Source organism: Brassica rapa, chromosome A02 (genome assembly GCF_000309985.2).
Source record: "Brassica rapa cultivar Chiifu-401-42 chromosome A02, CAAS_Brap_v3.01, whole genome shotgun sequence".
In the NCBI taxonomy this organism is placed as follows: Eukaryota; Viridiplantae; Streptophyta; class Magnoliopsida; order Brassicales; family Brassicaceae; genus Brassica; species Brassica rapa.
This window is the reverse complement of record NC_024796.2, coordinates 18056717-18128805: the sequence shown is the minus strand read 5'-3', so window position 1 is coordinate 18128805 and position 72089 is coordinate 18056717. Positions and strand designations below refer to the sequence as shown.

The 72089-nt window shown below is 36.6% G+C and overlaps 2 protein-coding genes across 2 annotated transcripts; one reads left to right on the top strand and one right to left on the bottom strand.

Annotated features, from left to right (window-relative positions):
* The first annotated feature begins 61704 nt into the window (after nucleotides 1–61704).
* Nucleotides 61705–62685, top strand: LOC103853595 (uncharacterized protein At3g43530-like). Its single transcript, XM_009130501.2, has 2 exons — nucleotides 61705–61875; nucleotides 61969–62685. The coding sequence occupies exons 1-2, from the start codon at nucleotides 61705–61707 to the stop codon at nucleotides 62683–62685; spliced, it is 888 nt and encodes a 295-aa protein (XP_009128749.2).
* A 1824-nt stretch (nucleotides 62686–64509) lies between these two features.
* On the bottom strand, nucleotides 64510–68158 carry LOC103853556 (probable aquaporin NIP5-1). The gene is made up of 4 exons (XM_009130468.3): nucleotides 67407–68158; nucleotides 65755–66174; nucleotides 65092–65153; nucleotides 64510–65000 (listed from the first exon to the last, which is right to left on the bottom strand). Exons 1-4 carry the CDS (start codon nucleotides 67632–67634, stop codon nucleotides 64805–64807), a joined length of 906 nt encoding a protein of 301 aa, XP_009128716.1. The 5' UTR covers nucleotides 67635–68158; the 3' UTR covers nucleotides 64510–64804.
* Between the last annotated feature and the right edge of the window lie 3931 nt (nucleotides 68159–72089).

Here is a 72089-nt window from a genome sequence, read left to right as displayed (position 1 = left end):
TCTTAAAATTTTCCCTTGTTACAATATCCTTTTTAACTATTGGGATTATTGCCAAGCATGGTACAATTTTTTTTGGATCCAGTCTCCTAAACACAAACACACGTGGTTGATCTTCTTTGACACCACCCGTAACTTATCCAAATCTCCCTATTGGTTCATACTAGAAATATTTAAACCCAATATCCAAAAATCATTCCAAATCTTCAAGACAAATTTCATTCCGTCTGAAGAAGAAAAGAAATTCCCCCCACTAGCCCTCTTCCACTCAAAATTTCACTTTCCTTGGGTATTTTCATGGACCCTTGAATTTATTTTTGATCTGATTCTTGTTATCCAAAGAAAATTCAGAGTCAAGTGGTGGGATAAATACAAAATTCCCTCAAACCTTTACCCGTCAAATATTCTTACCTTGATAAAAGATCAAAACTCAAAAATCCAAACACTTAATCAAACTCCAAACCAAACACCAGAGACAACCTTTTTCTTGGCTCAAAAATCAAAAATATTAGCAATGTTGGCTGGTGCAAAATCTGAAGAAGAAATTAAGGCTATCTCCTTACAGTTTCTACCGTCAATGTCAGATCAAATCTCTCGTACTTCAAGTAGTTATTCAGGGTCACAAGTGCCAGATATCGATGAAGAAATTTTTGGCAAATCTCCTCAAAATCCAAAACATATCTTTGTTGCAACACTGTCAAATATGGTTACAATGTTACGAATATTTTCTACGATCTCTTGTTTCAATACCCGATAAAAATCCAAACCATCAAATAAGTGTTATCTCCTGTAGCCATGAAGACCAAGGTCCACTTCCAGCAGACATCAAACAATTATGAAGCTTAATGGAGCAAGCTTGTGCTAGTCGAGTTATCCATATATGCCACTTTTATGTTTTATTTTATTTTATGCATAATTGCACCCTTGTAAACTCCTATACAAAGGAGTCTTTGCTTCTGTTGTAAACCAAGTTCTCATTCTCTCATTCTCCTATATGCATATCCTCTCTTTCATTCTCTCTCGTAATTGTAATCGAGAACATTTAAATAAAGTTTCAATCATATTTTCATGTTTCTTTTTCTCGTTTCAGTATTATAGTTTGTGTTTAAATGGCTGGTCTAACCGCCCATATTTATATTTTATTATTTTAAGTTATGTTTCAATCTGTTAAATATATGTCTTAATTTACTTTTTATTATATATGTTTAATTATGCTTTCTCTCTTTCCGCTGTCTGATAATATATATATATATATATATTGGGATATGTCAATAAAAAAACTGTTGTAATCTACTCCACATACTTTTTATTTTCTTCTTATATATATTTTATATTTAAATATATGTATTGGGGCATGTCAATCAAAAAACTGTTGCAATTAAATGACGAGATATCTTCTCTTGTAATTTCATGTATTTAATATCTAATCTATTAATGTAGGGTCCTAATTTATCTATCATAAAAAAGTCTATATTAGACCACTAACTAGAAATTATGACAATATATCCTAAATTTATTGATAGATGATATTTTTCTAACAGAAAACAATATAAGTCTAAACAACAAGATTTCCTGTGTTGAATAAAAAAAAAATCCTGCAAAAGCCAAATACGTTTATTTTATACATTTCTTTTTTTTATATTTAATCTTGGTCACATTTTACAGTAAAAAACACAAAACTAAAATATAATACATTGAATAAAATATATTTTCAAAATAAAATATTAGCTAATTTAGTTTAGTCACATAAAATATTTCAAGATTAGAAACCTTTTAAATAATTTTTTTGTAATAATTCATATAAAACTATTGTTTAAAAGTAAATTATTAATATGATGTTACATTTTAAATAAATAAAATAAATTCTGAATATATGATAAGTACAATTTCATAAAAATTATTTTCAAAAATTATTTATGTACATAAATAAAAAATATTTTATATTTTAAAGATTATATATATATATATATATATATATATATATATCCGCACGGACGTGTGGGTTCAATTCTTTTTTAACTATTTATATGAGGTATGTCAACTCAAATTCTTGTGCAATCCACTCACAGATATTCTCCTTTAGCTTTATTAAAAAAATATTCCAAAAATAATATTACCTTGTAATAATTGTAATTTCATGTGACCTAATTCTATCATTAATGTGTATCACTGTCTTAGCAAATGATTTGATTACAACAATATATTCGAAACATTCTAAACTATATAGTAAATATTCCTAAGAATATTTTGAATTTATTTTGTTAATCAATAAAATAATAGTTAAATACTAAAACCACATTTTAAAACGTATATTGTGTTTAAAAAGTATATTGTAAATCGATATTTTCTATAAAAAAAGTAACATAGAAATATTTGATCCACATTTTTTGTTGTATAATATGCAATGAGATATATCTTTTGTATTATATTTTTAAACATAATTGTTTAAAAAAAATTATTTTTTATATACTACTTTTATCGGGAAACACAATAAACTTAGCTCTTCGAAATTAATTTTTATAAATACAAATATACTCATTTTAAAATCATGTCTCAACATCTATAAATATGTTATAAATACACAACCCAATAATTAACAAATCTATGTCTCTTTTAAATAAAAATTTATAAGGTGACAAATCTTGCGGTTTGAATGAAAGTTCAATAATATATGTAAAAACATGAAACTACAAATATTTGACACATTTATTTTATATGTTCTAAATTCGCTAGGCGGTTACTAGGCGCTTTATAAAGGACTAGCGACTAGACGGATTATTCGGGGCTCAGGCGACGCCTAGGCGTTAGCAAATTATTGATTTATTTAATTTATATTATACATTTATATGACATAGTTTAGTTTTTATTTTCAATTAAAAAATTATTATGAAGAATTAGGAAAATTAGATATACAAAACATAAGTAGACAAATTTGTAGATTTGTAATAATGTTATTGCTTAATTTCACATATTTAGACAATTAAATCGATTTAAACTGATTTAAACCGATTTTAATTGATTTAGAATAGTTTAAACCAAATTAGATTGTATAAATCGGTATAAATCAGACTTTAAGAAAATCGTTTCGGATAGGACCGAGTTACCGCCTAAACCGATTTTTAGAACCTTAATATTTGACACTTGCAAAAGAAAAAACACTCGCACTTGGAAATCGCGGATCAAAATTTAGTAATCTATTAAAATACAAATCTAAATTAACTCTTAAACTAACTATCTAATTACATCTAACTAGGTGTTTTCCGGCACAATGTGCAGAAATAAAAGTTTTAAATTTAAATGTATTTAAAATATATTTTTATTTTATTTTTTAGTTTTATTACTTACAATATTTACTTTTATTTTTTAATTTAATTATATGTTAAAATTAAGATAAAATATAAAAATTTTATTTAAATTTAAATTTATATATATATATATATATATATATATATATATATATATATATTTAAAATTATAATCCTGGAAAGATTTTTTTATGTTGGTTAAAATATATTAAATCAAATTTTTTGTGTCCATTTACACTACAAGAAAATCTGTTAATAGCCACTATAAATTTTGTGGCTATTGATTGAATTTTGTGGTTATTTCACTCATAGCTACGAATAGCCACGGATATAATTCGTCGACTATAAGCTTGTGGATATCAGACCATCTTTGCTTGTTTTTTTTCTACGACTTTGCCACAAACAATATTCCTAACTAATATCCACAAATAGCATAAGATTATCTTTGTGGCTAATTTAGCCACAGAAAACCACATTTTCGATCGTAGAAAACATTTTATTTTAGAAAATATAAAATTACTAATCATAAAAAAAATTCTAAATAAAAATATAAATATGTCTGATATATTAAATTTTGTATATAATAAAATGATTTACGAGTACATTTTTTTGTCGACAAATTAAAACTCATTTACAAACTAAGTTAAATTGATTACAACAAAAAAAACTAAACAAAATTAATTTTTTTAAAATTAAACCCAAAAAGAACTAAACCTAAAAAAAAAAAAAGTGGTCATCATCTTCTCCGCCGCTTATTTGCTTCGAGTTGACGGTGCCACCATCTGCTGTCCATCTCCACCCTCGCCACCATATGCCGTCCTCCCACCGTCTTCACGCTCTCTCCCCCCTCGCCAACTTCTAAATCGATAACAACTTCAAAATCAGTATCTTAAATGAAAAACAAAACTAAATCTGAGAGTGAGAGATACCCCGCATCTCCTCATATGGATGTATAATACGTAGCGTCGCTAGTACAGTATGTCTCTGTACCCCCGCCCTTTCAAGTAGCGTCCATGATACAAACGTCTCTACACCACACGCCCGCACAAGTAGCATCGCAAGTACAGACGTCTCTGAACCCCTGCCCGCACAACCAAAGTAGCGTCGCTAGCCCAGACATCTCTGAGCCCCCGCCCGCACACATAGTCCCTACTAATAACTATGTATACATATATATACATATATATCGCATCTCTTAACATCACACAATCCAATCAAAGGTTGAATCCTCTAGACTCTTAGTTCCAGTTTACAATGAATGAACTAATTAACAATCAAGACTCAATTCAAACAGACGGATCATGATTCAAAATCTAAACTATGATAGGGAGAATTCTACACTGGTACGGGATTTACGGAATAGACCCTCACCTTAGCAATGTGGAAAAGTGAAAGCTATGAACTCCAGCTTCTCAAAGAAACTTCAAATTTGAAATCAGGGCGAAAAATCAAGTCAGAACGCCCTTCGAACGGTCCAAAACGGGTAACCGGCGATCTGGTCAAAAAGTCAACCCGCTGGTCAAAGGTCAACCCGGTCTACTCTGACCCAAGCCGGTCAACCCTTGAACAAATTGAAATCGAATTGAACCATCGGTTTTCCTTAACCGGATTCGATTTCAATTGGACCAGATTAAAATTGATTTCAACTCGGTTTAATCCAAACCAAAACAATTCCCAATAACCGATCGGTTTAATCAATAATAAAATCAATTGACTAACCGAACCGGCTTGACTGGTCAACGGCTTGACTCGCTGAGTCAACTCGGCCGAGTTACCGAGTTACCGGCGAGTCGACCGGCGAGTCGCCGTAGACCGGTCGGGGTCGCCGGCGGCGGCCAACGACGGTGGTGGCTTACCGGAAAATCAACAGCGGCGGCGGAGACGCGGCGGTGATGCGGCGGCGGCTTCCTGACGGCGAACAGATGGTGGCCGGCTGCGGTGGCTCCGGCGAACGTCCGGCGGAGATGGCGGCGCGTGGGATTCACGCGTGATTCTTCCTCCCACGCGTGTGGGCGCGTCGCGGCGGATCTCCGGCTGAAATTCCTGCTCCGGACTCGTCTCGACGTCACGAACACACTGGTGGTCTTGAAATCGCGAGAAACCCAATGGTTAGAGAGATATCGACGATTTACTAAACGGCCAACATTTAAATAATCGGAAAAGGCGGTTTGCGGATTACCTAGGGAGTGAGACAGCGGCGGCGTGACAGATCTGATCTCAGTCGACGGTGGCTGAGACAGTTCACCAGTATCCCTCTCTGACGGCTCTAAATCTGCAGGGGTTCGACGCCTTAGACTTTTTCTGAATAAAATAATAGGCTAGCTCTGTTTAAATAGGAACTCACCTAGGGTTTTCTGTAAATTGATTGGGCCTTACTAGGCCTGCGGAATTGGATCGTTACAATTCTCCCCCACAAATGGAGAATTCGTCCCCGAATTCGGCTCCTGAACCGACTGTCCAATACTGTCTTGGAAAAACTCAGGATAATCAATCCTCACCTGAGTCTCGGCCTCCCAGGTTTCTTCCTGAATCCCGTCTCTCTCCCAACGAACTTTAACTAAACTGGTCATCATCCCTTGAACGGCTTTCACTTGCCGATCTAAAATCTCAACTGGCTGACAAGATGCATACAAATTCTTCTCAAGATCATTGGGTGGCTGCTGCAAAATAAGCTCTGGCTCTCTCACAACTTTCCTCAAGACTGACACATGGAACACATCGTGAAAATCTGACAACTCTGCTGATAACCGCAATCTGTAAGCCACTGCTCCAATCCACTCCACAATAGGGTACGGTCCCATATATCTCGGCTTAAACTTCTTAAGCTTCCGAGTCTTATATCCTCCTTGGAATGTCCTCATTTTCAGGTATACTAAGTCTCCTACCTGAAAATCCAAGTCTTTATGGCGCTTATCTGCATAGCTCTTCTGCCGGTCATGGGCTTCCTTAAGCCGAGTCTTGAGCATCTCTACGTGCTCCACTATCTCCTGAACTATTGCTGGTTCTAAGTCTCGCCGCTCTCCCACTTATGTCCAACAAAGTGGTGTACGACAAGGCCTACCATAAAGCGCCTCATACGGTGCCATCTCAATACTCGAATGATAGCTGTTGTTGTAAGCAAACTCTGCTAGAGGTAAATACTTTCCCCAGCTTCCTTCCCAATCCAGAACGCAAGCCCTAAGCATATCCTCTAATGTCTGAATAGTCCTCTCTGATTGTCCATCTGTCTGCGGATGATAGGCTGTACTCATATGAACTTTTGTCCCAAGCGCCTTCTGAAATGCTCTCCAAAATGTAGAAGTGAACTTGGTATCCCGATCTGATACAATACTGACAGGAACTCCATGCAACCTCACAATATCTCGAAGGTAAATCTGCGCCAACTGATCAGCTCCGTCTGTTTTCTTGATTGCTATAAAATGAGCAGATTTGGTAAGTTTATCCACGATCACCCAAATAGAATTCCTCCCACCGAAGGTTATCGGAAGTCCAGTCACAAAATCCATAGTCACCATGTCCCATTTCCACTCTGGCAACGGGAGGTTCTGCAATAACCCGCTAGGCACTTGATGCTCAGCCTTAACCATCTGACACGTCTGACACTGCGATACAAATGTAGCCACATATTTCTTCATACCAGGCCAGTGGTAGTAGCGCTTAAAATCTCTGTACATCTCGGTATTTCCCGGGTGGATCGAAAAATGCGAATTATGTGCTTGCTGTAAAATCTCCTTCCTTAACAGCTTGTCCTCTGGCACACAGACTCGGTTCCGATACATGTACATCCCGCTCAAATCTATATGATATCCAATACTCTCGATCTCAATCTGCTTAACCAAAGCATTATCACTATCCTGAGCTCTGCGTATCCTCCATAATAAATCAGCCTGCTCCAATGCTTCAAGACCAACAGTCTCTCCCTCTGCGGTAACTGCACACAATCTGAGACTAGCAAGTGTCCCAGTCAGCTCCTGAACCTCCTTCGTTCCTGAAACATCGTTCCTGTGTCTACTCAAGGCATCTGCCACCTGATTGGCCTTACCTTGGTTGATACGTAATCTCCAGGTTGTAGTCTGCTAACAACTCCATCCATCTGCGCTGTCTCAGATTTAGGTCCGCCTGAGTAAATATGTACTTCAGACTCTGGTGGTCTGTGAGGATCTGAACTTTCTCTCCATACAAATATGACCTCCAAATCTTTAGCGCAAAAACAACTGCTGCTAACTCCAAATCATGAGTAAGGTAGTTGACCTCGTGAGGTCTCAACTGACGTGATGCGTAGACAATAACATGACCATCCTGCATCAACACACAACCCAAACCAGTACCTGACGCATCTGTATAAACCTCATACGGTACCCCTGGTCTAGGTAGTACCAACACTGGCGTCTCTGTCAACTTCCATTTCAGCTCGGTAAAACTCTCCATACAAGCATCCGTCCAATCAAACTTGGTGTCTTTGCCTGTTAACCGTGTCATCGGTTTCGCGATACTAGCAAAATCTTTCACAAACTTTCTGTAGTATCCTGCTAAACCCAGAAAGCTACGAATCTCGGTGGCGGTCTTAGGTGTAGGCCACTCCGATATTGCAGTAATCTTCTCCGGATCTACTGCAACTCCTGCCTCTGAAATCACGTGACCCAAAAATCCAATCTTCCTCTGCCAGAAGCTACACTTACTCAGCTTGGCAAACAGCTGATGCTCCCTGAGCTTATCCAACACAATCCGCAGATGCTCTGCATGCTCCTCTCTACTCCGAGAATAGATCAAAATATCGTCGATGAAAACAATCACACACTAATCCAAGTGCTCGCGAAACACATCATTAATAAGCTTCATGAATGCTGCAGGTGCATTAGTCAACCCAAATGACATCACCACAAACTCATAATGTCCATAACGGGTACGGAAAGCAGTCTTCCGCACATCCTCATCAGCTATCGCAATCTGGTGGTAACCCGATGCCAAGTCAATTTTTGAAAACCATGAAGATCCCTGCAACTGATCCAATAACTCATCGATACGTGGAAGCGGGTACTTATTCTTGATGGTCACCTTGTTCAAACCTCTGTAGTCGATACATAGTCTGAAATTTCCATCTTTCTTCTTCACAAACAATACTGGCGCTCCCCAGGGTGAAGTACTAGGTCTGATGAAACCCTTACTCAATAACTCCTCCAACTGCATCTTCAGTTCAACCATCTCTGCTGCTGCTAAACGGTATGGAGCCCGCGAAACCTGTGTTGTTCCTGGTTCTAACTCAATATTGAGAACATCTCCTCTGGCTGGTGGTGGCCCCTTTAAGGCTTCAAATACATCCTGAAATTCTGCAGCCACTGGAATATCCTGTAACTCAGAAGGTCCATCTTCATTAACCATCGAAATAGTCGCCAAAAATCCTTCTGCTCCTCTCTCCAATAAGTACTCAACATGCAACATGGAAATAACAGAAATCCCACGGTAAGCCTATAGACACTGGAATGTGATCTTCCCATCTCCTCTAGGAATATTAACTTTCGATCGCATGCAATCTATCACCACTCGATGCCGTGACAGCCAATCCATCCCAAGTATGACATCGTAGTAATCCATCTCCATCTCTGCTAGGTCTCCTATGAAGTCGACTCCTCCCAGTAGGACTGGTACATCTCGGCGAACGCCAGTGGTTCCCAATTTCTCAGTACCGGCCGTCCGAATCTGCTTAACCTTCGGCTCAAAGACACCTCGAAAAGGCCAAGACTTAGACAAACGCGAACTCCCGAAGCTGTGAGAAGCTCCTGTGTCGAATAGAGTGTGAGCTACCTCACCTTCAATAGAAACCGATCCTACACACAAATGTTTTTTTTTTCTAACTACACATGATATTCATCAAAACACAGTTACTCATAAACAGACGAGTATGATAAAAATACATACCGGCTATCGGCTCAGCTCCATTGGCCTCTCCTAGAGCATAAACACGCGGAGTGATGGCTTGTCGCTTGGCCCCAGGCCCTTTAGTCGGGCAAAACCTGGAGATATGGCCAAACTGGCCACAAGTGAAGCAAGCTCCTGGTGCGTATGCTGCAGCTGGTGCTCCTGCGCTCCCTGTGCTACTGGTGCTGCATGCGCTGCTGGTGCTGCTGATGCTGCTGGTGCTGCTGGTGCTACTCCCCGCGCACCAAATGGCCTACTCCGACAATCCCTACTTTTATGTCCCATCTTCCCACAGTTGAAGCACGTGATGCACTCTCCAAAATGATGGCGACGACACTTGTCGCAACTAGGTGCTCCCAACTGTTCCCATGTTCTCTTTTGTGGCTCTGAAGTCCTTCCAGTCTTAGGTGGAGCCTTAGAGTACTTTTGCTCCTCTGCAATACATGCCTCCTGCACAACAGCCTTCTCTACCAGATCCTCCAAACTGGTGTAAGTAACCATACTGCATCTGCCGCGGAGATCGACTCGCATACCATCTAAGAACCTCCTGATTAAGTCCTCTCCATCAAAATGATTACCAGCAAACAAGCGGAGCTGGCAAAACTCTCGCTCGTACTCCCTGACACTCTTAGTACCCTGCCTCAGATGCTCAAAAGCATTCCTATTCTGGTGCAACGCTTCTCTGGGAAAGTACTTCTTGTCGAATGCAATGAGGAAATCCTCATAAATCATGTCGCCATCACGCATCGATCGCACTCCATCCCACCATACCAATGCATCTCCACGCAGATACAACTCTGCGATATTAAGACAAAGGCGCAACGGACAATTGATTGTCTGCAGACATGAAGCCAACCTATGCTTCCACTTATAAGCCGCTCCAGGGTCTACTGTTCCTTCAAAAGTCTCCAAACCTATAGTTTTCATCTGTCTCATTACCCGCATAAGCGTCTCATCAACCTCAGGAACCTGCCCTGGAAGAACGGGTGGCACAACATCAGGAACTTACCCTGGAAGAACACGTGGCGCTGGTGGTGGAACCTGGAAAATCCCTGGAACATGCTGGATAGGGGGTTGCTGCTGTCCCTGAACCTGAACTGGTGGAACCGGCTGAATAGGGGGTTGCTGCTGTCCCTGATCCTGACTGGTGGAACCGGCTGAATAGGGGGTTGCTGATGCCCCTGAGCCTGATCTGGCGGAACCTGATGACCCTGCTGAGCTGCAGCCATCTGCCTAACCACTTCCTGTGCAGCTACTCTAGCAGCCTCCTGGACAGCTTCCTGAACTGCCTCCTGTGCGGCCTGTCTAGCAGCATCCTGCACCATCTGCCTAAGGGTATCCTGATCAATCGGTAGAACTGGTGGCGGTACATGCTCATCTCCACCCTCTCGAGGAGCACTAGCGGCCTGAGCGCGAACAACTCTCTTACGCGGCGGCATCTGAAAGAAATAACAATTTAATTAACTTCTGCCGAAACCAAACACTAACGATGAAAGACATAATGCCAAGCAAAAAGGTGCTATTTACTTTTATTTTTAAAATCCCCATATTTCCATAAATATTTTAAAAATCGTCTAAAACCGATTAAAAACCGAGTCCCCACAAATCACCATCCCAGGTCAGAGCCGAGACGGAACCCCGCTCTGATACCAAATTGTAACATCCGTATTTTCCGAAATAACTTAAATAAATAACTTAAATAAATAAAAAGTCTGAAATCTCCATTTATTACTTCTCAAAAGTCAACTCCAAAGTCATAAATCCAATAAATAACCATAAATGCAATAAAATAGCTAAATCCCGAAATATCGATAAAATCATAAAATCGAAAGTCTGAAAATAAAAGAAATAGAACTCCCAAAGCACCAATCCGATAGCAATCACTCCTGCTCGTCAGTCTCACCTGAAAGGGGAAAGGAATAGGAGGGGTGAGTAACAGGGAAGTTACTCCGTGAGGTATGGGGATGCTAAACACGCAAACCACTGACTTGAGTAAATAGAACTCCCACTATGGAAGTTTAGCTCTAACATGAACACACACGACGCCTAGCACGTCACACAAACCAAACAATGCGATGATAGCATAAAGCTAGTCCATACACCCCACATCTCCTCATATGGATATATAATACGTAGCGTCGCTAGTACAATATGTCTCTGTACCCCCACCCTTTCAAGTAGCGTCCATGATACAAACGTCTCTGCACCACACGCCCGCACAAGTAGCATCGCAAGTACAGACGTCTCTGAACTCCTGCCCACACAACCAAAGTAGTGTCGCTAGCCTAGACATCGCTGAGCCCGCGCCCGCGCACATAGTCCCTACTAATAACTATGTATACACACATATATATATATATCGCATCTCTTAACATCACACAATCCAATCAAAGGTTGAATCCTCTAGACCCCTAGTTCCAGTTTACAATGAATGAACTAACTAACAATCAAGACTCAATTCAAACAGACGGATCATGATTCAAAATCTAAACTACGATAGGGAGAATTCTACACTGGTACGGGATTTACGGAATAGACCCTCACCTTAGCAATGTGGAAAAGTGATAGCTATGAACTCCAGCTGCTCAAACAAACTCCAAATCTGAAATCAGGGCGAAAAATCAAGTCAGAACGCCCTTCGAACGGTCCAAAACGGGTAACCGGCGATCTGGTCAAAAAGTCAACCCGCTGGTCAAAGGTCAACCCGGTCTACTCTGACCCAAGCCGGTCAACCCTTGAACAAATTGAAATCGAATTGAACCATCGGTTTTCCTTAACTGGATTCAATTTCAATTGGACCAGATTAAAATTGATTTCAACTCGGTTTAATCCAAACCAAACTAATTCCCAATAACCGATCGGTTTAATCAATAATAAAATCAATTGACTAACCGAACCGGCTTGACTGGTCAACGGCTTGACTCGCTGAGTCAACTCGGCCGAGTCACCGAGTTACCGGCGAGTCGCCGTAGACCGGTCGCCGGCGGCGGCCAACGATGTTGGTGGTTTACCGGAAAATCAACGCCGGCGGCGGAGACGCGGCGGCGATGCGGCGGCGGCTTCCCGGCGGCGAATGGACGGTGGCCGGCTGCGGTGTCTCCGGCGAACGTCCGGCGGAGATGGCGGCGCGTGGGATTCACGCGTGATTCTTCTTCCCGCACGTGTGGCGGCGGATCTCCGGCTGAAATTCCTGCTCCAGACTCGTCTCGACGTCACGAACACACTGGTGGCCTTGAAATCGCGAGAAACCCAACGGTTAGAGAGATATCGACGATTTACTAAACGGCCAACATTTAACTAATCGGAAAGGGCGGTTTGCGGATTACCTAGGGAGTGAGACGGCGGCGGCATGACGGATCTGATCTCAGTCGACGGTGGCTGAGACAGTTCACCAATATCTCTCTCTCTGACGGCTCTAAATCTGCAGGGGTTCGACGCCTTAAATTTTTTCTGAATAAAATAATAGGCTACCTCTGTTTAAATAGGAACTCACCTAGGGTTTTCTGTAAATTGATTGGGCTTTGCTGGGCCTGCGGAATTGGGTCGTTATAGAACTTTGGTGACGAACAAGCTTTGGTGAACAAGCTCGAGCAAGTAGTATGGTTAAAGAGAGAGATATGAGAGAAAGAAGATCTGGAGCAACGTGGTTGAGAATTTGAGATCTTGAAAGAAAGAGAGATGATATCTTGGTGAAGAAAAGAGAGACACGAGGAAGAAACATAAAGTGATCTTGACCATTGGCTCAAATTTAATCAATGGTCCGAGATTCTAGATAGCAATCCTTTAGCTACTTTGTCAACCAATGAAAAATTAGAAGAGCTTCTTTTTTCTTTATTTTGCTTATTGTTTTAAATTTGGTCAAGATGTGCACGGGGAAGGAGGGAAAATTTGGCGGAAGGGTAGAAAATTTTGGCCAGAGATATATATATATATATATATATATATATATATATATATATATATATATATATGTTTTTCCTTTGCATTTCTTATATGATTATATTATATATATTGAATTTGATAAAAAAAAAGAATTAGATTTATGACCCCGTGCTTTAATAAATTTTATGTAAAATTACATTCAGATAAATTATATATGACTTTACCATGCTTGGTTTTACTTAAATTATATTTATGTCTACGGAAGTTGGAAAAGATTGGAATAGATATTAATTATATATATGCTTACATGAAAAATAATTGGAGTTTGTTTAAATAATAGATTTTAAGTTTGAAAATATTGAATTCATGGTTTTATATGTAGGGTTTGAGTTTGCGGTTTAGAGTATTAGGTTAAGGTTTGGTGTATGTAGTATAGATTTAGAATGAGATTAGGTTTGATGTTTTAGATTTGGGGTTTGGGGTATAAGTTTAGGTTTATAGTAGAGGGTTTGGATGTGAGGATAGGATCTAGGTAGTTTGATATTATTGGTCAAGGATGAATTTTTTTTCTATTTTTGTGTTAGTTGATATTTTGTCTTAGGTAAATTAATTTATATGTTACAACCTTCTGAACCATCTTTCCTGCGTACATAAGAGAATATAAATCAAAGTAAAAGTCAATTGCTCAAAAAAAAATGTCAAATTGAGAACAATAAAAGTTAAAAGTCATTGTGTAAAGTTTAAGTGTATACCTCGTGATCCTCAAATGTCTTAAGTAGTTAGCTCTTCTTTCTCCATTGGTTGGTCCATAGATTACAACATGTTCATATTTATATCAAAATCTAATCGAAACATAACATATAAATATATATATATATATATATCCAAAATCTAATACTATTCATATTGCTTGGCGTTTGTATTTTTGTATTTAAGAGTTCAATTCTTGCTCTAGGATAAATTGCTTTAGGGTATGTTTAGGGTTTAGAATATAAGATTTATATTTCTCCAATAGCCACAAATTACATTGTGGCTATATACTTCAACAAATCATTTTGTGGTTAATAGTAGTTTTTATGTCTACAAATTATTTTGTGACTAATTGTTGCTAATTATCCTCAAAAAACCACAAGTCTAGTTTGTAGCTAAATTAGCCACAAAAACCTACATAATAGCTACAAATTTTGCTTTTAAAATATTGTGGCTATTTTTGTAGCTATGTGTAGCTGTAAAAGTCTAGCTACAAAATTTTTGTGGCTAATTTGTGGCTATTTACAATTTTTCTTGTAGTGTTAGTTTTTGTTTTCTCTTACAAAGTCGTTTTGTTTTTGATCCGAGGCTTACAGGTGTTTGCTAGGAACATCAGCTGATGTTGTGAATTGGTCTCATGGGGAGTAAATGTTCGATCTTTGAAAGAAAAATATGAACCTCTTTGGATCAAAGGAGAAAAAACTACTATGATCTAGAGCTATATCCTTAATACATAAAGCATCTAAAGAAGTTTGTATAGGCGGTTGAGAAGTCGCCTCATTCTCAAAGTGAAACAGTTTGACAAACAGAGAGGTGAGGAGCAGTGTAGATTTTAGAGAACCTGCAAAGGCCAAGCACATATCAGAGAGAGAAATCAGGAACGAGCACAATACAAAGGGAGCTGCCTAAGCTGAGTACAAAGAGTAAGGAAATAGCGAGAGCGAGCGTTGATAAGAGAGTAACTTGAAGATCATCAGTTATGTATTGTTTTCTGCTGTAAGTAATTTCATCACGTATTAGGTTGTCTCTTGAATAAGCAGGGTTGAGTTGGGGTGTTCAATTTCATGGTATGTTAACATGAATTTCATTCTCTCAGTTGTTGAGTCATTAAAATTACCTTGATAGTCGGTAATGGATGGTAGCTAGAAATCAATGATAGATTGTTGTGTGTTGAACCTATGGATGTAGATTTGGAGTGTGTGCCAAGATTTGCTCCCAGAGGTCTTGTTTAGTGTGAGAACTCATACGAAAGAAATGGTTCATTATTCATTCTTTGGTTATTTGTGTTTGTTCAAAGTTGAAAGTAGCATAAGGTGACATAGCTATATCTTATAGATGGTGAGTTTAAGTTGTCAATTTTCTTGACTTCTTGTAAGATTTTGTTTAAAGGACTATTTATTGAGAAGCGTTCGGATTTTTGAGTTAATGATTTGTGATGAATTAACTGTTTGTTTAAGTTAGATTGTTTATTTTTTAAAGATTATCTATTATAATTTATATTTAGTATGGATTTGTAAGAGAACATTGTTCTTTATATTGACATTGCATTTTGCTACAATATAGCTAGACCAAAACAAAATAAAATTCATAAAATAAAACTTTTTACAAAATCTCAAGAATTGGAAACCTTTAAAATATACTGTAGATTTCTAACTATCCAATATATATATATATATATATATATACTTTATATACAAAATTCTTTTTTAGGAACACATGACTAATGTCACGTTTTTGTCACGTATTGTTTATATATTAATTTTTTGCAATTTAGCAATGGTTTTTAAACTGTTGAATGTTTCTTGACACGTATTGTTTATATATTAATTTTTTGCAATTTAGCAATGGTTTTTAAACAGTTGAATGTTTCTTGAAAAATTTGCGAGATATTTTTTTATGACGCAAAATGTTGCAATTTAGTAATGAAAACATGCAACATATATTTTGATTGTAATTTTGCAATAAAATTGTAATGAAATTGGAACGAATATTCATCATTGCAAATATATTGTAATAATCATGGCAAATTTTTAACATAAATGAAGGTTGCAATTTTGTTGTTGCAATATTGCTAATTTCTTGTAGTGTAAAGCCGCTATCTATACTAATCTAAATAGTTCTTACCCTAGTTCTTAAGGGATGTTTAATAATTATATAGTTCTAATAAGACAAGGAAAAACTAATAACTTAGAATACAAGTAAAGCCGAAAACATAACAACTCATAGTAATGGCTGTGGAGATGATGATGATGCGCTGCATCAGGTTCCCCGGATTGAGAAGGATTCACCCACGAATCATGATCATTGTTATCGCCATAGTAAGGAGACCAGTGCTTCATGTTAAATATGTTTGAAGTCCTGAAATGTGCCAGAAATTGTACTTTATATTTAAGCATTTGGATTGATACGTTCCAGAACCCCCACAAGGACCTACTTTCTTTGATTTGAGCTTGTTAAAGTCGCGAAGTTAGATCCTTTCTTTCGTCAAGTAAACCCAAACCAATTCTCCTGGTTCAAAAATTACTACCATTTGCTTATTATCCGCCGAAGCTTGTATTTAATTGTTGCGTCTCCCAGGTTTGTTTGAGCTCGTCGATGTAATTGAGAAAGTTTGGTTACAAAGTCCACTGCCTCGCCATGATGTCGAGTTTGATCTGGTGTAGTAGCCAAATCTATTGGACAGTGTGGAATAACAACATAAACTATGTGAAAATGAGAATAACCGAGTGTGCGATTCAAAGTGTGGTTATATGCAGACTCAGCCTGAGATAGTTTTGCGAACATCGACTTTATAATTATCCCCAACAAGACACCGAAGAAGATTACCTAATGATCGGTTGGTTACTTCCGTCTGTCCATCAAAATGGGGATGATGTGCTGAGCTAAAATCCAATGAAGTTCCCAATAATTTCCATAAATATCGCCCAAAATGACTAAGGAATCAAGTCTCGCAATCAGAAACAATTGACAAGGGCAAACCATGTAGACAATACACTTCTGAAAGAATAAAATTGCGACACTGACTGCATCCGTATTTTTCTTACAAACAATGAAGTGACCATCTTTGAAAATCGTTCAACAACTGCACATATCGAGTCATGCTCATGCTAAGTTTGTGGCAATCACAAAATGACACCCATACTAACGGTAGAGTGTTGGGGTCAAAATTGGTCACAACGGAATCAATGTCTGAAAGTCCGTAAAAATCAGCATGAACGTTTTTACGAAAACTAATCTTCGTAAAGATATCTTTAAGAAGAGCCTTGTGGTAAAATCTTGTTCAAATCTCAATCGAACCACTAAATACCGATTGTCCAAAGGCAACAAACATATATCCAAATCGGCCACGGAAAAGATCGGGTATGGAAATCGGACCGCGGACAAGCCAAGCTCGATCGATACGCGGCGACCAAGCATGCACACAGCTCGGTCGCTACGTAGCTACCGAGAGTCCGTCCCGCTCGGTCGCTATGCAGCGACCGAGCTCTTCCGAAACGTCGATTCGACACCAGTCCATGCACTCTCGTCTATCCTTCGATGCTATCTCCGAAGACTGTAGCAAACTCAGTTCATGTTTTCCGCCATTCTAAATCATCGATTAAACTTTGCGGATAAAACCGCATAAAGTTCATTCTTTATCGAAAGAAGTCGCAGTAAACGCTTCGAGTCGGAAGACGGCCCAAAGGGACATAAAACACGATTCGAGGCCCATCCTACGACTCCTTAACCAAAAGCTCGTAAACCATAGTACGGTTTACACTTGGCGCGCAAGGAAGGATAAATGTCAAGTTTCCGCGGATAAATACGAAATTTTGAGGATAATTACGAAGATCGGAAAAAATGGAATATCTCCATTTTATGCTATGACGGCTTAAGGACAGAAGAGTAAAAGCTTAAACCGACATTGGAGCTAGTGTATAAGGAGTCCTAGGCGAGAGGCATGGGCGAGGACTTTTTAGACTCGGAATTCTTTGCACTTAGAAACTTTAGGTTTAATTCTCGACAAGTTCGGTTTCTATGTCTGGCACTCAATTACTAGACGAACTCGCCCAGGCAGTTCGATCTCTTGTTCAGCTCTATCAATTGAACTACGTTCGGCTTGATCCTCGAAAGGGGTACGTAGGCAGCGTTTAACAAGGTTCAGTCCGAAATCAATCAAAAACCTTTTCTGTATCTTTTTCGTCTTTTGTTATCGAGCTGCGACTCAACTAGGTTTGAGCTATTAGGCCGCTATAACTAAGTAACTCTCTGACAGCCTTTGCGGCCAAAGCTTTTATGATCTCTTGTAATGATCACAACGCTCTTACGCGGACTCGAAATAAGATCTACTGTTTTCTCTAAACTCGTTTGTTATCTTTTCATGATTTCCGCATATATTTGGTCACTTGTCGTTGGCTCTCGCAGATATCCGGGACCTCTGGGAAATTAGGGTTTTCCTAGTTTTTCAATTTAAACGGAAATCGACAGTGCGAATTTTGGTTCCCACAAAGAGGAAGATAAAGAACCACATTCGATGTGTGTCCTTTGGCTTCTTGACATACGTGACATCTCTCTACAAAGCGCTCAAACATCTTTGCGTAATGTCGGCCAAAATTAAGAAGTAGAAACCAAATGCAGTGTGCGATCTCTACCCACATTGTCTAATGTATGTAGCTCTCTTATGATTTGTAACTGTAGAATACATTCTAGGACACACAAACAAAGACCTTTAAAGAAGAATCCTTCAAGAAGTGCATAGTAGCGAGACGACCCTATTCTGCCTCTTTATAAACTCGACCAAACAAAGGATCTGTTGGGTACAACTCTGCAAAAGATGCGAACCCAAGAACCTTAGTGTGCATGGTGGTGAGCAACCCATGCCATCGACTGAGAGCATCCGCTAGATGATTAGATTTCCATGGTGGTTCTTGAAAGACATCGTTAATTTCTGTGAGCACATATGCTAAAGACGGAAATGCTGACATTTTGATAATACGTTAAGGATTTGTCGAAATGAGAGGAAAACAGATGCCCTCAAAACGTAATAAAACGTTGAGTAGGAGCATATTAACGTTGAAGATTACGTTGATGGAATTCGTGTGGAAGATGCTATTGGTTCTGGTGAGGTAGGTGTGTCCTAAATGTACAAGAACTATGTTATGAGTCTCCCAATGGAATCTATAAGTATTATTGGCTCCATCATGAATAATTTTTTGATCAAATTCCCATGGATGTCGAAGAGCAAGATGGAAAATATAAACTGATGCAATATCACAATATATGAGATCCTTGTAGTGTGGTCCCATGGAGAAAGTGACTAAATTTGTCTAAATTTGGCAAATTTGGCAAATAATATTTTTTAAAGCTATTCACTAAATTCATCTTCATATTCTTCTTTAGCATTATCATCCACATTATATTTCTTAAAAAGATGTATCATTGTCACCAGTTTGGTTGGGGGGGAGGGGGGGGGGGTGTGTGGGGGGAACTGAAACATATATGGAAGAGTGACGCTAAAGTTTTTATTTATGATCAATGTTTGAAACTGCACTAGGCGTTAGTCGGACGGACGATATGTATCTAGCAAGTTGACAAAAAATCAAAGAAACTTAACGACAAGCTGAAAAATAGAGATAGATGTGCCAATGGGTGAAAGGACCCGAAAAGGTGATTCGCTTGAGACTCGAAAACTAATGTTCGGAAAAACACATGATCAAATAAAAGACGTTGATTCACCAGTAAGAAACTGAAACATTGACCGACAATAACTTTTGGTGAGAACCTCTAAAACCGTAGGCAACATCAGAAGTAAGAAGTCCTACAAACCAAGATTTCTAAGGATGATGAAAAAAAAGCTTACCAAGTGTAACATGATACTAACCGTCCTAGGTAAAAATGCCCATATAACACCACGAAGAGAAGACATGAGTTATATAACCAAACTGTTACATGCACAGATAAATTAACAAGAGATATTGTAACAAATTTCAGAAGCCTACATGACGCTGTGAGTACGTGTACTCATGTCCATATGGTGTAACCGTGACATACATACACCAAAAATAATAATTACGTTTACCCCCTCCACTGAACTGTCAATTTCACCTCACCTCTTATCACCAATCAAAGTTATATGTACAATTAATAAAAAAGGATATTAATTTTTTTTTAAAGAAACAAAATAACTAAACAAAAGGAACGATGTCGACAATAACAACATTAACACCGATGTTAATGACGTTAACACTGATGTTAACGACGTCAACACTGATGTTAACGACGTCAACACCGACGTTAGGGTTTATTGTTTAATGTTTATAGGGTTTGAGATTTTAGAGTTTTAGGTTTAGAGTTTATACTTTGGAGTTTAGGATTTTTATAACGGCATTAACGTCGTTAACGTCAATGTCGTTCCCCTTTACCTGCTATTTTGTTTTTAAAAAATTAATATCTTTTCTTTATTATTCATGCATGGTACTTTGATAGGTGATAAGAGGTAAGGTGAATTTAACAAATGTAAAATGCATTACAATTTGACAGGAGTGAACACAAGTTTTGTTCCACCAGAAAGATTAACTAAAATTAGGACAATAATCTCTAGTGGCTCTCTAGGCTAGCAATCAAATCTACTATAACCACAATCAATCTATATGACCCCAAATAGAAAAAAAATACCTTAATGCCATTAATGAAGGAACTGTCCGGCTTTGGATGAAATGATTCCTAGCCACAAGATCACCCATGATTTTCTCTCCTTGGACTTTCATGGGGTCCCCCTATCCTTCATCTTCCTATTCAATTTGTTCAACAACCAAACTCCCCTTCTCTTCAATTCTTTAACACCCAAACTCTCACTTCATCTTTTTCTCTCATTTTATTTGCTCTGCGGATGGGACAAAGGTTGAAAGAATCCTAAGAGAGCTCAGAGACCACTCTTTCATCTTAGAAAGTGGTGAATTTGGGTATATATATATATATATATATATATATATATATATATATATATATATATATATATATATATATATATATATATCCTTCTCTTTATCACTCTCTCTCTCTCTCTCTCTCTCTCTCTCTCTCAAGTTAGTATCAGTTGAATCAGGTTATAACCCATGAAAATTGAAAAACTACTCATGAGAGTGATTTTGAGGTTAAATAGCATGTAAATATAAGTAGAATCATGAATTTGTAAAGGAAAGTTGTTTATCTATGATGGTAAACCTAGTACAACTAGGATAACGTCAACAACCTGTATAACTAGTACAACTAGTGTTACTGTCATTTTTCAATACAACTAGTCTTACAAGTATAACTATTAATAACGTATATAATAGGTTCACTGGTACAATTTGTATTACTATTAGTCATGTGACAAGTAAAAGTAGTATAACTAGTACTACTAGTATAACTGTTTAACGAGTGTAACATGCAAAATAAGTGTAACTGGTACAACTGGTATGACTGATATTACTTATGTGTGTAGAACTAGTATAACCGGTACAACTACTAAGTGATATTTGTTCTTTTTTCAGGTAACTATGGATAATAGGAGAAATGTGGTGATATATTTTGATCATGGGGGTACTTATTCAGATGTGGGAGATGAAGTTTGATTGAATCGGAAAGACCGAAATATTTCTACTTTAGTGTTGAAGATGGGATTGAAAAAAACGATGAAGTGGGTGATGAAAGGCATGATATGGAGGAGTTGGCGGCTGTTACACCTGCAGAAACACCAGCTTAAAATTTGGAGTGGGATGATGTTATTGACATGACTTTGCATCAAGAATTTGCAACAAAGCATAAAGTGAGGGATTTAGTGGAGAAAGATGTGTGCAAGAATTGTTTTGAGGTTGATACAGTGAAGTCGAAGCCTCGTATAGAAAATTATCATGGGGTTTGTTGCAAATGGTATTTATGAGCTGCAAAGCTGCATAACTCAGATTTTTTTCTCAATAAGGGCGTATCGAAGATGCGTTCTTGTGTTCGGATTGATGCAAGTGCAACCAGGAAGGAGAAAGAGGAACACCAAGCTTCGTCGCATCTATGTTGCACGCTGATTATCCCAGAAAATTCAAGACTCTGGCATCACAAGATCTCGTAGCTATGGTTCAGACTAAACGGGGTGTTAGGGTTTCGTATTCTATGGCTTTGAGAGGAAAAAACAAACCTATCAATGATGTGTGTGGTAACCCACATGAAAGTTATCCAAAACTGCCATCCTACTTGTACATGTTAGAAAGGTTGAATCCTGGTACTGTTACACGATTATTAGTGGATGAGAACTAGTTTAAATACATGTTCTTTGCAGTCAGAGCTTTCATTGAAGGGTTTTGCTGCATTTTGATGCCATGTGTCTTAGTTATCGAGAGGAATCTCATCAGTTTGAGAGTAAAAATACATTGTTTCTTGTCGTGAGAATCAGATATGTATCAAGAAAGGATCTTACTTGGTTGGCTCTGTTACTACTGCCATAGTCATAGGTGAAATTCAATGTGAGAGAGGTTGAAGCAATTACATTGGTTTTTGTTTTGTCTGACTCATCTTCACAATCTTACTGTTCTCCTTTGCATTTACTCTCGCCCACATGTGTATGGGGTTCATTACAGGCGCCCACTGCCCTGATATCTTTTCTTTTGTGTTTTGTTGCTGGTCTGTTTGGCTCAGTAGTGTAAGAACACTTTTGGTTGAAATACAAGCTTAAAAAAAGTTCTAAAAAGGAAGAAACATACTAAACTAGGAGAAAATTAAGCCTATTCCAAAGTGTTCAATTTTAAACTTGAGATGACTTTGGCCTTTTCATAGTCCAAATATATTCCATGACCAGCTAACTCTCAACCCTTAAAATCTCTAACGGATTGCCAATGCTGTGATTAGTAAATCCGAAAGTGAATGAACAAATGCTCTTCCTCCGTGGAAATGGACTAACATGCAGACAACTGACTAGCTCTTCGCAGAATATAAATGTATTAAGAATATTTACAATAGCAACGTGATTATGTTAACACTTTGCATAACTCACCCATAAGGGTACATAACTCCCTTCTAGTAGCTATAAGCAGGTCGTTGGTGATCCGGAGTGAACAGCGAGGACTCTGAACACTTCCAACAAATGGTCTTATCCGTCGTAACATAACAAAAAGCAATGTAAACAAATGTCTCAGTAAGTTGTGCAAGAAAAATGAACAGATTGATACTGAAGCAGGACCGACCAGGAATCACCGCATATTGCATAGGAAGCGCAAATGAAGCGAGCTTACAATTCGCACGTCTGCCATATATAATAGGTATTCTGATGGAAAATGACTACTCCTATGATTATAATACTCAAAAGTAGAAAAGATCACTAGAGAGAGGTATTGGTTCTATTTTACTCCTATGATTATAATATTATCGACGTCTATTTACTGTTGGTTCTATTTTATTTCATAACTTATTGAGATCTCTTCATTGTCTCAGGTACCTGAATTTCTTTCAGTCATATTTAATGTCTCTTCTGGAGATCATTCAAAACTATATTGCATCGTTTTGACCATTATCAATATATACTCTTTTTCATTTACGAGGATTTTTATCTTTGAAACCAATATGTCTACCACACTGAAGGCGTGACTAGCAGTTTGATATTGTTCTTGTAGAACATATATTTTTATTGGAGCATTTACTGCTGATATATGTGACTTGATCACTATATTTATTTGGGTCAGCAAATTTGTCTGGCAACTGCTTTACTAAGCACTATAATTGAATTTATCTTTTGGACTCTATTTGACATTTTCTTTCGTCTGATGATCAATGATAATTCATATCAACTTATCTTATTTTCATGCTGTTTATTTTCTCTCCCTTATGTTGGAAATACTAATTCACTTTTTCCATTCATTTAGAACCTTACTTTTATCCTTCGGAGATGGCTTTAGATACTTAAGTATCAACGGAGATTTATATCCAATATATACCTTATAAACACATCTTAACTAAGCTCTATGGTGGAGCAACTGGAATGTATATTGCACATCCAAAATTCTTAGATAGAAAATGGTTGGTTTCTGACCCAATACTAATGATGGGGAGAATTAGTGATTACTTGTTGGCTTAATGCGAATTAGTGTTGCTCAAAATGTTTAACACGTATCCCAATGAATTTTCTGTAATCATCAACGAATTAACACGTAAATTCACCATGATTATAAAGATGAATAGTGGGTGATCAGTCCACCAACATCTCTTTTATTCATGCCAATAACTTCCTTTGGCTGGTAAAACCTTATAACCATTCTATCTTGTGAGCAAGCAACATTTGTTTTGTCAACTGTGAGCAAGCAACATATGTCCAATCATTCGGATGAATCTTATGGATCTTCAATGACTATTTATATAAACTCCAATATTTTTTGCATCATTATTGAACCAAAATAGTCTAAATAGTTCATGCCAAATATTTTGTAAAATTCTTGTTTACTATATATTTATCTCCATTACGTTAATGTTTGTGTAATACAATCTATAGGAGGATGTGGGCATTTTCTCAACTATACTTTTACTGCCTTGAAAAATATTTCTGATGTGAAATGAATATAACATTTATTTCACATAGTGTCTCAACATAAATGTCTCAAAATCCCACAGATTTACTTTGAGAATGATTCATCAATCTTAGTTTTGGTGCAAACATAATCTTCTGTTTTTTTTAACTTATCATAAACTGTGAGATTCTTTAACTCTTCCCCTCGAGACGATAATACTACAAGTTTATCAATCTCGAATGAATCTCATTTTTGAATCAATAACATACTCTGCATGGGTTATTTATTCTTTCTTAGATCCTTCTAAGTTTTGAGAGTTATAAGGATAGAATACCTTAAGAACTTTAAATTGCATTCTTATGTGCAGTAATACTATTTACTCTTTTGGAGCATTCATATATCCTCTTCTTGAACACTCTATAAACTTTATATGAGCTTGTATTGTACTCACAATGAATCATATCTCTTCTTTATTACCATGTTTATTTTTGTTGGGGTCAAAATCGGTCACGACGAAATCAATGTCTGAAAGTCCGTAAAAATCAGCATGAACATTTTTACGAAAAGTAATCCTCGTAAAGATATCTTTACGAAGAGCCCTGCGGTAAAATCTTGTTCAAATCTCAATCGAACCACTAAATACCGATTGTCCGAAGTCAACGGACATGTATCCAAATCGGCCGCGGACAAGCTCGAGTATGGCAATCGGACCGTAGACAAGCCAAGCTCGATCGATACGCGGCAACCAAGCATCCACACAGCTCGGTCGCTACGTAGCGACCGAGCGTCCGTTCTGCTCGGTCGCTACGTAGCGACCGAGCGTTCGTCTCGCTCGGTCGCTACGTAGCGACCGAGCCCGAGCCAAGCTCGGACGCTACATAGCGACCGAGCGTCCGTCTCGCTCGGTCGCTACCGAGCCAAGCTCAGTCGCTACGTAGCGACCGAGCGAGACGTAGTGACCGAGCCCGAGCCAAGCTCGGTCGCTACATAGCGACCAAGCGTCCGTCTCGCTCGGTCGCTAGGTAGCGACCGAGCTCAGCCAAGCTCGGTCGCTACGTAGTGACCGAGCGCTCGTCCCGCTCGGTCGCTACGTAGTGACCGGGCTTGAGCCAAAGTTCGGTCGTTGCGTAGCGATCGAGCTCTTTCGAACATCGATACGACACCAGTCCATGCATTCTCGTCAAAACCTTCAAATGCTATCTCCCGAAGACCGTAGCAAGCTCAGTCCATGCTTTCCGCTATTCTAAATCATCGATCAGACTTTGCGAACTAAAAACCGCTGAAAGTTTGTTCTTTATCAAAAGAACTCGTAGTAAACGTGTCGAGACGGAAGACGGCCCAAAGGGACCTGAAACACGACTCGAGGCCCATCCTACGGTTTCTTAACCAAAAGCCCGTAAACCACAGCACGGTTTACGCTTGGTCCACAAGGAAGGATAAATGTCAAGTTTCCGCGGATAAATACAGAAGTTTTGAAGATAATTGTAAAGATCGGGAAAAATGGAATATCTCCATTTTTATGCTATGACGGTTTAAGGGCAGAAGAGTAAAAGCGTAAACCGACCTTGGAGCTAGTATATAAGGAGTCCTAGGCGAGGAGCATAGAGAGAACTTTTTTCAGAGCAAACTTAGCACTTAGAGCAATTAGGCAACTTTCCGTTTTTGTTATTTCGAGCTGCGACTCAATTAGGTTTAGCCGTCTTAGGGTTACTAGAACTAGGAATTTCGCCGACAGCTCTCGAGCCCAGGCTTATACCTTGTTGTAAACGCTCATACACAAATTCGGAATAAGACTTCTCTTTGCTCTCTTTTCACGATTTTTATACTTTGTCGTTGTTATATCGTGTTCTGATTGCTTAGCGTGTGGTATTAGCAGATATCCGGGACCTCTGGGAAACTAGGGTTCTCCTACTTTCCTAATTTAAACGGAAATCGACAGTGCGAATTTCGGTTCCCACAATTTTCTCAACTTCAAGTGAGAGTATGAGTTATATAAAGAAACTCTTTGGATCTTGACCTCGTTTATGTCCACGTTCACGTCTACAACACAACCACTTTTATGTTCATTTTCTTGACTAATACTATTTTTGTGGTATAAATGTTATATTCTCTTCATGAGAATGGATCATAATCAACTAGATGTGATTTATTATCTTACGTCAATAGCTCATTAGTTTTCTTAGTCTCAAGGAGACAAGATACAAGTATAAACTTCTTTAATCTCTTTTCTCAACCATGTGTCTGTTGGACAACATTACTTGTGTGAAATATATATTTTCCAATATATATGCATCATAATTTTGCTTTTAAACTTAACATCTAACATAGTTAAGATTTATTTACAGACTTCTATCAAAACTTGTGGATTTTTTTATTTTTACGGTCAGGACATAAACTTAAAACCCACATATATAAGATGGTATTGAAATATGATAATAAAATGATTTCAAGTTCTATAGAGATATGTATTATCACAAACATTTTATTAAGAAATAAATACTATATATAGTAATTACTTCATACACTAATTTTTATTTGTACTAGTATGCTATTTAACAAGGTTCTTAACTACTCAATCAATATACTGAATACAATTTATATCATTTGTGTCAACTTTCACACAAATTACTTTATTTAATCCAGTTTTAATTAACTTTGTAAATAAAACATAAAAATAAAATACTTATTTTGAAGAGCGTCTTGGAAATCAGTGTTCCAAACATTCATACTTCAGGCAGTTATAGACTTCTCTTTTATAAATTATTCTGAAAGATTTAAAATTTGCTCATACAAAATATGGCTATGTCATTAGTAATTATGCAAAATCAAAATACTAATTATATACCAATAAAGTGAATACTAATCACGGAGAACAATAACCAATTGTTTACATAAACTTAAATGGTTCAAATCAATAACCAATGAACATTGAACAAAAAAAACAATAAGACGAACATTAAGTATGCTTATGCAAGTATGGCTATTACATTAGTAAACATTGATATTAGTAAAACCATTTATCTCGAGTAAAGTGACTTCGTGTGCTAAAAGAAATTTTACTAGTATCTTTAATCACCAAATCTCTATTTTCTTATTTCTGATTCATAAATCAAACCTAAATCAAACATACTCGGTCTTTTCTCTAAATTTCTTTAAACCATGCTTAATTGACAATAGAAAATAAGGAAAGACAAAGCGTAAACAAAGACCACATGAAAACAGTATACACCATAAAGAATATTACATGTACTCAATATTTATACAATATTACAATACTACATGAATTCTTAGACACCTTCTCAGACACATAAACAAGTATCATTGTAGTATGATATTTTTAAATTCATGTAGTATGATATTTGGTGAGTTTTCTATTAAATTCATGTAGTATGATATTTAAAAAAAACGTCAGATGGAAGTGCATGTCTATGAATCAAATGATACTTAATCAACAACGGAGAAACTCACCTTCTCACAGAAAACAAACCAAATATGTAACGAGTTACCATCATGAAACATCAGCGCTGCCATACTTTGGAGGATTGAAGGATTCTCCAATCCAACTTGCCGCCATAGCTTTGATGTGGTGACCTAAATTACATGAATATAAAGGAATCTTGAAGACATTCAATTGAAAATAATATTTTTTGAAAAACATTGAATATAAACTCCCAAATATAGCTAACCAAAAATTTCTTTCCTGAAAGTATATAAAACACTCTTTAATATTTCTGCATAAGTAAATCACTTTTGAGTAGTCTTTCCCATGCATAGTTCATATGTTATCCACAACCCAAAGAGACACATTGTTGGTGATAAATCAAACGAGTCAAGTGAGTTATATGACCTAGAAGATTTAACCAACGAACTAAAAAGTGGATAATTACAACGTCGTAGCCACCTAGTTTAACAACTACAGTGCATAATAAAACATGCAAACAGTCAGGCACTGATTAACCAGAAAAATGGGGTTTACGTAAGAACAAAAGTAACACTTTCCAATAACTCACTTGAGAGCTGCCCATAAAACTTAAGAGTTTTATAGTCAAGGAGATTCTCTCTGAGAAAGTTCTGCTGCTCTCCTTGCGTCTTGGTGACTGAAAAAAAGAGCGAACTTGAAAGAGGCAGATCACCATTAACCTTTAGCACTAGCCACTAAGCTCCTCTCCCTTCGAAAAGAAAACAGTGGTATTCAATCCGGAGATTACAGTCAGAGTCACTCAGTCTTACGCTTTCTTACATTTCCATCTCCAGTCTCGGGACTCGAAAACTGCACCTTAGCATTACCCTTCTTTTCAGAGTGAGGAAGAACTCTAACATAACCATTTTTCTTTTGATCTGAAGTAAGTCAATCAAAGCAATATAAAGTCATTACAAGGAGGAGAGAAAAAACTAGGATAAGCCCAATACCATAAAATATATGCAAACTACTTTCAACAAAACAAGCCTAAACTAAGTGCTCTTAGCCTCTGATACACAGCCTCAGACTGATCAAAACCTAAGACAGAAGACAAGCCGAAGAGCAGCAGCAAAGAAAAAGAGATAAGCTTGCATGTTTCTTCAGCTGGGACGGTACCCCAGGAAGGAGAAAGAGAGAGTTCCGGTGGTGGCGCTTATGGGGAGAAATTGGAAGAAACCTAGAAAGGCAAGAGAAGACTATAGGAAGCTGAGAGTCAATGGCTGAAGGAAGGGGACGATCAGCTGGAATGCTCCTTAACCTAAAATTGTTATTTGATACTCCTTCATTTCATGTTAAGTGTGGCTTTAGTCTTTAACTAGTTTATTTCTATCTTTTTACATTTTTAATGCATATATTAAATAAATTTGGATAATATTTGCATGGTGGATGGTTCATGGACTTCCACAGCTAAGTTTAGTGGTTGTGGTTGGGATTGGAGGGATGGCTTCAAAAAAACTCAACTTATGGGGATGTGGAATTTAAGAAGGCGAGAGACTGCATTACATTCTGAAGTGAAAGCATTACTATGGGAAATGGAGAGTATGCTTCAACATTCGCCATGTCAGAGTTTTGGGACGGATTGCAAGGATCTGATCATGATGATAAATGAGCCTCATGCATGGGCAAGTTTTGCAACAGAATTGGAGGCAATAAAAATGCTCCAAATTTGTTTCCCGGACTTCAAGATATCTCATATCCCTAGAGTGAAAATTTGTTTCAAATCAAGAACACTGATTGAAAATCCATATTTGTCGGGATTGGCTATTTTCTCTACTTGAACACGATCTATTTCTTGGAATCTTTTCTGGTGATTTCAGTCACCGGTTCCATTCAACAGTGTTCACCGTGTTTGGTTCTGTGATAATTAGGAACAATTCCAGAATTTTACATGAACCTTGATTCATACAATAAGATTTTAACCAATTACACATTATTTCTTAGTAATATTGGATGTAATAGTTTTATTGAGTTTACATAGTCGCATTGAGTATACTCATGTGCTACTGGATATAACAAGGTTTTTCTTGCTATAACAGCGAAACACTTTGTAGAACTGTTATATTTCTCAAACAGTGAAGGTCATAACTGAGAATGCCAAGTAAATTGCTTAAACAAGAGAAATACAAAATAGTTTAACTAGATATTAGTGTATTTTACAAACGAAAGGCGGAAACTAGTATATTTTACAAACAAAAGGAGGAAACTTGAAACTGAAATTAGGTCGGAATCACCAAAGTCTACTGTCTGGAAAAGCTATCAGTGGCTCAAAATCACGGTAAAAAAGACCAACCTCTCTGATCCAAAAGCAACGGTTACACATATTTTTACCTTTACTGTTCTCAATGTGCCAAAGATACCAATCTCTGTCCAAACAAGGAGTACATTCGCAACTATAGAACAAGGGAATGACAGATGAAATGAACTCATCCCTCTTGGTGACAAACGCAATGTTGTGTGACATACCTCTACCCCAATTTAGAGATCTAACCACCCTGCCTATCATATCAACATTTTTCCTTGTTAAACGAGAGAAATACTCCTCATCATCCCAAAATATCTTGCATGTCATAGCGTAGGTGTACAAAGCACGCTCGAATCCTGCATCCGCTGCTCTCTTCATTAAGGCAAGTCCTTCTTCTTGGAGGCCGAACGTGAAGAAAAACTGTACACCCTTGATGTAAAGTGCACTCGGGTTTCCTGCAGCGTAGAGAGTTCGCAACAACAGGTGAGGTGTATGTACATACCAAGGGAAGTTAAACACATCAAAAGATGCGTAAACTGTGGGAAGCTCTGTTAATGCCTTCATAGACTTGCATGTCGTTTTCAGTCTATAGAGATCTGCGAAGGAGTTAGCGGCCACAAGTTCCACCACTAACACTTGAATTTCTTCAGGCAGAGAAAGAATCGAGAGTTCTTTCATGATTTCTGTTTTGTTGTATTTGAAGTTTGTGATTAAAAATTTCTCTTAAGAGGAGTATTAAAGAGTGGGACGGTTACCAATTAAAAGGTGTCTTTTCCATAGTCCTCTTTTCTTAAATATAAAGGACATCTTATCCACTGATACGTTACTAGATGAGTCAGATTTTATTTTTAAAATAATAAATTTGGTAATTATTGACCCAAGGTATGGTAATTTCGTTTATTATTACCAAGTATATTTTACAAGATTTTAGAAAAAAATCTTTTTAATATTTGTTTCTATATTTTAGATTTGAGAAGATCTTATATAAAGAAGATACATGAGGAAAATATTTTTACAAAATCTTGGAAATATTTGACTCCAACAATTTAATTTAAAAAAAATTATTGGTGATAAATTTGGCATTGACTAAATATAATTTGGAAATACATCTTTTAGGCGTTTTCATTTCCATTCCTCTTCTCCTTTTTGCGTCTGTCCTCTTATGTCGTCCTGATCGAAATGTGGGTCACTCTAGAGGTCTGTATGGTGGTTTCAGTCTCGATCGAGAGGGCCTGCTCCGCTAGATTCTTTCTGGAGAGGCAGTCTCGGTCAAGGTGCATGAGAGGGTAGTCAGATTGGTAAAGTTGTAATTAGTTAGGTTTGTGTGATTTCTTGGTCTTTTAATATTTTTCAAAACAAATAAAGAAAAATAAAAATGAAAAAGGAGGGGGTATATGGGATTCTTTTGACAGGAGAAGTATATTAGACTTTGTTCTCGTGATAAATGCTATTGGTATACCAGAATGCAACTAATACCACACAATGATTTACAAATATTCTGCTCAAATAGAATCATTCGGCACAAGTTAGTGATCTTGGTGATATTCTCAACAAGTCAAAATAGGGTTTAGAGTACTCCTGTACGTTCTATAAAGCTCTTGATTGCAATTTCAAGTTTGATAAATAATAATAAGATCAATGTTTACAAAGACTAAAGACTAAAGCCGCTATCCATACTAATCTAAATAATTCTTATCCTAGTCCGTAACGATGTTTAATAATTATATAGTTCGTCTAGGCATTGATGACCCATGCATGAACGCCGAACCACAAGCGACTGGCCTTTGTTTGCCATCATTAGCTCTCCCGTGCCATCTTCTTGTGCGTCTTCTTCTCCGTAACAATGATAAATAGGCAGTTGTTCTTCTGTGTTACCCTCAGATATCAAACCATGACGTGTCTGGTTGTGACAAGACGTTTGTAAATGACATGGTTCTCCACAAGTATAACAACGTAAGGCTGGCAGTCGAGTTGAGCGACATAGAGTTTGGTCCTCTGTTTGAGCCGTGTTGCGAGTCGTGCTTGGTTGTTCATCCAATTCTTTGTCGTTGTGGGTACCGTAGTTTTTACTGTAGGATGGGAACGAGATGACTGGTTACCCCAAGTTGAAGAACGTTGTTGTTGTTCGATAGTGGATGCACGACGATGAGCTTCCGTGATGGTTGATGGATCGAATTGTGAAAGAACGATTTGGATTTGAGGACGCAGTCCCCCGATGATTTGCGACACAGGCTGTTCAGCACTATCATAGATGTTGGTTTGAGTGAAGAGAAGAGAGAACTCCTCAGCATATTCGTCTACGGTGCGTGAGCCTTGGCATAGATTATGTAGTTTGTTATACATGGTTCTTTCATAGTTGTGTGGTAAGAAAGTTGACATACGATGCTTTTGTAGGTTCGACCACACCATGAGAGGTGTTTTTCCCATTCGATGGCGTGTTTTCTTGACCTGTTTCCACCCAGATGCAGCATAGACACAAAATTTCATAGTGTCGAGAGAAACACGTTTTTCTTTCGTTACTTGTTTGAATTCTAATAACTCATCCACTATTGCAATCCAATAAAGCTTTTCCATGTGGTCCACCATGGAACACCGATATTTGAATTTAAACAATGATTCCAATCATAGGTCGGGGTGACGATCATGGTCTCTATCCTCGGCATGATGATTGTGATGGCGTTGTGCACCATGACGACCACATATAGGAAAAGGATTGGAATGTACTGATCTGTCCTCCTCCATGTCATAATTATTGAATAAGGGGTTTTGACATGCAAGTCGCTGGCCGAACATATCTCCCATCTCCATTATTGACAATTTGTATATTTTCTTGCATCGCCAACAAAGCTTGTTGGAATACCGTCAAATCCATAGCCTCACGAGGAGTGTTAGCTTGCTGTTTTGGCGGACTTGTTGATTAAGATCTCCAAGAACGTTCAACTGATAAATCAGTGCACTGTTGATCCTCTCAACTTTAATAAGAAGGTCTTTTGATTTTGGTGATACTCTCGACAAATCAACATAGGGTTTATAGTATTGCTCTAAGTCCTATAAAGCTCTTGATTGCAATTGCAAGTTTGTTAAATAATAATAAGGTGGATGTTTACAAAGACTAAAGCCACTATTTATACTAATCTAAATAGTTCTAATCCTAGTCTATAAGGGATGTTTAATAATTATTTAGTTCTAATTAGGGATGGGCACATCGGTTTAGTTTTGCATTCAGTTTGGATTTGGCTTGGTTAATTTGGATTTATAAAACTCAACCCAATCAAAACTGAAGTAGTTTAGGTTTGGATTTAGTTTGGTTTGGTTTGATTCGATTTGTTTTGTTTAGTTTAGTTCACTATACTTTGGTTTGGTTTGGTTCTATGTAGTTTGGTTTGGTTATAAAATATGTTGGTATTAGTTTGATTAAAAAATAATCAACTTATTAAAAGTAGGGAGGGAATGTAAACATTGTTAGCTAAACAATCCATGACTAAAACAATGTATTCAAAAACTGAAAATACGAATTTATCTCTGGTATAAAATATGGTCTAACTGAAAAGAAATCTTCACTAAAATCTAAAGCCAGACAAAAACAAAAACCCAGTTTAACTATGAAAAAACTTTCAGATGTCTCTCTCATGCCACTAAGAATAACCTGCAACAAGATTTTAGATGCTTATAGTTTCTAGGTTTTGTTTTAGTACGTTATTTAGATATTACGTATTAGGATTAGAATCTATATTATAATAATTGAGTTTTTGCTCATTCCTCATCGCGCCACGTCAGCATTTTGTGGGTCCCACTTTTAAAAAGTTTGAAAAAGTGTCAAGCTCATGGCTCGAACCCGGGTTATTGAGATATAAACACCAACATTTACACCACTAAGCTAAATGATACATTTTACATTGATGGTCGAACCTAATATATATTTTTGAAGGTCGGTAGCCCTTGCTTCTTCGGCTTCCTCTGAGGGTCAGGCCTACAAGTGTATTATGGGTTTCATTTTAAATGGATTTATCATGTTATATGAAAAAAGCTCAAGTTTGCAACGATTATAGTTTCCCATATTGTAAATTGTTGTCGTTTAACGTGAGTTTGGGTTCTTTTCATCATTGTCTCAAACAAGTCTGAGTTACAGAGTTACGTCGTGTGTCTGTTCGTAATCTATTTTTCCTCGGTGAACTCTTCATGTCCCCATCTTAAATCGCTTGATCATAAATTTTCCTGATTTGTAGCCTTTCTATAAACATTATATATGATTCTCATCTTTGATGTACTCAATCTGCATCTCCACAAAACTCATTGATTCATCTTAGCTTTAACCATCTTCTAGAAAATGTTTCTCTCTGCCTCTCCAGTTCCTCAAACCAGCGTGCCGGAGTCTGTCACTCAACCTTCGAGTCTGACAGTCTTGGTCGTAGTAGTCAGAGCATAGCCTCTGTCTTCCTCCGCTTCTGGGATTCTCTAAACTTCAAGAAAGACAGGGAGTTTGTGGGAATAACGGTTCTCTTCCTTGTTGAAAAGGTAAGTTCATTTTCGATCTATCACACTTATTTAACATAATTGTTTTAATTGATTTCCTGATTCTTTGTTTAATAATATTATTTGCAGATTTCGTGATTCGTGGGTTTACTCCCGTCGGACGTGCTAATCATTATATGCCATCTTTGAAAGCAGATTCCATTGTAAAAGTCGATCGTTTTGAGGTTGTTATGTGCTCAAGCATGTACAAGATAACTGATCATCCATTCCTCATTCGTTTCATCTCACTAACCATTATTGATGAAGTCATCACGGGTGCTCCTGAGATCAATATCGAGTCAAGATTAGACTGTTCGAAATCTCCAAGTGATTGCGAACACAAACCTAAAACTCTCAGGTATATTATCATATTGCATCTGGGTTTATATTAGATTTCGATATCATAACTGATATTTAAACTCGCAGATATGGTTGGGAAAATATGTTCTGTCCAGAGCTCTGACCTCACCAAAGAAACAACTCAAGTCGTTATCCATCTCTTCATTGATCCGTAAGAAACAATCAACACATAATTCCATTTATATTACAGTCTCTATTGTGCTAACATCAATAATCAAAAAATTTCCTACCCAGGATTTGTGGTCGTCTATTTATCTCCCTTACTTATCAATCTAATTTTACACAAATCTTTATTTTACAGGTTAAAAAAACCACAATAAATCAAAACACCAAGAACTAGAATCCCAAAAAAAATACGAATCATTAATGATCTTCTCTCTTTTTGTCTAAACTTACAAATAAATTTCAAAACAAATATACCAAACCAATCAACTCAACTAAAACTCAACGATACATACATTGAGCCAGCTAAACAAATACAAACTACAGGGTCAGCTATTTAACAATTTACAAACTTACTTTAACAGATGCTTACGAAGAAGACAAAGACAACAACCAAGATCAGTAAAATTACTAAACAAAAAAGCATAGTAAGTTACAAACTCTAATAAATACAACTAACATTGTTTTTTGTTTAGATATTATCCATCAAATAAAAGAGATATAAACACAGCCACACTAGCAGATTCAAGACACAATCCCAACAGATACAAAAGCGGCAACAACATCTCCACCTGCTCACTCCTCTTGTCTTATGAAAATGTCTTACATGCTCAATGTCAACAGGCCAATGTTATTGTCTTCTTATGCGAAATATTTATATATTCGTTTTAAGGCTCAAATACTAGTTTTCACTCATTTTATAGTTATTTCTACAAGTCATCATATATTTGTTTTAAAGGTATGGTAAAAGCAACAAGTTTAAAAATAAATAAAAAACATATAACCAACATAATAAGAATAAAAAAAAATTATTACTTAATACCCATGTTCGAAAACGCTGCTTGGGCGCCCGATTAACCGGCGGTACAATGCTTGGCGGTTGCAGACCGTGGCATTTTGCCTAACTCGGCCATTAAAACTGGCAAAATCAAAACATCTTAGTTTTTGGGTTGAAATGTTTGAAATCTGATGTTATATCACATTTCTACAAGTTTAAAGCATGAAAAACGAGAGAAAACGCAAAAATAATGACGAAATAGAGGAAACTAATCTATGGCGGCCGCAACAAATAATTGTAGAAAACCTTAAATGTTTTAAGGTAGATGACGAAAATATTACAAAAATGCCACTCCTTTAAAAAAGGCATAAAATGCAAATTGTAAGGGTCGGACCCATTGACTGAACATAGCTTTAAACTGTGGTAACCACTAGGCAAATATAATTTCATTGTTATACTCTCCAGAAATATGTTGATATCCACATATATATATATACATATCTGGAAAATTGTATACACACGCAAAACTAATCCCCGATTAATCTCTAATTTTTAATCAATTCGCTAGGCCCACACTATCCGCCCGACTCATGCCTAGCGTATTTTTGAACATGGCTTAATACACACAATTTACACAACTAAACTGGAGAAAAAATATTCAGAAACGAGAGTTACCCTCAACAACCTTAATATAATTTATGTAATCTCAGCAGTATAAGTAACAAATTAAAAAGACAAACAAACAATAAGTCTCAGTGGCACAACAAACAGCACCACAAAATATATATCAGTCACATTACTAACACAGTTTAGTCATTCATGAGTGGAGAACAGTGCATACATAGTTCACCATCACAACTCTAGCCATATAACAATAAAAAACATGAAAAACAATGGTCAACCCAAAACGCAAATTCACAGTTACAATAACCCTAACAAATATTGAGATGAAACAAGAACTCTGTCCACAATCCCGCGCTTGCGCGGGGCCAATGCCCTTAGTATATACAATAATAACATTTGCAGCATATTTGGGAACTTAAAAAATATATAAGTTAAGGAAACAAGAAAAAACCGGAACTTTAACTAAAACATTTCACAAGATGTTAATGTATATATATATATATATATATATATATATATATATATATATATATATATATATTATTTATTAATATATATAATATATTAGGTTATCGGTTTGGTTCCGTTTAAAACTTAACCAAAACATTTGGGTTGAGTAAAACATAAACCAATTGGGTTACGTAAGAATATGGTTTGGTTTGTTTTTTTTGTGCATCCCTAGTTTTAATCTATGTTCTAAAACGCGGGTAAATCGGACGCTTAATCGGCGCTTAAACGTAACTCGGTACCGTGGCGGATTGGACCAATTCGCTCTAAAACTCAGATTTTTCAAAAAAAAAGAAAAAAAATTAAGGACATTTGAGGTTATAATCATAGTTATGATTGAAATCCCATTACAATTGAGCTAAAACGTAACAAAAGAAGCTGAAATCGCTGTGAATCGTGTAAGAATGACTGAGATACGAAATTTAGGGTTTGTAGGTCCAAATTGAGGAAGATGAAGACAAGGGCGTTATTGTAACTACGTGTTTATTAAAGACAGAAATGAAAAAAAAAGAAGCAAAACCACCCTATTACCGAATTGAACTCGCCACCTCGAAGTGTTTAATGAACACACTAACCACCAGACTACGTTACATTAAGCAATATGGCTTACAAAATCATATATATATATATAAACCCTTAAAATTAATCTTCGATTAATCTCCGATTTTTCCACAACTTGCTAGGCCTGTACCTGCCGCACGCGTTACGCATAGCGCATTCGTGAACAGGGGTTTTAACTACTAAAAGGAAAAACTACTAACTTTCAATACAAGTAAAGCCGAAAACATAAAAGCCTATAGTAATGGCGGTGAGATGATGATGATTCGCTGCATCATTATGCCAACTTGGATGTGATGAAGAGGGGACGTAAGGGTAAAAGAGATGGTGAATACAAAGAAAAAGAAGAACCGCATATCAATATACCAAACGGATAAATAGTATGGGAAGTCATTTCAATATCCTACCCACAAGTGAATAATTCAAATGAGGGAAATTCCTGCTCATAAAGAACGTGTGGTGTGTACTGCAGACAGCTGGTACACATAAAAATATAATTTATAACTTATATTAAAGGAAGCAGAACTATATTGGGAGAAGGGTAAAAATAGACTGTGTAAAATTTAAAAAATGTCTGAAGAAGAAGACAACGGGAGAGTTAAAGCACAAGGAGACAACTACCAGGTTTGGAACTTTCTACATTAAAGCGCTTTAAATGTTGATATGTTGGTTGAGTGGGTTAGTACTATGATAGGAAGGGTAACATATATAAGGACCACCAGGCCGATATGTTAAATGAGTATGCAACTCTGTTGATAATGGGAGATGAAAGATGTTCTGACGGAGCAAAGATGTTGACAAACAAGTAGAGCATAGGACTATACTATATATGTAAACTTCATAGAATTTGCTGAATTCATAGCTTCTTTCACCCCTGACAATGCAGATAACGGAGCAGCACACTGTTATGCTACTAACCGGATCGTGGGTCCACGAGGAAGACAGAAGATGGAGTTTCGATTCCCTTTCAGAAGAAGGCAAGCATAGCATTGACCTCTTCCCTGGCATGGAGTATGAAGAGTTGGTTAAAAAGGTTAAGGAGACCCTAGGGATCCTCGCAAAGAACATGTCAATCAAACTTTCATACCAATATCCCTCATGGATGGAGATCGACGATGGTGATGGTTCCACACCACAGTACATCTCAGACGACGATGCCGTGGAGGCGTTTGTTCAGATGCGACGTAAAATAGAGGAGGTTAACTTGTTTGTTACCATCTCGGAGCATATCGATGGTATGACAACGGGTAAAACAAGGCCACCATTTGCTAATGTTACTGACCAAGCACTAATACTCAACAAAGCTGAAATTGACAATGCATCAGGCGACATTTTGGAGGATGCGTGGCTTCATTTTGCGATGTCCAAAACGCCATTGACTTGGCCACCATGATTTTGTTTGTCACAGGGGCGGAGCAACCTTGTGAGTGGGTGGGACAATTGACACCATGATTTTTTTTAATTAATGTAATTTTGTATTAAATTTTAAAAAGCCCCTGTTTAAAATTTAATTTTGTAAATGTAGTAAGAGTGTTTTTAGTTTTTTCACGGATGAATGTTGTTTCTGGATCCGCCACTCCGACGACCATAAATAGAGGAAGTGAAAATTGAGACTAATACCAGAGTCTACAGAACTGAGAACATGCATGCTTCTATATATAATTAGATTTTGACCCAAGTTTCCAAAGAATGAGTATTTAGGGTACTAACAATGTTAGATATAAATTAATGTTTTGATGTACATTATTACGTTACAAAGTTGTATTATATCAAAGAAAGAAATGATTTTTTGTTTAAAATTATATAATTTATCAGTTAGTGACTTAGCGTATTCTAAACTTTTATGTACACTCTTATGTTACAATGTCATTTTTATATTTTGTGTATATTTTATAAAAGTTACATTTTATGAGTTTATTAGACATAAGATTTACTTGACATATTTTAAACTAATTTAATAGTATATATTTATATATGTTAATAGTTTATTGCAGTTTTTTTGTACCCGATCCACACATGTAGTCAAACTGGTAGATCATGTGATATGTATATAATTAGGTTCGGTTTTACTTAAAAACTGCAAAGTAAAAATCTGATAAAATTTGGTAAGAACTCAAAACCAATGACTTACCCGCGATCTGATACTGCTTGACCCGATAAAAACTTATATAATCTGATGATATTTTTTTAAAAAAAATTGATATAATTTTACTATTATATAATTTTTTAATAAACTCTTTGATTTTTGATTCTTATATTTTTGATAAAACTTTTACTATAAAATTTAAAGCAAATCTGATATAAAACTAAAATTTATAGTTATAACTAAATATTATTTTATTAGTTATTGATAATCTATTATAAATGTTCTATTATATTTTATTATAGATTTAAAGGCTAATTTAAAATAATTTTTACTTACTTATTTATTAATTTTTAACCAAAGTCCTAATTTGGTAGAAAATTAGTTAAATAATTTGTTTTTCATGGAAAATATATATTGAATTAAAATCTAAAAATTTACATATAACATTGGGTTTTAGAATGATATAGAGTTTGTAATGGGTGTCTTATACTTTTTAATATTTTAAAATTATATTTTAAAATACTTTAAATTATATGGTTAATATATTTGATTTTTTTTTTCAAATTGGATTCCCTTATTTTACATCACTATAGGGTATAATACTTTGTTTCTCAAACCGCAAAAGAAAAAACTACGCGCCGGGTTCATATATTTTATTTTTACAGGAAATTAAAATTCATTTTATTGTCTTTGTAAAGAGAATATGTTAAAAATATGAAAATGAAAATATGTTGAAAGAGAATGATATTTTCCGGATCTATTTGATAGTAGTTAGCGATTGTAGTGTATTACTTTGTTTTCAAGTTGCTTAGTTCAAAGTGGAATAACATTAGTGGTTTTGACTAATCGATTCAATAAAAGTAGAATAAAAAGGTCGTAACAAAATTAATTTAGTTGGAATTTAAACATGAAGTAATATGTTTTATTTAGAGAACATATTTATATTGTTAAGTACAATGTGGATAGTATATAGAAAGAACAGCATTTGAAATTTTATTTTAGAGACTAATCTGAATTTAAACATTTATAATGAAGTTTTGTTCATATATTTTTCTTATTTGATTTTTGGTAAGAAATTAATTCTGGCAATAAAACATAATTTTATTCAGGATTCTTATATTTTAATTAAGCAACAATATTTGTACTATTTATTTTATATTTTTCTTAGGGTGCTTAGTTTTTAAACCAATTGAATCATATAATGAGGCTTCTGCTAATTTAACTTATATTTGTTTAATCATTTTTTTCTGTAGAGTTTGGGCGATTTATATAGACTGCATTTTTATAATAGTTGGGAATTAGTGACACATGAGAATTGCTTGTGTTTTAGTGGAGGATAATGTTTGGATTCATTGTCATGTCTTTAGTTTTGTTTAAGTTGAGTAAGCTATGTTGAGAGCTTATTACACTTTTAGTATTTTCTGTCTGAATATCTCTATAAGATTTTTTGTTTGAGTTTGTTGATATACTTCTCAGAAAAAGGAATTTGCTTGTTTAGTTAATCATAGTTTCTTGTACTCTTTCACCTTTGATTATGGTGGTGTTTTGAATACTATTTAATTAGCTATGAAATAGGTTCAGTCATCTTATTTAGTTGTAGTAGATTTCGTGCAGTAAGGAAGTTAAGCTTCACTCGTGCTTCATGTGGCGTCGTAGTTAACATTCGATTCATATTGGTTAGATATAAATCTAATTAAGATAGTTATCATGAATAGACTTAAATCACCATATAAAGTTAGAGGGCCGAATACATAATAGAAGTTATTTAAACATTAAATTCAGAGGAACAGTTCCCCGAGAAAGATAAAAACCATTAAAACATAAAAAAACCATAATATTAGAATGAGAAATATACTTAGCTTTTGAATTCTTGTCAAATTACAAAAAAAGCAAGCAATGCAGATAGCTTGTGTCGTTGACCAACAAAAATGTAGATAGCTTGTGTCGGTATCGTGTGACACGTTTGTTTATACTTCATTTATCAATACATTCACTCTTCAGTCTAAGGTAAATTTAGTTTTCTAATCTTATAAACTAAAATTCTGTTATAAATATATATATATATATATATATATATATATATAAACCAACCAAACCAATGTAAAAATGATTTTAATATGGTAGTTTATTTTTATAAATCAAAATATTTAATACCTAAAAAAAGCTGAACCAAAACTGTAATCCCAATTGAATATCTAGCATCTCTTATGTAGTTTTTACAATTTACTATTTTTACGATAATCGTATTACTTTTTTGTAACAGAGTTGACAAACTAACAATTCATGCTCATGGGCTATTCTGACAATAGATTTTTTTTCCCTGATTTTAATAGAGACTATAACAGATCCATATCATTAGAAGAAAATAAAACAGGAATATATGTTTGTTACTTGAAGAATCAATACCACAAAATATCTGCGAACTGAAGCCCACCAAAGCAGCATCTCCACCAGGCCTTGCCATGGCTGCATGTTAAAGTATGAAAAAAATACAAATACATAATGAAATATGTATCGTGTATGGCTTGGAGAATATATATACCTTGAGAGTTTTCATATCAATATTAACTAAATGCAACTAAAACACACACGATCTCACAGTGCAGCATAAGAGAGATGGGATCTTAAGCATTGGTTCAATGAGTTTTTTTCAAGCAATACTAATAACTTTAAGAGATATTTATCATATTCAAGAATACAGAAAATCAGTTGTAACACTCTGAAAACCATCATGTTTGATCATTTAGATAGCATGAAGTTAAAAGAAATATTCAGAGTATGATGCTTCGTCTATAAAACAACATTGTAGAGAGAGTCTCTTAACAAATGCAATAATGACATTAGATCTTTAGTAAAGATCTGTAGATTCTTTTCTCGTTGGTGACAAACTAAATAAGCAACTAACCTGATACTTAGAACATCATTTACCAAGCTAGAGTTTCTCTAAAATAGTGACAAGGAAATCATGGTTAAGATTAGACAAGAATATGAAATAACAGAAGAGTCTTCATCAAAAGAATCGAAAAGGAAAGACACAGTAGCGCAAGCTGTAGCAAGACTCAACATTTTCACAGCATCAAACACTGAAGCAAACACTGAACATAGACTATACATGAAGTTTCGATCCATAGTCATTTAAAAAATAAAGAAGTCGAAGTGAGTATATTAATAATATTAACATCAGTCGCGGTGGGCTACTCAGTATAGCTTGAGCCATTGACAAACGATTCTATAGGAAAAAAACTTTGGCAATTTTTTTGAATCTTTTAACGTCTGATCACAGTCCCAGTCCCCAACCTCCCAGTCGGATCTGATCATCACCTAATGCCGGTTCTAGGTTTCGCGCCGCATCTCCACCGCCGGAACAGTTGTTTCTGAAACAAACGGTCCTCGACGCCATCAAGCTCGGTCATCGCATCGCCATTTCGACAGATATCCAAGGTATCTTAAGGAGTAGCCTCTCAACAAAGCTCTATCCGAGGCGGTTTCTCTCAGCTTGGTTCGATCTCGATCCAAACTCTTTGTCACTTCCAAACTTCAAACTCAGTTGAATCGCTTGGTCATACATACTGAGCAGGGGCCAGCTTTCAAATTGGGAAGCAGGATGAAGGAATTCACCATTGTCGGAGTTGGTAATTAGCAGAGACTATTCTTCTCTATTTCGTTGAGGTTGGCTGTTCGTCCCTAGGAGAATGGAGATTTATAGTCGTAGCTTCTGTCCGTTACCTCGGAAGATGATGAGCTCGATTGAATGCTTGAGAGTGGGACGAGTGGAGTAAATCATGGTTTTTTTTTTTGAACACAAGTAAATCATGGTTAAAGCATGGTTTTATATGTATTAATGAAATCTGAAAACGGTACAGAGGGCTCATCGGTGGCGTCGGAAACAGTAGGCTGCTAAGTTTTGATTCTCAAAGTTCAAAAAATGATAAAAATCCCACACTTAATTGGGCCTGAACGAAACGCTTTTTTTTTAAAACCCAAATGCACGATCAACAAAACACAGAACATCATATCCACACAACAACGATAAAAAAAAATCACACTTATTTAACATAATTGTTTTAATTTCCTGATTCTTTGTTTAATAATATTATTTGCAGATTTCGTGATTCGTGGATTTACTCCCGTCGGACGTGCTAATCATTACATGCCATCTTTGAAAGCAGATTCTATTGTAAAAGTCGATCGTTTTGAGGTTGTTATGTGCTCAAACATATACAAGATAACTGATCATCCATTCCTCATTCGTTTCATCTCACTAACCATTATTGCTGAAGTCATCACGGGTGCTCCTGAGATCAATCTCCAGTCAAGATTAGACTGTTCGAAATCTCCAAGTGATTGCGAACACAAACCTAAAACTCTCGGGTTTATTATCATATTGCATCTGGGTTTATATTAGATTCCGATATCATAACTGATATTTAAACTCGCATATATGGTTGGGAAAATATGTTCTGTCCAGAGCTCTGACCTCACCAAAGAAACAACTCAAGTCGTTATCCATCTCCACATTGATCCGTAAGAAACAATCAACACATAAATCCATTTATATTACAGTCTATATTGTGCTAACATCAATAATCAAAAAATTTTCTACCCAGGATTTGTGGTCGTCTATTTATCTCCCTTACTTATCAATCTAATTTTACACAAATCTTTATTTTACAGGTTAAAAAAACCACAATAAATCAAAACACCAAGAACTAGAATCCCAAAAAAAATATGAATCATTAATGATCTTCTCTCTTTTTGTCTAAACTTACAAATAAATTTCAAAACAAATATACCAAACCAATCAACTCCACTAAAACTCAACGATACATACATTGAGCCAGCTAAACAAATACAAACTACAGGGACAGCTATTTAACAATTTACAAACTTACTTTAACAGATGCTTACGAAGAAGACAAAGACAACAACCAAGATCAGTAAAATTACTAAACAAAAAAGCATAGTAAGTTACAAACTCTAATAAATACAACTAACAATGTTTTTTGTTTAGATATTATCCATCAAATAAAAGAGAAATAAACACAGCCACACTAGCAGATACAAGACACAATCCCAACAGATACAAAAGCGGCAACAACATCTCCACCTGCTCACTACTCTTGTCTTATGAAAATGTCTTACATGCTCAATGTCAACAGGCCAATGCTATTGTCTTCTTATGAGAAATATTTATATATTCGTTTTAAGGCTCAAATGCTAGTTTTCACTCATTTTATATTTATTTCTACAAGTCTTCATGTATTTGTTTTAAAGGTATGGTAAAAGCAACAAGTTTAAATAAAAAAACATATAACCAACATAATAAAAATAAAAAAAAATTATTACTTAATACCCATGTTCGAAAATGCTGCTTGGGCGCCCAATTAACCGGCGGTACAACTCTTGGCGGTTGCAGACCGTGGCATTTTGCCTAACTCGGCCATTAAAACTGGCAAAATCAAAACATCCTAGTTTTTGGGTTGAAATGTTTGAAATCTATGGCGGCCGCAACAAATAATTGCAGAAAACCTTAAATGTTTTAAGGAAGATGACGAAAATATTACAAAAATACCACTCATTTAAAAAACGCATAAAATGCAAATTGTAAGGGTCAAACCCGATGACTGAACATAGCTTTAAACTGTGGTAATCACTAGGCAAATGTAATTTCATTGTTATACTCTCCAGAAATATGTTGATATCCACATATATATATATATATATATATATATATATATATATATTTACATATCTGGAAAATTGTATACACACGCAAAACTAATCCCCGATTAATCTCCAATTTTTAATCAATTCGCTAGGCCCACACTATCCGCCCGACTCACGCCTAGCGTATTTTCGAACATGGCTTAATGCACACAATTTACACAACTAAACTGGAGAAAAAGTATTCAGAAACGAGAGTTACCTTCAACAACCTTAATATAATTTATGTAATCTCACCAGTATAAATAATAAATTAAAAAGACAAACAAACAATAAGTCTCAGTGGCACAACAAACAACACCACAAAATATATCAGTCACATTACTAACACAAATTAGTCCTTCATGAGTGGAGAACAGCGCATACATAGTTCATCATCACAACTATAACCATATAACAATAAAAAACATGAAAAACAATGGTCAACCCAAAACGCAAATTCACAGTTACAATAACCCTAACAAATATTGAGATGAAACAAGAACTCTGTCCACAACCCCGCGCTTGCGCGGGGCCAATGCCCTTAGTATATACAATAATAACATTTGCAGCATATTTGGGAACTTAAAAAATATATAAGTTAAGGAAACAAGAAAAAAAACGGAACTTTAACTAAAACATTTCACAAGATATTAATGTACATATATATATATATATTATTTATTAATATATAAAATATATTAGGTTATCAGTTTGGTTCGGTTTAAAACTTAACCAAACCATTTGGGTTGAGTAAAACATAAACCAATTGGGTTACGTAAGAATATGGTTTGGTTTGTTTTTTTTTTTGTGCATCCCTAGTTTTAATCTCTGTTCTAAAACGTGGGTAAATCGGATGCTTATTCGGCGCTTAAACGTAACTCGGTACCGTGGCGGATTGGACCATTTCGCTCTAAAACTCAGATTTTTCAAAAAAAAGAAAAAAAAAATTAAGGACATTTTGAGGTTATAATCATAGTTATGATTGAAATCCCATTACAATTGAGCTAAAACGTAACAAAAGAAGCTGAAATCGCTGTGAATCGTGTAAGAATGAGTGAGATACGAAATTTAGGGTTTGTAGGTCCAAATTGAGGAAGATGAAGACAAGGGCGTTATTGTAATTACGTGTTTATTAAAGACAGAAATGAAAAAAAAAAGCAAAACCACCCTATTACCGAATTGAACTCGCCACCTCAAAGTGTTTAATGAACACACTAACCACCAGACTACGTTACATTAAGCAATATGGTTTACAAAATCATATATATATATATAAACCCTTAAAATTAATCTTCGATTAATCTCTGATTTTTCCACAACTTGCTAGGCCTGTACCTGCCGCACGCGTTACGCATAGCGCATTCCTGAACAGGGGTTTTAACTACTAAAAGGAAAAACTACTAACTTTCAATACAAGTAAAGACGAAAACATAAAAGCCTATAGTAATGGCGGTGAAGATGATGATGATGCGCTGCATCATTATGCCAACATGGATGTGATGAAGAGGGGACGTAAGGGTAAAAGAGATGGTGACTACAAAGAAAAAGAAGAACCGCATATCAATATATTAATCATTAAATTTTGGGTCAATTTGTTGGATATTCATAAGGAGGGGAAGAATGAAGAAAATAACCATGCTACGATTCGGGGCCACGGAAGCGACAGGTTTTGGCCCAAATTCCCGAAACAAATCCTGAGGAGCGTGTGCGCGTGGAGAAGCAGAATCCAGTAAATTTGCATGTGCGTAATTAACTTGTATACCAAACTGATAAATAGTATGGGAAGTCATTTCAATATCCTACCCACAGGTGAATAATTCAAATGAGGGAAATTCCCGCTCATAAATAACGTGTGGTGTGTACTGCGGACAGCTGGTACACATAAAAGTATAATTTATAACTTATATTAAAGGAAGCGGATTTATACTGGGAGAAGGGTAAAAATAGACTGTGTAAAATTTAAAAAATGTCTGAAGAAGAAGACAACGGGAGAGTTAAAGCACAAAGAGACAACTACCAGGTTTGGAACTTTCTACATTAAAGCGCTTTAAATGTTGATATGTTGGTTGAGTGGGTTAGTACTATGATAGGGAGGGTAACATATATAAGGACCACCAGGCCGATATGTTAAATGAGTATGCAAATCTGTTGATAATGGGAGATGAAAGATGTTCTGGCGGAGCAAAGGTGTTGACAAACAAGTAGAGCATAGGACTATACTATATATGTAAACTTCATAGAATTTGGTGAATTCATAGCTGCTTTCACCCCTGACAATGCAGATGACGGAGCAGCACACCGTTATGCTACTAACCGGATCGTGGGTCCACGAGGAAGACGGAAGATGGAGTTTCGATTCCCTTTCAGAAGAAGGCAAGCATAGCATTGACCTCTTCCCTGACCTGGAGTATGAAGAGTTGGTTAAAAAGGTTAAGGAGACCCTAGGGATCCTTGCAAAGAACATGTAAATCAAACTTTCATACCAATATCCCTCATGGATGGAGATCGACGATGGTGATGGTTCCACACCACAGTACATCTCAGACGACGATGCCGTGGAGGCGTTTGTTCAGATGCGACGTAAAATAGAGGAGGTTAACTTGTTTGTTACCATCTCGGAGCATATCGATGGTATGACAACGGGTAAAACAAGGCCACCATTTGCTAATGTTACTGACCAAGCATTAATACTCAACAAAGCTGAAATTGACAATGCATCAGACGACATTTTGGAGGATGCGTGGCTTGATTTTGCGATGTCCAAAACGCCATTGACTTGGCCACCATGCTTTTGTTTGTCACAGGGGCGGAGCAACCTTGTGAGTGGGTGGGACAATTGACACCATGATTTTTTTTTAATTAATGTAATTTTGTATTAAATTTTAAAAACCCCCTGTTTAAAATTTAATTTTGTAAATGTAGTAAGAGTGTTTTTAGTTTTTTCACGGATGAATGTTGTTTCTAGATCCGCCACTCCGACGACCATAAATAGAGGAAGTGAAAATTGAGACTAATACCAGAGTCTACAGAACTGAGAACATGCATGCTTCTATATATAATTAGATTTTGACCCAAGTTTCCAAAGAATGAGTATTTAGGGTACTAACAATGTTAGATATAAATTAATGTTTTGATGTACATTATTACGTTACAAAGTTGTATTATATCAAAGAAAGAAATGATTTTTTGTTTAAAATTATATAATTTATCAGTTAGTGACTTAGTGTATTCTAAACTTTTATGTACACTCTTATGTTACAATGTCATCTTTATATTTTGTGTATATTTTATAAAAATTACATTTTATGAGTTGATTAGACATAAGATTTACTTGACATATTTTAAACTAATTTAATAGTATATATTTATATATGTTAATAGTTTTTGCAGTGTTTTGTACCCGATCCACACATGTGGTCAAACTGGTAGATCATGTGATATGTATATAATTAGGTTCGGTTTTACTTAAAAACTGCAAAGTAAAATTCTGATAAAATTTGGTAAGAACTCAAAACCAATAACTTACCCGCGATCTGATACTGCTTGACCCGATAAAAACTTATATAATCTGATGATATTTTCTTAAACAAAATTGATATACTTTTACTATTATATAATTTTAATAAACTCTTTGATTTTTGATTCTTATATTTTTGATAAAACTTTTACTATAAAATTTAAAGCAAATCTGATATAAAACTAAAATTTATAGTTATAACTAAATATTATTTTATTTTTTTTATTGATAGTCTATTATACATGTTCTATTATATTTTATTATAGATTTAAAGGATAATTTAAAATAATTTATACTTACTTATTTATTAATTTTTAACCAAAGTCCTAATTTGGTAGAAAATTAGTTAAATAATTTGTTTTTCATGGAAAATATAAATTGAATTAAAATCTAAAAATTTACATATAACATTGGGTTTTAGAATGATATAAAGTTTGTAATGGGTGTCTTATACTTTTGAATATTTTAAAATTATATTTCAAAATACTTTAAATTATATGGTTAATATATTTTTTTTATTTTTTTTTTCAAATTGGATTCCCTTATTTTATATCACTATAGGGTATAATACTTTGTTTCTCAAACCGCAAAAAAAAACTACGCGCCGGGTTCATATATTTTATTTTTACACGAATTTACAATTCATTTTATTGTCTTTGTAAAGAAAATATGTTCAAAAATATGAAAATGAAAATATGTTGAAAGAGAATGATATTTTCCGGATCTATTTGATAGTAGTTAGCGATTGTAGTGTATTACTTTGTTTTCAAGTTGCTTAGTTCAAAGTGGAATAACATTAGTGGTTTTGACTAATCGATTCAATAAAAGTAGAATAAAAAGGTCGTAACAAAATTAATTTATTTGGAATTTAAACATGATGTAAAGTTGATGTTTTATTTAGAGAACATATTTATATTGTTAAGTACAGTGTGGACAGTATATAGAAAGAACGGCATTTGAAATTTTATTTTAGAGACTAATCTGAATTTAAACATTTATAATGAAGTTTTGTTCATATATTTTTATTATTTGATTTTTGGTAAGAAATTAATTCTGGCAATATAACATAATTTTATTGAGGATTCTTTTATTTTAATTAAGCAACAATATTTGTACTATTTATTTTATATTTTTCTTGGGTGCTTAGTTTTTAAACCAATTGAATCATATAATGAGGCTTCTGCTAATTTAACTTATATTTGTTTAATCATTTTTTTTTCTGTAGAGGTTGGGCGATTTATATAGACTGCATTTTTATAATAGTTGGGAATTAGTGACACATGAGAATTGCTTGTGTTTTAGTGGAGGATAATGTTTGGATTCATTGTCATGTCTTTAGTTTTGTTTAAGTTGAGTAAGCTATGTTGAGAGCTTATTACACTTTTTAGTATTTTCTGTCTGAATATCTCTATAAGATTTTTTGTTTGAGTTTGTTGATATACTTCTCAGAAGAAGGAATTTGCTTGTTTAGTTAATCATAGTTTCTTGTACTCTTTCACCTTTGATTATGGTGGTGTTTTGAATACTATTTAATTAGCTATGAAATAGGTTCAGTCATCTTATTTAGTTGTAGTAGATTTCGTTCAGTAAGGAAGTTAAGCTTCACTCGTGCTTCATGTGCCGTCGTAGTTAACATTCAATTCATATTGGTTAGATATAAATCTAATTAACATAGTTATCATGAATAGACTTAAATCACCATATAAAGTTAGAGGGCTGAATACATAATAGAAGTTATTTAAACATTAAATTCAGAGGAACAGTTCCCGAGAAAGATAAAAACCATTAAAACATAAAAAACCATAATATTAGAATGAGAAGTATACTTAGCTTTTGAATTTTTGTCAAATTACAAAAAAAAAGCAAGCAATGCATATAGCTTGTGTCGTTGACCAAAAAAAATGCAGATAGCTTGTGTCGGTATCGTGTGACACCTTTGTTTATACTTCATTTATCAATACATTCACTCTTCAGTCTAAGGTAAATTTAGTTTTCTAATCTTATAAACTAAAATTCACAAAATGTTATAAATATATAAACAAACCAAACCAATGTAAAAATGATTTTAATATGGTAGTTTATTTTTATAAATCAAAATATTTAATACCTAAAAAAAGCTGAACCAAAACTGTAATCCCAATTGAATATCTAGCATCTCTTATGTAGTTTTTACAATTTACTATTTTTACGATAATCGTATTACTTTTTTGTAACAGAGTTGACAAACTAACAATTCATGCTCATGGGCTATTCTGACAATAGATTTTTTCCCCTGATTTTAATAGAGACTATAACAGATCCATATCATTAGAAGAAAATAAAACAGGAATATATGTTTGTTACTTGAAGAATCAATACCACAAAATATCTGCGAGTCGAAGCCCAGCAAAGCAGCATCTCCACCAGGCCTTGCAATGGCTGCATGTTAAAGTATGAAAAAAATACAAATACATGATGAAATATGTATCGTGTATGGCTTGGAGAATATATATACCTTGAGAGTTTTCATATCAATATTAACTAAATGCAACTAAAACACACACGATCTCACAGTGCAGCATAAGAGAGATGGGATCTTAAGCATTGGTTCAATGAGTTACTAATAACTTTAAGAGATATTTATCATATTCAAGAATACAGAAAATCAGTTGTAACACTCTGAAAACCATCATGTTTGATCATTTAGATAGCATGAAGTTAAAAGAAATATTCAGAGTATGATGCTTCGTCTATAAAACAACATTGTAGAGAGAGTCTCTTAACAAATGCAATAATGACATTAGATCTTTAGTAAAGATCTGTAGATTCTTTGCCCGTTGGTGACAAACTAAATAAGCAACTAACCTGATACTTAGAACATCATTTACCAAGCTAGAGTTTCTCTAAAATAGTGACAAGGAAATCATGGTTAAGATTAGACAAGAATATGAAATAACAGAAGAGTCTTCATCAAAAGAATCGAAAAGGAAAGACACAGTAGCGCAAGCTGTAGCAAGACTCAACATTTTCACAGCATCAAACACTGAAGCAAACACTGAACATAGACTATACATGAAGTTTCGATCCATAGTCATTTAAAAAATAAAGAAGTCGAAGTGAGTATATTAATAATATTAACATCAGTCGCGGTGGGCTACTCAGTATAGCTTGAGCCATTGACAAACGATTCTATAGGAAAAAAACTTTGGCAATTTTTTTGAATCTTTTAACGTCTGATCACAGTCCCAGTCCCCAACCTCCCAGTCGGATCTGATCATCACCTAATGCCGGTTCTAGGTTTCGCGCCGCATCTCCACCGCCGGAACAGTTGTTTCTGAAACAAACGGTCCTCGACGCCATCAAGCTCGGTCATCGCATCGCCATTTCGACAGATATCCAAGGTATCTTAAGGAGTAGCCTCTCAACAAAGCTCTATCCGAGGCGGTTTCTCTCAGCTTGGTTCGATCTCGATCCAAACTCTTTGTCACTTCCAAACTTCAAACTCAGTTGAATCGCTTGGTCATACATACTGAGCAGGGGCCAGCTTTCAAATTGGGAAGCAGGATGAAGGAATTCACCATTGTCGGAGTTGGTAATTAGCAGAGACTATTCTTCTCTATTTCGTTGAGGTTGGCTGTTCGTCCCTAGGAGAATGGAGATTTATAGTCGTAGCTTCTGTCCGTTACCTCGGAAGATGATGAGCTCGATTGAATGCTTGAGAGTGGGACGAGTGGAGTAAATCATGGTTTTTTTTTTTGAACACAAGTAAATCATGGTTAAAGCATGGTTTTATATGTATTAATGAAATCTGAAAACGGTACAGAGGGCTCATCGGTGGCGTCGGAAACAGTAGGCTGCTAAGTTTTGATTCTCAAAGTTCAAAAAATGATAAAAATCCCACACTTAATTGGGCCTGAACGAAACGCTTTTTTTTTTAAACCCAAATGCACGATCAACAAAACACAAAACATCATATCCACACAACAACGATAAAAAAAATCAATCGGAATATTTGAGTTGCCATGTATCCTAAAATGCCTATCCTTCCATGCTGATGTGGCTTAATAAAGAGAGATGCAAGTCTATTTTATTGTATTTGAGTTGCCACGTGTCCTAAAATGTCTACCCTTCCATGCTGATGTGGCTTAATAAGGAGATAGACAAGTCTATTTTATTGTAATAGATATAACTATTATTTAAAATTTGTTCAGGAATCTTATGTTTTATTTAAGAAGTGATATCTGTACTGTTTATTTTAAAGTTTTCTTAGGGTGCTTAGTTTTTAAACCAGACGAATTTAACTTATATTTGTTTAATCATTTTTTTTCGTAGACGTTGGGTGCTATTGATATAGACTGTATTTTTATATACGTAGTTAGGTAATGAACTGAGATGGTAGGAGCGTTATAATATAGTTCTTAGTTGGGGTCTAGGGACACGTGAGAATTGCTTGTAGATATATGAACTTTCAAAATATTACTTTTTGGTGCGTATTTGATTTTGGTGATAAAGAATTTAGGGGCCTGACATATGAAATGATTTTATGAGTACATGTATAATGGAACACCTCTGGTTTACGCTATTCGGTTAGGAGACCTCAGACCTCAGACCTGTACGTTAAGTAAACGCATTTCTGACTCCTCCTGAGCATATATGTAAATATTGTTACTAATGCAAGCGATGCAATAATTATTTTTTCCTGTAAATTGTTTTAGTGTTTGTATGTATAGATGAATAAGAAGTAAATGCCTATTATGGTGGAAGCTTAAACTAAAACTTGATAATGGAACTCACATGGAATATTTTTGATACTCAACCTCTCACTGAAATATGTATCCCAGATTTGATGCCCATGAAAACATCAAGACACCGAAGAAGTTGCTTATTCAGATGATGAAGCCTATGCTAGAGCTATATAGGGAGCTTAGGAAAGGACTAATGATGAAGACTGTATGGTCACGGAACTTATAAATCCAAGACATATGGATGTTTATTGTTCAAAAGATTTGCATTGATAAAAGAAATAACAACTACGACACTGAGGTTTTTTTTAAAAGGGAAATAGAATTTGCATAGATAAAAGAAATAACAACAACCAGGATACTGACTTAAAAAAAAAAAGATTTAAGCGAAGTTGAAAGATGCTAAAAGATTTAAGCGAAGTTGAAAGATGCTAAAAGATTAATTGATACGTAGAAGACGTAGTTGTTTAGGCTCTAACAGGGGACTCGTTAATCCACACGTGCTTTCTTGGGGGCATTCTCTTCCAGATCAATTTGTCCTTTCGCTGCTGGTAAATGTCCGGAAAGTGAACCGTCAGGTGTAGTTGCTTGCTCTGCAACTTTGCAAGTGTTAGCATCTCTGACATCTGATCCTGGTGCCACAGCTCCAGGAAGCAATGCTTCAGGGACCTTTACATCTTCATGTTATGAACATACCAAGACTGACCATTTATTTTTATAAACAGCTAATTACATTAGGAGAAGCGGCCAACACTCACAGCAAATGTTGGCATAGGGGCAAGCTCTCGTGCAGGAACTATGTGGCACCAGGAAGCAATGCTTCGGGAACCTTTACATCTTCCTGTTATGAACATACCAACACTGACCATTTATTTTTATAAACAGCTAATTACATTAGGAGAAGTGGCCAACACTCACAGCAAATGCTGGCATAGGGGCAAGCTCTCATGCAGGAACTATGCGGGAAATGGTAAGGTTTGGTGATTTGCAGTAAAGTTGGAGTCTTTCAATCTAAGCTGAAAGATATAGGTATTCCCAACAATATCAGCGAGTGATCGAGGAATGTCAGTATCAACTTGAACATTAACACCTATCTCCGGCAAACCGGTCAAAACCATTATAGAAAAATCACTACGCACAAGTAATACTTGAGGCACAACTAATAGTTGACGCTGATATTTAAAGGTTGATTATTAAAGATGTTTGTATAAAAGTGATTTGAAGAAGATAAAGCTTTGCTTTTACTGAAATTTCATTTTATCATTCTCAAGTTCTCAAAGGTTACAAGATCAGCTTATTTATAGGTTGAACATGAAAACCCTAATGTAGAAAACCCTAGACAGATGTTACAATCTCAATCGTCCAGGAGATCAAGGGTTGAGAACTTGTTGTACAAACTTACGCCATTACCATCTCTTCTCTCTTGCGTCACCTTCTGTCCTTTTGCTTTGTCTTCTTCTTTCTCTTTTGAATGTAGCCGTTGAGCGGGTAAAGCTTTGGCGCATGGGCTCTCTTCTGTTTCTCGCTTGGGCCTCTGCTTCTCCTGGCCCATATCTCTGTTTACTGAAACTGCAGCGTTTTGATCGTCCTTGTTAATAGTCCCCCTCAAACTTGGCGTTGGTGGTGAAGAAATGCCAAGTTTGAATCTCAGATCATCGAATGGAGCATATGGCAAGGACATAGTAAATATATCAGCAAGCTGGAGATAGCCAGGAACATGTCGAACCACAAGTGCACCGAGAGCCACTCTCTCCCTTACGTAGTGGTAGTCAAGCTCAAAGTGCTTTGATCTCTTGTGATAGGTAGGATTCGCCTTTAGGTGAACCGAAGACAGGTTGTCGCAGTATAGCTCGGGTGTTACCAGAACAGGCACACCTATCTCTCTCATAACTGAGCAAATCCAGCTGAGCTCCGATGCAGTTTCAGACAGAGACCTATACTCTGCTTCAGTAGAACTTCTCGACACTGTCGGTTGCTTCTTAGAAGACCAAGAGATGATATTGCTTCCAAGAAAAGTGCAGAAACCACCAGTTGATCTACGTGTATGAGGACACCCAGCCCAGTCACTGTCACTGTAGGCTCGAAGTGTAAAATCAGTGTCTTGAGTAAAGTTAATTCCGTAGTCTATTGTTCCCTTGACATACCGCAGAATGCATTTGAGAAGACGATAGTCTGACACAGATGGAGTATGCATTTTCTGGCAAATGTAGTTAACTGAGAACTGCAAGTCTGGTCTTGTCAGTGTCAAGTATTGTAACTTCCCAGCCAAGCTTCTGAAATAGCTTGGAGATGCGAACAAGGTGTTTTGATCCGAAACTTTGTTGAGTCTTATCGGAAGAGGTGTGCCTATATCTGAGCAATCACTCATTCCCGCTGCTGCTAGTAGATCAAGAGCATATCTTTCTTGTGAAAGAAACAGACCTGTCTCATGGAACTTTGCCTGAATTCCCAGAAAGTATTCCATCTGGCCAAGATTCTTCATTCTGAACTGGTTGCTTATATCTTCCAGGAATCTCCTTTGAACTTCTGATGTGTTTCCAGTGATTAACATATCATCAACATATAAGAGCAACATGATAACATCTTTACCCTTTGAGTAGATAAATAAAGATGGATTTTTCACACTGCATTTGAATCCAAACTCCAGCAAGTAAGAGCTAAACTTATCAACCATGCGCGTGGGCTCTGCTTCAATCCGTAGAGTGATCGGTGTAGAAGACAGACGTGATCTGGTTTCATTGGGTCTACAAAACCTGCTGGCTGCTTCATGTATACCGTCTCAGTCAAGTCACCATGCAGAAAAGCATTGGCTACATCCATCTGTTTTATATCCCACTTCATGACAGTAGTAATCTCACAGTCGCAGTCGTCACTACCGGACTGTAAGTCTCCCAGTAGTCAACTCCTCCTCCTGTCCACATCCTTGAGCTGCTAGTCTTGATCTCAGCTTCTTGACAGTGCCATCAGATCCTAGCTTGATTCTGTGTATCCACTTGTTGCCTAGAACATGCATCGACTGTGTTCTTGGAACAAGAGACCATGTCTTGGTTTCAACACAATTGTCATGTTCTTCATGCATTGATGCGTTCCAACCAGGATGAGCAAGCGCTTCTCTGACTGACTGTGGCTCTCTGAGAACTGTATTCTCTGTAAGAAGTGCGTATTTTGGATTTGGTTTGACTATTCCAGATTGTGATCTAGTCACCATTCCATGTTAAACAGGAGCCTGCGATGCTTCAGTTGTTCTTGTTGCACTGTCTGTTTGATTCTCGCTTCTAGTTTGTATAACTTCACCAACAGAAGTAGAAGTTGAGCTTCTAGCCTGTGTAACTGAACCCACTTCAGTTGATGTTGAGCTTCTGTCTTGACTAGGTTTCTGAAGTCTCAAAATCATTTGTAGAGGTGGAGCGTTCCTTTCATTTCCTTCTGAAGACTGGTCAGTGTCAGAGGACTGGCTTGAGCTCGGTGAACTTTGTGCCTCAGATGCTATTAGAGCCAGACTCTTAAACCATGATGACATAAGGGTCGTCTTTGCTGGTGGATGAAGATGTATGTACTCCTTTGAGAAAGTAAAGCTCTGCTCATCAAATGTTACGTGCCTGCTTATGTAGACTCTCCCGGTTGAGGGAAGTAGACATCTATACCCTTTGAACTTCTCACTGTAACCTGTGAACACACACTTAAGCGAGCGAGGATCAAATTTGTTTGTGGCATAGTCTCTCAGTGTTGGGAAACAAGTGCATCCAAATACCTTCAGGAACTCATAATGTGGTGACCTCTTGTGGAGAATCTCATATGGACTTTTGGCGTTGCTCAGTCCACTGTGAGGAAGCAGGTTACTCAGATAGTTGGCGGTGAAGAACGCTTCAACCCAGTACTTGTGAGGGACGCAACTCTGAAACAGAAGTGACAGCCCCAACCTCGGTGATTTGTCTGTGTTTTCTCTCTGCCAACCCATTTTGTTGTGGGGTATACGGACATGAGATTAACTGTTTAATGCCATTGGTTTCCAAGTGTTGCAGAAACTTTGTACTAATGAACTCTCCCCCACCATCACATTGGAATGATCCGATCTTAGTACTATATTGATTCTGAATGAGTTCTTGAAAGGCAACAAACACAGACATAAAATCTAACTTCTTCTTTAAAGGGAACAACCTACTGTTTCTAGAGAAATTGTCTACAAGAATTACATAATAGTAAAAGCCCTGAACTGAAGCTACTGGTGCTGGTACCCATAGGTCGCAGTGGATCCGTTCCAGAGGTCGTGTAGCAACGTAGGTAGACGCCGTGAAAGGTAGTCTTGTACTCTTGCCTAGCTTGCACGCATTACACTGAGACTTGGAGCCCTTATTGATGAAGATATTCCTAGATGAAGATAAGTTTGTAAGATAAGAGGGTTGGGATGTCCGAGCCTTTGATGCCACACCTCATCACTAGCAGCAACACGTCTGGTTGTGAACAAGGCATGAACAGCTGAACTCCGCAGATTGTATAACCCATTAGTGTTTCTTCCCATTAGAAGAACCCTCTTGTTTCCCTTATCATATACACGCACATTGTCAGAGTCAAAAGCAAAGCCACACGGATTATCCTTGGTGAATCTCGACACAGACAGAAGCGATTAAGCAATATTAGGACACACAAGTACATCTTTGAGTGATAGATTACCTGAGGAAGATGCAATGCTTGACGAGCCTGTGTGTTATAGGCAGAAACTCTCCGTTCCCAACCATAACAGAGTCTGAGCCGTGGTACGGATTGGCCTGATGCAGGTGAGCAGGTGAGTTGGTGACGTGAGCAGATGCTCCAGTGTCTGGGAACCCCTCATGTCCAGCTCCGTCTGTGATCTCTGATATGCGAAGAGCAGCGAGTGCATTGTGCATCTCATCAAGCTGATACGAGTTATCGAATCGATGCCAACACTTCATAGCCATGTGACCAGTTTTACCACAGATCTGACACACTGGCCTTGAATCTCCATCAGATGACACAGAAGACCTTGATGATGACGATGATGAGATATGTTGTGGAAAGCCACGTCCTCTGGTTGAGAAGAAGTCTCTGCCACCTCGACCTCTTACTCTGTTTCGATTGAAGAACGGTCTTCCTCTGGTGGTGTGAAACGCCAGATGCGGAGTGACTCCGGTATTCACACTATAGCTCTGTAGACGGTCATCAAACGCAGTAAGACGAGGAATGATGTCATCAAAGATCGGTGCTTGGCTGCTATCCATAGATCCCTCAATACTTGTCTTGATTGGCTCATAATCTTTTCCAAGACCAAACAAGGCTGCGAATATCTTCATACGCTCCGGAACAGGACTACCAATTGACGTGAGTTGGTCGCAGATGGTTTTTATCTCACAAAGGTACTCTGCCATCGTCTTTTCCTGTTTGGATATAGTCTGAAGCTTGCGTTGAAGCTCGAACAGTCGAGATGAGGAAGCTCGGTTGAAGTGACTCGCTAGAGTGAGCCAGATCTCATGAGATGTAGTGCAGTGAAGCACCACGCTTTGAATGTCTTCAGTGAACGACCCTAGGAGTCATGACTGTATCACTTGGTCAGTTTGAAACCATAAAGCAGAGTCTGGGTTTGGTACCGGCGTGATAGTGCCGTTGATGTTCGGTACGAGAATGGTATCTGCCGGTGGTGGTGTAGATCCAGTGACAAACCCTAAGAGACCCTGACCGTTGAGAAAAGCTTCGAACAAACGCTTCCACAAGATGTAGTTTTTATCTGTGAGCTTGACAGTAACTGAGCTTACGATCTTCAGAGATGGTGGCGTGTAAGGTTCCATCGCCATGGCTCTGATACCATAAAGATGTTTGTATAAAAGTGATTTGAAGAAGATAAAGCTTTGCTTTTACTGAAATTTCATTTTATCATTCTCAAGTTCTCAAAGGTTACAAGATCAGCTTATTTATAGCTTGAACATGAAAACCCTAATGTAGAAAACCCTAGACAGATGTTACAATCTCAATCGTCCAGGAGATCAAGGGTTGAGAACTTGTTGTACAAACTTACGCCATTACCATCTCTTCTCTCTTGCGTCACCTTCTGTCCTTTTGCTTTGTCTTCTTCTTTCTCTTTTGAATGTAGCCGTTGAGCGGGTAAAGCTTTGGCGCGTGGGCTCTCTTCTGTTTCTCGCTTGGGCCTCTGCTTCTCCTGGCCCATATCTCTGTTTACTGAAACTGCAGCTTTTTGATCGTCCTTGTTAATAATTATAGGTCGTACCACAATCTGTGAAGCCTCAGAAGCTAGAACGTGGGTCAGTTTAGCCACCTCCGTATCAAAGCCAAGGAAAGCCTCCGTGCCAGTGTCGTCCGACACAGAAAGTATCACCGGTACCTGTCGAAAGGGAAAATATTTTTGGTTTTTGCTTACAAATACGCAGAAAGAAAAAAATAAAAATTACTCACCTGAGTTCAGCCAGCATTAATGATGCAATCGTTGTCGGGGTTTATCGGAAGTAAGGTTCTTACATTCTCGTCAATGGAAGGTTGAGACGTTTTAAGTTCTGCAAATTTCATCGGCGAAAGTCGCAAGCGTGAAGCGGAGGAAGAAGAAACCTAATAGTATAGTGGGCTTGACATATGTTTGCAAAGGCCCAAACAAAAATTATAATAATAGCCCAATACAGATTAGAGACATGAGAAACCGGAATCAATTCAAAAGCGAGCCGGTTTAGTGAAGGGACATGTGTTCAAAAACGCCTCCTCCTTTCTGATGATGTGGACGCCTATGGAAAGAGGCAAGTCAACTTTATTTATAAAGATGATATTTCTATTGAACGAGAAAAAGATTGTAACTTCTGCACTTTGAAGACTGCAATCAAGAGGCAGTGTAGATCTATGCAACATAAACTTTTTCACATCTATAAAAGTTGAAAGTGCCCGTATCAAACTCTAGTTATTTCTTATTATTGTTTCTGTTGTTGCATTTGAATCTTCTCTATTAAAAGATAATTACTTTTTAGAATAAACATTTAACTCATGTGTAATTTACATATAATGCCATTAGAATTTAAGATTTCGTTAATGGCTTTTTAGTCTTTTTGACATTACTACATAAGTACATAACCTACTAATAATATTCACCTTCGTTACGATATCCCAATCTTCCTCGTCGGCGCAAACTGGTTACCAACCGGGATTTGTCATCTCTAATGGAGCATTCACCCATCTCTCTCAGATCCTCTTCCTTCCACCATTATGGGTCTCGTGCTAAATTGAAGAGATCTCATTTTTAGCTTCATGGATTGTTTGGGACCTTTTTGTTCCTTATTTTTGCGATAGACATCTACTTGACGTGGATATTGGAGTTAAAATGTTTTAAGTCAAGAACAAGATATATATATGGAACCTTAACTCCAAATGCTCCTCCCTCTCCATTACAAATGATGATTTCACCCTGTAATAAAAAAATAATATATATATATATATATATATATATATATATTTTAAAATATAAAATCCGGTGAAATGTGGTTAAAAACTTTAGGGACTTTAATAACATCAACTTATTACCAACCCGACCTGCTCTACCCGATCCAACCAAACTAAATCGGGTCAAACCTGTTTCCTAATTTCTAAACGATGTGTTTCACAGAGAGCCCCAACTTAAATATCTGACCCACCCAAACCTAATCAAAATATCCGACCCACCTATAACTAGACGACCGTGTTTTGTCTCTCTCTACCTAAATCCCCCACTCGTCTCTCTCCGGCTCCTCTCTCTTGCGTTTACGAAACAGAACCCTAGCCTCCGTGCGTCGTGCCTTCTTCGTCGTCCTCCTCCGTATAAATTAATAATCCATCAATCTCTCCCTCTTATTTTCCGGGTCTCAACTCTCTATTTGTCTTTGTTTGCGAGTTAAACCTGAAATCCTAGAGTCGAGAACCGCTCCGTTTCTTCTTCCTTCTCCGTCGAAATCTAGTCTCCATCTTCGTTCCTTTTCGTAAGTGAGTAGTTTCCCTTTTTGAATATTACATTGTTGAGATGTCTTAATTGATGTTTGCTATGCGGTTTGCATTTGGAGTAATTGACTTGTTGTGTTTGTAACATCTTGTACAGGAAATGAATGGCCAAAAAATAAAGAATCCATCTACTATGTCTGGTGGAGTCTCCAATAGAACTAGAGCTAGAAAGGCGGTCTCAGATGGGAATGAGCCGGTAAGAGAAGATGTAGTCCATCAAGACAGTACTTCAGTGAGAGAAACGACTGTAGTTTCGCTCTCAGTTGATTCCGAAAGTAAAGACATGTACGCTGTATCATCTAAAGTATTTTTTGCATTCATTTTTATCATTGTTAGAGAGAAAGTATAGTAGTTTTAGTAGTAACGAATGACTAATACATATATATTATGATTGCAGGCAAGGCAACCACCACAGCCCCTTGAATTATACTTCAAGAGCACAGAGTTCTCGAAGACTTGCAAGATTCCCTCTAAGTGCTTTGTGAAGAACACAATGGACGTGATTAAGAAGCTTAAAGAGAAGGTTAAATGGTTAACAAGCCATCCTCAGTTTCACCACTTCTTCCACATGCCTGATGAACAATACCTGAAGCTCCAAGGAATGTGGATGTTACTCATGCGCACCATTTCGACTGAAGAAGAAGATGTTGCATGGTTTGGAGTGAATGGAGTGCCCATCCGCTCTTCTATGAAGGAACATGCCCTCATCTATGGCTTAGACTGCCATGAGTATTCGAGGAAATATTTGAAGCTCGGGAGTACTAAGTTTGTGGATTATTACTTTGGTGGACTAAAGAAGATCACCATAACAGATGTGGAGCACAAGCTGTGGTCTATGAAGACGTCATCCAATGATAGATTGAAGATGGTTGTGTTGTTGTTCCTTGGTCGGGTTATCAGAGGACATGCAAAGGATTCCAGACCAGTAGACCCGTTCATCTTAAGGATCGTGGAAGATTTGGATATATGCAAAACATTTTCTTGGGGTCGTCTAACATTTGATGATGCAATAAAGAACATTAAGCATATGATGGAGCTTCTGAAGGGTGAAGTGCACCCGGCATGCGGCTTTCCTGGATTCATAATTCCATTAGAGGTAAAGCATACAATTTAGTAAAATATTAGTTGTTTAATAACCAAAAATATGACATTGTGACAATATTTGTGTAAATTTTGGCTTTTGAGTGGATTCCTAAGCTGGGAAAAAGACTTCGACTCTCTACAGACAGACCTTGTGAAAATTTTCCTAGGATGTGCAAGAGCCGGTGACGTTCTACTGTCTAGATCTCATATTTCAACTTCCATTTGTTAATCATAAGAGAGTATCGATTGGTGTTCTATGATAATATCGATCGATACACCTTTCAAAACTCATCGATGAATTCAAGGAAGAGATGGCATCAAAGTTCAATATAAGTGATCTTGGAAGATTAACTTATTATTTCGGAACAGAAGTTATTCAAAAGGAGGAATAACGTTGAAGCAAAGGAATTACGCCTTGAAGATCTTAAAAGACGTGAGGATGAAAGATTGTAATCTAGCTCATACGCCAATGGATTCTGGTATCAAAATATCGAAAGCTGTAAGTGAAAAGAGATTGATGCTACAAGGTACATGAGGAATGTCGTTTGTCTTCATTACTTGCTTCATATAAGTTGGGATTTGTCCTGCTGTGTAGGTGTGTTCAATCGATATATGCAGTAACCTAAAAAGTCTCATGGAGCCAATGAAGCAATGTTTAAGATACCTACAAGGCACCACTGCTTATGGGCTTATATTCCAACTATCAAACACGAGTTTGTTAAGACTAGTGGGTTACAATAGTCATAACATGGATCCAGACGATGCAAAAGCATAACCGGACATGTGTTTTATTTTGGCGAGACTCCGAAAAAATGGTGCTCACAAAAAAAGATACCATGGCATTATCATCCTGTGTAGTTGAGTTCATGGCGGGTACAAAAACTGCGAGACGGGCTATTTTGGCTACAGATTTTCTTGGAGAAATCAATGCAACATTGTGCGAGAAAGTCATCATTCGAATATACAATCAATCAGTCATTACTCTTACAAAGAATCAAGTATTTCATGGTCGAAGTATACACATACACACAAGATACTATTTTATAAGAGAATGCGTTGACGAAGGAATAATCAAAGTTGAGCATGTTCCTAGGAACGAACATAGGGTGGACATCTTAACAAAAGCTCTCGGAAGAATCAAGTTCAAAGAAATGAGGGATCTTATTGGAATTCAAGATTTTTCAAAAAATGAATTAAAGATTAAGGAGAAGAATGTTGGATTAAGCTTGAAGAAAACTTATGGGGCAAGTTAAAGACCTAATCTAGTCGAGATATAAAAATTAAGAATTAGAATATGTTTGAAGTTATCTGAATATGTTACCTAATAGAATAAGGAGTTTTATATCTCTATATAAGAAGATATCAAATTGTAACATAGCTTACAAGAGTTTAGAGATCGAGAGCTTTAGTTTGAGTTATTTTCTAAATCAATAAGAAAAGGGTTTTAAAATCTTAATCTTTAAATTATATACATAAACTATCTCATTCTTCTAATCAAAACTTAAAAGTGTCCGATCTGCTAAATCACCCAAAAAATGTTCCACACAAACAGGGGCGTCCCTCGGCACAGCGAGGTGAAGCACAGGCTTTGGGCCCCCAAATTTTTCTGGGCCCCCATTTGAAAAAAAAAATTATTATATATATATTTTTAAGTTTTATGGTACAAAAAAAGATTGTCAATGAAGTTAGAAAGTTATCCTAACAAAATATTATCATTTCAATGGGATTCAATAGAAAAAAAAATAGTTTTGATTAAATTTCTTCTCATTTTCAAAGTTTTTATGTTTATGTATGGACCCCCAAATTTTTTTTTGCTTGTGGCCCCAGTTAGTAGAGGACCGCCCCTGCACACAAACGCAATATTATTTATTAATAAAATAGCCCCGTCTCCAAGTAGGTACCACAAACCAACAAAGAAACACAAACCAAACATAGTGTACATTATTACAAAAGACACAATTTGTAAATGACAAGACGAGTTTGCATCAGACTTATTAGCCGATGCTATGCACACATAGAGCGTGGACTTATAGTCACATCTCCTTTTATTCTTCACACAAGCTTCCAAAGCTTTTCATATCATTACATTATTATGAATTATACAGTAACAGTAACAAGCAAAAGACTTGTCGACAAGTCTCTCACTCAACTTAACGGCGGAAGCTCCTAACCTGACGTGGCGGGTCAGTCGCGCTATCGTTAAGCTTGACACCTGTGTAGACGGCTGCACCAGATATGGCACCAAGTGTAGGAGCCACCAGATAAACCCAAAGTGACCTGTAGTTTCCTGATGCAAGGGCTGGTCCTAGAGTCCTAACCGGGTTCATAGATCCACCACTCGATGGCCTGTCAAAAATTTTAAAATGTTTTAGCTAGAGACATTTTGATCCAATGTCAGGATGATGCGAAGCTTTAAAAGCCTTTTATTTGGACTTACCCTGCGACAAGAATGTTGAGCATGACAGTGGCTCCAACAGCTATTCCAGCTAATTCTCCAACCTGCACGTGAAATCAAACAAAGAAAAGAAAATCAATTAAAATTAGCTACATAAATAACTATCACTGGCTAATCTATTTAAGAATCGATTCTTATTGTAATTTTGTTTTGTAAAATGTTAAAATATTATATCAGTTTTCGTTTTTGACTGATGTTACAATACACGGCTAGTAGCGGGTAAGCAAACAACAACACAACACCGAAACAAACTATGGACAACATCAACTATGGACAACATCAGCAATACAACAGTAGAGACTAAACGGTTTGATAAAGTAAACCATAACTTGTAAATTTGTTTATAATTAGCTATATTATTCTATTATCTTTTGAGTGTTTTTTACACAGAATTTGCATTTGGCATCGATCCAAGCAGTTAGAGTCCGTTCTGTTATAACAGTTTGGTTTCTGTTAAACATAACCAGGACTCTAAGTGTTTTTAGTAAAAGATGCAAAAAGACAAAACACCAAAGAATGACCTTACTAAAAGAACAGTTACGAAAATTTTCTTTCTTTTCCTCAAGTATAAAGATGCAAAAACTTTTAGACAATATATGAATATCCCTTGTCCATATATAGAATTGGGAAGAGAGAGAGACTTACGGCACGAGTGTCGGTGGCAACGGCAGTAACGACAAAGAGGAGAATAAAAGTGATGATGAACTCAAGAGCAAAGGCTTGTCCAACACTAACAGACGGAACAGTGACACCTCCCGACATGAAAGGATGGAAAACTGCTTTGAGTGCGAATGAAGCGCAAATGGAAGCTGAGACTTGGGCCGCTATGTAAGCAGGCACGTGGGCCCAAGGGAAGTGCCTTAGAGCTGCGAATGCTATGGTCAGCGAAGGGTTTAAGTGAGCCCCTGAGATGTGACCGGTTGAGAGAATTATGATCATCACTGCGAGTCCCGCGCATGCCGCGTTACCAATTAGGGTTTCAGCTCCGTCGTATTTCTGGTTCACGATTGGACCGGCCGTCGCTGTGAATATCAAGATAAATGTTCCCACGAACTCCGCTCCAAGCTGCATCACACACATAACACATGAAAGCATTGAACATATGTGAAGAGGCCAGATAGAGAGACATATCTTGTGGAACAAAAAAAACAAGAAGCGGATACAAAATAACTAAATATTTTATCTGAGGGATCGAAAGAACTCGCACAATGTTACTAGCTATAAGCTATTTACGAATGCATTTAAGCACAGTTTAAATTGGTTCTTCTAATTGTAGTCTCAATTGGTATTATTAATTGGTATGATACAGTCAACGGTTAGTATTATAGCCGCCCATAATATTCTCGCCTCTTCGAAACAAAACCAATCAAGAACATTTAATATCATAGATTATTAGAACAAAACCATAAATCGTTAGTAATTACTAATCATACTACGGTAATGCTCATATACCAGTCTTATAATTCTACGGAGTAAACATATTGGTTGGTAACAAAAAAGACAGGAGCTGTGAATTGCGTACAAAAGCCAAGATCCTTTCGTTGGCTGCTTCCGTCATGGACAGATAAGAAAACGCTCACAACAATTAAATGAATTGATCTAACCAAACCTACTTAACATATTTCGTTCATAAAATTGAAATAAAAAAAAAAACTAAAAAGACGTAGTAATTAGCTAATTAGCATCGTAATTAAAGAAAAAGATCAGTGATCTGATTATTTGTTTGACCATTTTAATTTCCGTGAAGGAAGCACCCCCCGCCCCGCCCCGCCAAATTAGTTATATTTATGCAACTTGCGTATTATATATGCCAATCACATATAAAATTTATACAATCCATACGATCAGGAGAGTCGGCATCCATATTGAATCGTTTAACTTTAGTTCGCGTGAGCCTTAATTATATCGGTTACGACTGGTAGTTCATGCATCGTGTTACCATCTCCCCCAAGTCTGACGTAAACCCCCTTTGATATTTTCAATATAAATAATAGTAGGTATAAAGAAAAGATAAATATTTTTTTTTGAGAACTATAAATATCAACTACGATTACAATATTCAGAGCTAACAATAATTATTCAAACATAAATGTGCGATCGAGTTGTGACTGCATATATATATATATATAATGATGTCTGGATCTCATTATTTTTGCTCATTAATCTAGACTGATTATTCATTATTTTCCCATCGTGGATTCCTTCTTTTTTGACAACCCTGTCGTGGATTCCTATGTTTTCACATAATCGGACAAAATATGTTGATATTTCCTTTACAATAAAAAAGAGTTACGTACCTTGCGAGTAAGGGAGACAACAGGGGAGGGAAAATCGGTGAAGCACGTGTCGGGTTGACCCCAAGTGTGTCCCATCACCGGCAAGCATTTGCATGGAGGCATCGGTTTCCGATGATCGAACGACATTGAATCCACTCTCATCCCCGTGATCAACGGTCCTCCCGGCGTTCCTGGCGTCGGAGGAGCCGTCACCGCCACTGCACCCATCTCAGCCTCCGTTGGAGCCATTCCAAACTCTCACTCTTTTTTTGGGGCTTTTTGTTTCTTTTTTAGTTTTAAATAAAAATTCTAAATTCTGATTTTTTTTGTTTTTTTGGGGGAAGGTAGATAAATTGAATAGAAACGAAATTTACATGATTTGAAGTTTTTTATAAATTTGGGTTTACACTTGTGTTTTAAACTTTGCCAGGACTTGTTTCACCAAACACAAATTAAAACGAGAGAGACACCAATTTATGAAAATTTTATCTATAAGTTTTTTTTTTTTTTTGCAAGTATAAAAAAATGGATCTGAGACTTTAAATTACATGCTTTCAAGGATTTTATAAAGCTGTTTCTACGTTAGAAGAGGAATATCAACGAAGCTAGCCACCTTACAAAAACAAAACAAAACAAAAAACTGACTCTTATAAAAGCAAAGACAACACACACATATAGATGCGTAAGTTAGCAAAGAACAGATACTAGTTTGTGAATCTGTGGTTCAGAGAAAAAGAGAGAGAGAAAAATAGATGTTAGATGACGAAGATGATGAAATGTTTGGTTAGCGTTTGAGCTTATGTATATATATAGAAAATAAACCATTATGCATTGAACCCAAAAAATTCAATCATAAAAAAGTCAACTCCAATATCTTATTGCTTTTATGGAACAGTTTCATTCATCTTACTAACTCCCTTTTAAAGATGTTGATGATCTGCTAGACTCACTGATTCCTTTATCACAGGCATCTTCGTTACCGTTCGATCAAGCAGTATTTTCGTGTGTGATTCTTAGGACTCCCACATGGGCCGTGACGGTATCACTATTCGCCACCCCACGACCCTCCAATAATGGAATAAAAAAATTTCTTAAGTCTGGGGAAGAGCGTTTGATTCGTGGAACTGTAAGACAATCGTTTTCGTATTTTATTTATAAAGAATAAATACTAATCTTTAGTGATTTTTTTTTTTTGAAACTTTTAGTAATTAATAGTTTTCTTTTGAAAAAGTAGTTACAAGTTTTGAATAGTGAACATCCGTGAATGTCAAAATTGGTAACCAAGTAAATTGATATTTTAAGTGGATACTCCCTCCATTTCTATCATTTTTATACATATTAAAAAAATAATTGAAATACATTTATGTTCTTATTAATTACAGCTATTTGACCAATAATATTTGATATAAATAAAACTATTTATAAAATTAATACAGTTTGTAATTAAGAAGGGAGTATGTATAAATTATATTAAAATTTTAAAATAAACTTTGTATAACAAGAAAAATATCAAAACAACGTTTTTTATGAAATAGAGTGTGAAAATGTGATGCAGCTAAACACGTGTGAAAGATAACATTTATAATACATAAAAATCTAAGAAGAAGGTAAATTCAAGCTAACATTTATTTTTATATATTTGATGATTGCAAATATATTTAAATAACAATCTTGTTCTGGATGAATGTAGACAAAATTTTGTGTATTAATAGTGAATCCAATCAACCAATTAAAGATAGTGTGACAAACTTTTAAGAATAAAGATACCCATTGTTAATCAACCAAGTCATGTTGGTTTAGTGGTAAAAAAAAGTTGAAGATGGAAATTCTGTCATGGGTTCGATTTACTTTGGTTACGTAGTCAATTAGTCATGCTATTTACATAGATTAATTGCTTATCTGGATGCAATGCTTCGTAAGATAAATCTTTAGACCTAAAAAAACTTTAAAATATACGAAAAAAGCACATGTTGTCAATCATCATTTATTTAGCCAAAAAACATCATAAGATAGTTAGAAAAAAATTCACTGGATAATGATTTTTACACTTTTTATACTTCTGATTTTTTAAAGATACTTAATAACGAAAATTAACAATATATTTATAACTGATAATATGTAAATATATATAAACTATAACTTCTATAAAATAATATCAGAGATACTAATAATTACTCTATAATTCATATAAACTATATAAACAAAATATTTGATTTTAGATTACTTTAGAAAAGAAAATGGCAGAAGGCGACGGTGATATTGAAGGTGACAAAACCCTAATTGAGATTTCTCCAGCGACCGCGAATGATCTACCACTGTCTCCGAAGGTAGGTTTCCCTCCTTCAGCTTAACCAGCAGAGGGGATTCTTCGATCTGTATGCAGATGCATCTGGGAGTCCGAAGTCGTACGCTCGAAAGGTGTGTGAAGATTCGGCCTTTAGGGAAGATGTACCGGTGGAGATTAAGGTTCGATATGGTGTTGCTCACATCAAAATCCCTAAGGAGGTGTTTGAGGACGATGTGCCACTGTGAGAGAGCTTCCTTGTGGGCTACTTTATAGGCGACCCTCCTCATGTGGGCTCCATACACTCTACGGTGATACGTATTTGGAACTCTCCAGGCAACGCGTCGAAGATTGATGTCCAGTTCTGTTCAGGGTTGAAAATGCTCAGATGAGGGCTCGCGTTATGAAGCGCCGCTACTGGTACATTGCGGATGTACCCTTGGCAGTGTGTGTGTGGAACCCGGAGACAGCGCAGTCCCCTCTGGACCTTACGGCCATGCCTCTCTGGGTAGATTTCAAAGGTGTTCCTAGGCATCTTTACTCACAGAAAGGACTCAGCTTTCTGTCTCTTGCAGCGGGGAAATTCGTAAAGCTTCACCCACAGACAGAGTGATGCACAAGACTTGATGTTGCAAGAGTCCTGGTGGAAGTGAATCTGCACAAGCCGCTGGTTCACAAGCTCAGTTTCAAGGACAGGGATGGAAGTGATGTCTCCGTTGAGATTGATTACCCCTGGCTACCTCCACACTGCAACCTTTGACATGGTTGGGGGCATGTGGAAAAGGAGTGCAACATGGTGTTGACAGTAAAGATTCTGAAGAGCTCCCAAGATGTGTTGGAGCAGGGAGAGGGGGTAGTTGAGGTTGTGGAGAAGGCAGCTGCCACCGAGAAAGAGGCTGTCTTGGATTTAATCTAAGAGCTGGAAAACACGAAAGCAGTAAGCTCTGGTGGCAATCTTACTGGTCGTGTGAGTGAGTCGGGTGGAAATGGGAAGGAAGTTATGAATGGCGAGGAGATAAGTAAAGTGAACGTGGATAAACAATAGAAAAGTGCAACTCATCGAGGGCGAAGCTGTTCCCCCCCATTGGAAATCATGTGAGCTCTGAAGGCAGGAGGAACTCAGCTTCCTTGTCAAATGGATTTTCTGTACCACAAGATTTGCGCTAGAATGGTGAAATAATGGAGGATGGGGAGTGTGAGGTGGTTAAAGAGACAAAGAAAGTCTCTGGAGATGTGGAGGAAGACCTGGAAGAAGCTCGCATAGTTAAGGAGAACAAGCAGATTGAATTGGGTAGCAAAACAATTACACTTGGGATTCACCGTTGTAGGAAGCAAGGGAGGAAGCCGATAGTGAGTTCAAAAGCATTACTTCTAGTGCAGAGTCAAAACAAAAAGGCTTCCTCTAGGAAGCACTGATGTCGTCTATCTTTTCCTCGAACATGCGAGGATTTAATAAGTCTTGCAAGCATAATGCGGTCAAACATTGGATTAGAGCTGAAAAATTACCGTTGGGTTGTTTGCTTGAGACTCGAGTTCAAGAAGCAAACTTTCCATGGATCTTCCAAAATACCTTTCAGGGCTGGTCCAGTCTTATGAACTACATCAAGCACAGATTGGGGTGTATTTTGGTGGTGTGGTCGGACTTGGTGAAAGTGGCTCATGTCTTAATCAGCGCTCAGATGATAACATCTTGGGTGAAATTTCGACAGACGAGTGATACGTTTCTGGTCTCCTTTGTCTATGCCTCAAACTTTACGCATGAAAGAAGGCAGTTTTGGAAAGAACTGGAACTGATTGCTATTATGACTGCAGGAGGCAGTGACGTCTATGGTAATGCCTCAGGACAACAACTGAATAATTCCAAATCTTCAGTTATGTTCGGTTCTAAGGTCATAGCGTCCACAAAAACTGATCTGAAAAGATCACTTGGAATAAACAATGAAGGTGGAATGGGGATGTATTTGGGGATGCCGGAGAAGATTTGGGGATCAAAGAAACATGTTTTTTCGTTCGTCCAAGAGAGAATGAATGGGAGATTAAACTCTTGGTCTGGAAAGCTCTTATCGAAAGGGGGAAAAGAGGTTCAGATTAAATCGGTGGCACAAGCTGTACCAACCTTCGTGATGTCATGTTACCTGCTACCTCAGGATATATGTAAAAAACTTTCTGCCGCAGTGGCGCGCTTCTGGTTGAGTACGGGTAACAGTAATCTAGGTTTACATTGGGTGGTTTGGGATAAAATATGCTTACCAGAAGAAAGAGGACTGGGGCTCCGAAATTTCATAGATTTTAATCTCGTACTATTAGCCAAGCAAGTGTGGCGCCTGCTGACACATCCACATTCTCTGATAGCAAGAGTGCTCAAGGGGCGGTATTATTGACACTCGAACCCATTGCATACCGAAAAAGCAAACTCGCCA

What these genes read in the sequence shown, in the direction of transcription:
- LOC103853595 (XM_009130501.2), top strand. Translation starts at nt 61,705, where the DNA reads ATGTCTGGTGGAGTCTCCAATAGAACTAGAGCTAGAAAGGCGGTCTCA. An exon ending in TGTACGCTGTATCATCTAAA is followed by an intron (nt 61,876 to 61,968) that starts GTATTTTTTGCA and finishes TTATGATTGCAG; the next exon opens with GCAAGGCAACCACCACAGCC.
- LOC103853556 (XM_009130468.3), bottom strand. Translation starts at nt 67,634, where the DNA reads ATGGCTCCAACGGAGGCTGAGATGGGTGCAGTGGCGGTGACGGCTCCT. An exon ending in TTGTCTCCCTTACTCGCAAG is followed by an intron (nt 66,175 to 67,406) that starts GTACGTAACTCT and finishes TGTGTGATGCAG; the next exon opens with CTTGGAGCGGAGTTCGTGGG. An exon ending in TTGCCACCGACACTCGTGCC is followed by an intron (nt 65,154 to 65,754) that starts GTAAGTCTCTCT and finishes TTTCACGTGCAG; the next exon opens with GTTGGAGAATTAGCTGGAAT.